Here is a 72,089-nt window from a genome sequence, read left to right as displayed (position 1 = left end):
GCTCCTATCATCAAAGGTCCTACTGTGAGGTCGACTTCCTCTCATCTTCTATCTTTTGGTGTTGCCGTGTCCTGTGAAGACCTGGAGGCAATGGTAGCTGTGCTAATCTATGCCCAGCAGAAGGAGAGAAGGCAAAGAGACTCAGAGTTTTCATTGCTGTACAGGAAAACAACAGGCCCCCACTTTCTGAACTCTCCCCTTAATTCACTTGAATACTGAGGCGCTCCCAGCCAGAATGAGCTTTGAAGACCAAAAATAACAAGACATTGAAAAATGTTCTTCTCTTGCTATTATTATCCAAGTTGTTATCCATCTCATTATAATCATTCATCTTAAACTTGTGCATGGCTAATTCAAGCTATGTTCTCTTTAGATAATGTCTGGGGCTGATTTTTATAATATTTAATCTCAGAATAACAGTTTATTGGTTGGCTGATGAGGAAGTTATTTTTCACAGCATAGATTTCCTATTCTTAAACTGAAAAAAAAAAACCTCTTGAAATCTCTTCATGACTCTTTTCTTAAGATATGTGCCTGCTTGGTTTTTTTCAGTGCTGCTCTGAAAAGCTCTCCAATAGATGATTTTGAATAGTGAAATGATGTATGGAAAGCTTATTGTAATGGGTTCATGCTGTGAGAGAGAGTGGCCATTCAGTCTGGGTGATGGAGGGTTGTGCATAAGAAGAGGGAGACATTGGGGAGATTGGGGAACTTCTCAAAGCCATATGAGTATAATTCTTATGTGGGATTACAGAAGACAACAGTAAATACTTAGAGCTTTCTATTTGATGCCCATTCTTTACATATTGAGTGACCAAAATATGTTTTTAAATCCATAAGAAAAACCTCAGTAAAGAAATACTTGCTTCAGTTTTGAGATTCTGCCTTCCTCTTTAAAACAGAAAACTGTTATTAGATCTGTATCCTTGAGAAGTACTTAGTAGGTAATGTCTTAATACACTTAGGGAACGAGGGATAACAATATTTGATGTGTGCATTTCATTAACTTTTCAAGTCCCATCCCATCCCCTGAAAAACATTGTACCACTCCTGAACATTCTGGGAAAATATCTTCAGGTCTTTAAAGATTTTTTTAATCAAGAAAATTCATGTCTTTCATTTAAAATAATCTAATGATAGTAGATCTCTTGTCACAATGTGTCTATAGATTCACCAAGTCATTGAACTTTAAAATTACCAGGTCTCTCAGAGACACTTAATCCAATGTCAATCTTCCCCCAAAACTTCCATAGCATACTTTTAAAAAGGTTATCCAGACATGCTTTCAGGCATTGGCAAAGGAAAGTCCACTGAATCCCAAGACATCCCATCTGATTTTGGTACAACTAATTGTTAGGAATTCTCCTGCCCTCCTGTCTTGGATCGATGTTAAGTTCCCTGTTTGGAACTTCTGTGCTCCTACTCAGGTCCTCTATGTCCAAGTCAACCAGGATTAATTCTGTTTCCCGTTTATTTAGATCATTTAAAGATAGTGATTACAAAGATCATCCTACCTCTACCGAGACCTTTCTCCAGGCTGAGTATCCCCCCTACTTTAACTAACTCTGATACAGAATGATCCGTAACCCTAACCTGTTTTGGTTACCTCTCCTACTTGCTAAGAACTTCATAAATCATGAAGGATTGCACCTCAGGATCGTAGCTACAGCCTGACCAGACAATGGTACAGCAGAAGCATCATCTTCATCATCCTACACCGTAATCAAGATTTTAATTCATTAATTCAAATAAGATAAAATGTATATAAGAATAAATATAAAGTTTTCACTTGTGTTTTTTTTTAATGACATCAGATAGGGATATAGATTTAGGGAACAATCCATCTGAAAAAAAGACAATCTACCAATGAATGAATGAAGTATTTATTAAAAACTTACTATGGGCAAGTGCTGAGGAATTAAATAGAAAAGAAGCCAATACAGACTTACTGAACTGATACAAAGTGAAATGAGTGGAACCAGCAGAAAATTGTACTCAGTAGCAGCCATATTGTTTGATGGACAATTGAAAATGACTTAGCTTTTCTCGGCAATCCAGTGATCTTAGACAATTACAAAGGATTTATGAAGAAAAATTCTATTCATATCCAGAGAAATGACTGATGGAATCTGAATGCATACTGAAGCATATTTTCTTATACTTTATTTTTCTTGGAGTTTTTTTTTTGGTCCATTTTTGCTTTCACAACATGACTAACATGGCCAAAGAATAACCTGTATGATGTTTACTGCCAACAACTCTGGGAGAAATGTCAGGAGCAGAACAGAAGTGTTTACGCGATGTTTGTCAATCTGAGAAAGGTCTTTGATACTGTCAGTCATAGAAGTTTGTGAAATATCACAGCAAAATTTGGTTGCTTGTTTTCATGGTGAGGGGAGGAAGGAAGGAAAGGAGAGAATTTTGAACTCCACATTTAAAAAAAATGCTAATTATCACTTTTCATGTAATTGAGAAAAAAGAAATATTAAAGAAAAAAGAAAAAAAGCTAGTCTTTGCTTCCAAATAGCTCACATTCTATTTAGAGACAGAACACAGGGAAGATCTCAGTTGCAAGTGAAATGGAAAGCTCCCATAGTCCTTACAGTATGGCAGCAAAGTGATTGACAAGGTCTCTTCTTTAATGAAATTATTATTCATATTGGTTTCTGATGCTGCAGCATGTGACCGTACCAAAGACTTTGTTGACAGGGACATTCTTTTGTAGCTCTTCCGAGGATGTAACTGGGTCACCTTCAGGAACAGTTACTGGGTATATCTCCACAAGACTTATTTCCCCAAACAATGATTGCAGAGAAGACACTGGTCTGGAAACATTTCTATTCCCAAGACTCTTTGGATTATGGTCCTGGGTGGTCTCCATGAGGGTCTGAGTAACACATGCTTCATTCTCTCTCTCACCCAGTGCTCCTTTGCAAGGCTGGGAAGGGCCTTTCTACCTAAAAAGAGGCGTGGAAAAGGAACCATCAATGTAATAGCATGGTGCTCTAGAGATGTCATTGACATAAATCCAAGAGATGGAGATGGTAAACTGCAGCCACTTCCTGGTGAAATTTTTTTTTCTCTAGCAAACATAAGTCATAGTGACCACACATGCAATTAGAGAGAGCAGGAAGGAAACAAGATTTCATACGTCTTCTTTCTGATCTAAGGCAGACATTACTTGTCTTGCCTTGGGGCCTCTGCAGTGAACTAAGCTCTCAATTTGGGGCTGTGGACCAATATATGAAGGTCTATTTAAGTGAAGTATTTTGGGAAAAAAATCACTTTATCATGCAGTCTTTGTCTCATATGTTCAAATATGTTTTCAATGTTGAAAATATTTAAATAAACTTCAGTGGAAATAAATTTCAAATGGAATATGTTTATGAAAACACATCCTTCATGGATGCAAAATCTTCATGTTCTACAAAGGTTAGCGACTGCAACCTAGGATGAGACACAAAGAATATTGGAAAGACAGAGTAGAAAGGAAACCAACGAGTTGGCACTGGAAGCTCAGCTCCTAAAACAGAAGACAGAAGTTCCCTGCTGAGATCACCAAAGTTGATATTTCTAGTCACATTACCTTTGTAATGGAAGTTTCCTCTGGAGATATTACATCTGTGGGTTTTTTATTAGGGAATGGGAAAGGGATATTGGAGATGAGACTATGTTTGGTCATTATTGTAAATGAGTAGCTTGGAGCTCAGCTTTCATCTTTAGGAACATATAGGAACCTAGATTCATTGGACTAATAAAAAAGGATTCCATTCTTTAAGCTCATGCTAATCTGGCAGACAGTTATTTCAACTACATTCTGTCCTAACGAAGTTATTTATACATTATAAGCAAACTCCAATATACAAGTGCACATAATAACCAGAGCCCACTATAAAGCTCTGAAATCTGCAGAGCTAGAAAAACACTAGGGGTATTTGGAGGTCTTCAAAGAGTTTGGGGTAATCTTTTGTTGTATATATTAAGGTAGGGATTACTTTGCATGTTGCTTAATCTCAATGGTTTCAAATACCCCTTCCAAATCATAAATTCTGTGATTCTGATTTCCCTTCTTTCTACTCATTTCCTAAGTTTCAATGCTAAAATCCTTGCTTGTGACTCCAGAAATCCCATAATTGGATCTTTTGTTAGATTATACATTGCAAAAAAAGTCCCTTAGAATACATTTTTCTTTTTTTTAAAATTATTTCAATACTATGGTCTTGCCTCTTTAGAAATGCATTACATCTAATATATAACTTAGTAGGTGATCTTCAGAGGTTGCTATGTTTCCCTTCCTCCCAAAGCAGCACCCACTATGATGAGCCACTCTGAAATTAGATAGGACAGCTTCCTGATCATCCAATGACACAGGGTCAAATGGTAAACCCATACCTGAATTCCTGTCTAACTTGAAGGAACCTCTAACTGTTCTTTGTGGTATAGCCCTTGAGAAACTGGTTCCTCTCCAGACCATGGCCTCAGAGGAAGACTTTAACGTGAAGTTTCACTTTGAATTAGTCTCCAAAAATTGCTTCCTCCTTGTCCTTATTTCTCTTGGACCCTTTGACACTCATCAGAAAGGCAAAACAGGGTAGCTCAGAACTCATTTTTCTAAGGGACATAATGCAGCTTTTTCAGTGCTTTCTGAGAGCCAATTAAGAATCTCCTTATGTTTTTATTTATACTCACTCTTCTCTTTGGGATGATTAGTGACCTCTTCTAATCACCTTTGTCCAGCTATCCTTAACCCCAAGATAAGCTTGCTGAACCATCTCTCTTGTTATAGCCTTTATTGAGCTCATTAGGGAAATCTCCTTATTTTCAGACCCACATAAACATGAATTTATTTAAGGTTTATACTACCATTTGTGTTTCCCCCCAATCCTCCCAAATGCACGCGCGCATGCACACACACACACCAGAATTTCCTCTTCTCCCTTCTCTACATTCTTCTTAAAATTTACCAGAAATACTTTTGGAGCCATGTGTATTTGCCCCAACATTTTGATCTTTGGTCCATGGCATAGGGTACTTCTATTACATAAGGGCTATTGCTTTTTTATACTGAGTATAATGGATATCTACCCCAACACACTTCATTATTCCAGTTTCTGCTCATGAAGCAATCACACAACACAGTTCCCAGAACTTTAAATATGGAAAAACCCTTATTGGCCAATTTCTCAGACCCTTAAAAAAAAAAAAAAGAAACCCTGTCCTAAAATATTAGCTAAGTGGCCATGTCCATCAGTCTCCAAAGAAGAGAAACCCACTGCTTCTGAAGCAGTTCCTTCCCATTTGGGACAGTTCTGATTTCAAGATTGTCCTGACAAGGGGTATGCTTGTAGCTTTTCATGACTTCCATGCATTGCTTCTAGATCTACTTTCTGTTACCAAATATAATGGATTTAATTTCTCTTTCTCTCAAAAATCATTTATGTATGGGAAAATGACTCTTATGCTGCTGCCCCCAAATCTTCTTAAATCTGAAAATAACCTTTTTCTTCAACTAATTCTCATGTGACATAGACTCGAGCTCTTTTCTCATACTGATTTCCCTCTTCCAGACATGCCCTTACATATCAATAACTTTTCTAAAATGGAATGTCAGAAATAAACAGGAAAGAGAGTATATTACAGAGCAGATTTTAGCTCTTTCTGGAATCTCTGCATCATATCATCCTTTGTTAGACAAAGGGTAAGAACAATACCCGCTTGCCTCTTCTTGGAAAATCCTATAGGCTATTTATTTTTATAATAGGAACTAAAATGTATGTTTCTTCAAAATTATTATGGTGCTTTGAGAAGCCCTGAAATGTTGAAAAATCCAATCTTGGGAATGGTATTCCATCTTAGTGTGTCATAGGGGGAACCCTGAATTTAGAACTAAGGCTGGCTGTGCCACATCATATCCCCTCTCTGAATTTTCTTTCTAAAATTAAGTATAATAGAAATAAATCCTTTTCATAAACTTTCCAGATCAGACTGTGTATATTCTGCAGGTTAGGAATATAAAGGAGAAGGAAATGAGTGTTTCCACACTCCTTTCATTGAAGTCTTCAGTCTGGGATTATTTCCCATATCCTGGACTCAAAGGTACCCAAACCATCTTCCAAAATCCAAAAGGATAATTTCAGAGGCCAGCTAGACCTAAGTTTATAAAAGAAAGTATCATTCATATCATGCCCTTCACAAAGGACCATCAGTTGGAGATAGACATAAATAACTCCCTCCCTTTTTTTTAGTTTATTTTGTATTTTAATTTTCCCCAGTCACATGTAAAAGCAATTTTTAACAAAAAGCAAATTTTAACATTTTAAAAACTTTGAGCTCGAAATTCTCTCCTTTCCCCATTGCTAGACTCCACCTCATTTAGAAGGCAAGCACTTCACTGCAGGTTATACATAAGTAAACATTCAAAACACTTTCATAATGGTCAGAGAGAAAAAAATTTTCAAGAAGAAGAAAGAAAGTAAAAAAAAAAAAAGCATGCTTCAATCTATATGTAGACACCATCCATTCTTTCTCTTGGTTAGGACAGCATTTTTCAACATAAGTTCTTGAGAATTGTCTTAGACTTAGATCATTGATGAAATTAGTTAAGTCATCCATAGCTGATCATCTTACAACATTGGTTTTACTTTGTACGCAGTACATTTCACTTTGTATCACATTACATTTGTCTTTCCCGGTTTTTCTGATAGCATATTGCCCATCATTTTTATAGCATAATAGTATTACATTATAATTACATATATCAGTTTGTTCAGTTATTCCTCAATTGATAGATTTTGCTTCAGTTTCCAATTATTTGCTCCCAGAATGCACCTGCCATAAATGTTTTCATATTTACATAGATAGATATGTAGATAAAGATAGAAAGATAGATACTTTTACTTTGTATAGCCTCTTTTGAAATACAGACTTAGTAGTGGTATTTCCAGGTGAAGGGATATGCATGGTCCTATAGCTCTCTGGATAGTTCTAAATTGCTCTACAAAATATTTGAATCAGTTCGTAATTTCACCAATAATGCATTAATGTCTTATTTTGCCTACATCTCCTTCATTATTTGTTGTTTTTTTTTTCCTTTTCTGTCCTATTAGTCAAACTAATAGGTCTGAGATAGTACTTCTGAGTTGTTTTAATTTGCATTTCTTCAATCAATAGTAACTAGAGAATTTTTTTTTCATATGATTATAGCTAGTTTTGATTACCTTATGTAAAAATTGTTCATATCTTTTGATGATTTATTAATTGGAGAATAATTCTATTTTTTTACAAATTTGACTCTGTCCTCTACATGTTTGAGAAATAAGGCCCTAATAAGAAAAAAACTTGTTTCACATTTGTGTTCACAATTGCTATTGCTAACTTTATTTTTTCCTAACTTGTTTCCCATCCCCATTCATTCTATTCTTGCTCTCCTTCTACCTTACCCCTCTTCAGAAGTAGTTTTCTTCTAAATATCCCCTTCCCCAATCTTCCCTCCCTTGTATTATTCCCCCTTCTCTTTTCTTCTTTCTCCCTTACTTTCATGCAAGGTATGATAGATTTTTACATGCAATTGAGTATAATGTTATTTCCTCTTTGGGCTAATTGTGATGAAAGGAAGGTTCTCTCACTTCTCTTTACCTTTACTCTCTTTACCCTCCACTATGAAAGTTTTTTTTTTCTTATCACTTTTGTATGCTATAATCTACCCCATTCTATCTTTCTCTTTCCCTTTGACCCAGTACATTCCTCTCTCACCTCTTAATTTTAATTTTTTTTTACATATGATCACTTAATTCAACTTGTAGCTATGTCCTTTATATATTTTATACCTGTTCTAAAAATTAGAAAGTGATAAGTATTAGCTATCTATGTAGCAATGTTAACAGCTTAAACTTTTCCCTTTCCTATTTGTCTTTTTATGCTTTTCTTAAGTCTTGTATTTGAAAGTCATATTTTCTATTCAGCTCTGTCTTTTCATTAAGAATGCTTAAAAGCCTTCTATTTCACTGAATGACCATTTTTTTTCCTCTGAAGGATTATACTGTTTTTCTGGGAAGATGACTCTTGGTTTTAATCCTAGCTCCTTTGCCCTCAGGAATACCATACATCAACCTCTCTGATCTTTTAACATGGAAGCTACTAATTCTTGGGTTATCCTGAATGTGATGCCATGATAGTGAATTGTTTCTTTCTAGATGCTAGCAATATTTTCCCCTTATCTGAGAATTCTGGGATTAGAGTATAACGTTCCTGTGAGTTTTTATTTTGGGATCTCTTTCAAGAGATGATCAGTTGATTCTTTTTCCATTTCTATTTTACTCTCTAGTTCTAGAATATCAGGGCAGTTTTTCTTCATAATTTCTTGAAAAATGAGGCCTAGGTCTTTTTTAATCATGGCTTTCAGGGCGTTCATTTTTTTTTTTTAAATTAACTCTCTTGCATTTATTTTGCAGGTCAGTTTTGTTGTTGTTGTTGTTGTTTTGTTGTTTTTCTAATCAGAAATGACATTATGTTATTTTCTTTCATTCTTTTGATTTTGATTTATTGCTTCTTGACTTTTCAGAAGATCATTGTCTTCCACTTGCGATTCTAATTTCTAAGGAATTATTTTCTTCAGTGAGTTTTTTTTACTTCTTTTCTCATTTAAACAATATTACTTTTTAAAGGAGTTTTTTCTTCAGTGAAGTTTTGTGTTTCTCTTTCCAGTTGGATAATTCTTTTTTTTTTTTTAAGGTATTCTTCTCCCTATTGTTTTTGGTATCTTCTTTACCATTTGGCCTAGTCTGTTTTTAAGGTGTTAATTCCTTCAGTATGTTTTGTGTCTTCTTTCATAAGCTGTTGACTTGTTTTTCATTATTTTCTTGTATCAATCTCACTTCTATTTCCAGTTTTTCCTCTTCTTCTCTTACTTTATTTTTAAAATCCTTTTTGAGTTCTTCCATAAGTTGAGATGAATTAACTTTTTTCTTGGAGACTCTAGATGTAGGAATTTTGATTTTTTAAATCTTAATCTGAGTATAGGTTTTGATCTTCCTTGTTACCATAGTAATTTTCTATGGCCATTTTTTTTCTGTTTTTGCTTATTTTCCTATCCTATTACTTGACTTTTAACTCTTTGTTAAAGAAGGGCTCTGCTTCCCGAATGGATGGTGCACTGTCCCAAATTTCAAGAGTTTTGTGCAGTTATTATCAGAGATACTTCTCGAGATATGTAAGTTTTCAGTTCTTCTAAAAATGGTGTGATCTCTTTTCTGCCCTAGAACTGTGAAAGGAATCCTTGTTCCACTTATGGTCATAAACTCTGATGTCCTAGTGCTCCTCCTCACCCCAAGACTGCCATCCAAGACTACATTTTTATCCAAGTATGAACAAAGCAACAGGGTCCTGCCTCAGTGCTAGCAAAATAAATTCCTGTAATCTCCTTCTGACCATTGTGAGACCCTTTTACCATTTATGGGTTGAGAGCTCTGGAAGCAGCCACCACTGCTGCTGATTTGGTGACTCCCAAGACCAGCTCTTGGCTTGTTGGGGAACTGGTCTACACTGGTTCCACCTGCATTGAACTGGGATCCACTCTCACTATAGTGCAATAGACCTTTCCTAATAAGCTTCCAAGCTGGAAAATTGTTTCACTTCATCTTTTTGTTGGCTCTGCTGCTCTAGAATTTGTTTAGAGTTGTTATTTAAAGGCATTTGGAGGTCTTGGGGAGAGATCAAGTGAATCTCTGTTGTTTGCTACCATATTGGCTCCCCTGATCGCTATCTTTAAGTACATGTTCCAATTTTCAAAAAAAACAGTTCAGTTCAATCATCATTAAGCTTCTTTGGCCAGAGTTTACTGATCAGGTGGAGGAGATTAAACAATAAGCTTTTCCCACTGTTTTCATGTTATAATTTTACTTCTGCCTAAAAATATTAAAAAAATAAGAATCCCATCCTAAAAACTTTCCTTAAAAGGACCATTATTAAAGTCACAAGTAAGATTGACAAATTGAGGACTGACCTCACAGAATGAAATGACAGCCTGTATCTTATGATAAATGAGCTGAGATAACCCATTTAATCAATAAGGCTGCAACAGCAAGGCCAAAAGGGAGAGTGAAGCAATTAGAGCAGTCCTGCTGTCTCTAAATGAGGCTATGAGAAATGGCATGCTATGAACAGCATGGGGCTGGATCAATGAGGCAGGATGCAGAGAAAAGCTTACTCCCTTTCAGAATCATGAGCATGACCCAGCTGCCTTCTCTTGCTAAGTCTTTTAGGTCAGTCCTGGTGGTCCACTCAGTAGAGGTTAATGACTTTAAAATGTTCCATTTCAAGTAATAATGGTTTAATACTTATTTCAATCTTTCAAAGACCCATGATTCCATTGGTTTAGGAACATCCTTTACCCATGTAGATGATCGCCCCTTTCCACTTTGCTATATCGCCTTCATTAGTTGTTGTAACAGGAAAAAAAAAGCAACCTAGCATTTGTAATCAATCCCAGGATTCACCTTTGAACCCTAGATTATTACAGCAATAGATATATGGTCCATTATTGGGCTTGACTTGAACCCCTTCCAGGGGGTTAGGACTTGCCAGTGATTGTGTTGTGCTATCACCTTGAAACACCAAAAAGGATTCTACATCATGATGCCATGATGAGCCCTAAAGGCAAAGTTTTATTGAATAAGGGCTACCATAGTCATTAAAAATGTACATGCTCACACACATACACGCATATATTTATAGAATAAAAAAGTGGCAAAGTGGATAGAGTGCTGAGTCTGGGATCAGAACGAACCAAATGCAAATCTAGTCTCTCACTAGCTGTGTCACCCTGGGCAAGTCCTTTACTATTTGCCTCAGTTTCCTCAGCTGTAAGTTGATGGAGAAGAAAATGGCAATATCTTTTCTAAGAAAACCCCATGAAGATTTAAACACAACTAAAACAACTGACCAACATAAAAAAGCACCCACTAGGAAGTTAATTGGTTCAGTGGATAGAGCATTGGAGGATTCGCCAACTGAATTCAAATGCAGCCTCATACATTTACTAACTGTGTGACCTTGGGCAAGCCACTTAATTTCTACTTGCCTTAATCCGCTGGAGAAGAAAATGAGAAACTACTTCCCCTGAGCATCTTTGCCAAGGAAATGAATCTGTGATGAGCCAGATAGAATTTAAAATGAAAAAGTGACAGTGAAGTCTTCACACTCATTGGAAAAGAAGCAAGCTATTGAAAACTCTACTGGTCCCAATTCTGGATCCTTCCCTGTAGAGACATCATTTTGGTTTTTGTCTTGGGTCTTCACTATCCCATATCTAAAATAAGAAACATGACTTAGCTAACTTCAAAGATCCCTTTCAACTCAACACTAGTAATTTATGATCCAAACCTGTTTCCACAACCGTAAAATGAGAACAGTAATATCTACTTTCCTGACCTCATCATTTCTATGAACATCAATTGAAATGATGTACAGGAAATCTCTTTCCTAAAGGAAAGGTTCTATATATGTGGTCTAGTTTACTAGGAGAAGGCTGATATTTATACTGATCATGCCTCATCTTCTCAGAAACATAGAAAAATAAAGCATTTGTTCAGAACCTATGAGGTACCAGGCATTGTGCTAAACACTGGAGATACAAATAAAAGTGGGTTAAGCAGTCTCTGCTCTGGGGGAGGTTACATTTTATTGGGAGTCAGCCCATTAGATCTGAGATGAAATGAATATGAAGACCTGGCTGTTTTAATGTTAAATGACCTGGAAGGAAAACCATGACTCCATTCATGATGAAGTGAAAGCTCATCTCCAAAGAACCAGGGCACTCTGGGTACAAAAGCAAAAAAAAAAAAAAAACTAGGATGTTCCCACTCACTTTGCTTTGCAGATTGTTTCTCTGCTTTAGCATCAGGTCAAATATTACCAATTTATAACACTTCCTAGCTATGTGACCCTGGACAAGTCACTTAACTCCAATTGCTTCAGAAAAAAATGACCAGTTCACAACATTTCTTCAAATTCCTACAAGATTTACAAAGCACTTTTCCAACTACGGCCCCATGAAGGAGGCTTCCTAAACCCATGTGCCAGATGACAAAACCGAAGTACTTGACTCTGGTCCAATTGCTTCCCACCACAATTTGTGCCTCTCTAAACCCAGTTTTGACTCATCATTTTATAAATCACAGTCATTGCACAAATGGGACCAGAGAGAAGGATGTATTACAGGAGGATCCCATAATCAGAAAAAAATGCTTGCTACAATTTACTCTGCTGCCAAATAGCAGCTCTGGATGTAATTTGAGGTGTGCTAGAAGTCCTACCCATGATGCCAATCTACTTCCTCCAAACACACGGGGCCACATTTCTCACCGATCAGACTGAAAATTAGATGGAACTCAAATATCTTTGGGGAGGTAAGTCATCTTCACCTCTAGAAAACTCCCATTCAAATGTAGATGTTTCCTCAAAAGTAGCCCATGGATCCACCACCACTCATAAACACCTTAGGAGGAACTTGGAATTCAAAAGCCTGGCTTCGTCCCCTAACATAAGCATATTGAAGACTGCAGGACTACAAGGTCTGCAGAGATTTTCATATCAAATTTGTCCCTGAGCGAGAATTGTCTTTTCAATATTACAACAATGGGTTAAGCATCTTTCATTGAAGAGTGGGAATTCAGGACTTCCTGAGCTGGTCCGTTCCATTTTTAGTCAGCTATCTGTGGTCTTGTATTTAAGCTTCGACAAGCTTTGACCCTTAGAAACCAAATCTTTAAACTCTGCAAAACAAATCTAATCCCTCATCATTACAGCAGCTTTTCAAAAATGTGATGACAAATAACACAGCCTTCTTCAGTCTTCTCTGACCTTGCTTAAATAGCCCAAGTTGTTTCATCAGAGCCTTACAAGGCATGGGCTTAAGGCTTTTTTGCCATTCTGATCGGTCTCATCCATATGATCCCCAAGTTATCAATATCTTTCCTAAGATAGAGTGCCAACAAACAACTTTTCAATGAGCTACCTTTTATGTGCTACCTCTACCTCCTAGAACTGAAGTTGTTTTTCTTTTTGCTTATATTTGTATTCCTGACACTTAGCCCAGTGCCTGGCCCTCAGTAAGTGCTTAATAAATGTTCTAGCTATCTAATTATGTGGGAAGCTTCTATAGCCCTAGGATTATTTTCAGCCAACCTAATTATCTATCTTGCATTTGTGAGATCAATTTTTAACCCTGATATGACTCCATATTTATCAATAACAACTTATAATAATAATAGCAGCTGATATTTCTATAATACTTTAACGTTTACAAAATGCTTTTTTTTTTAATAGCTTTTTTTACAAAATGCTTTTCAAAAAAGGATCACCTCATTCCCTAACAACCATTTTATAGTTGAGGAAACTGAGGTGGATAAAGATCTTACTCAGGGCCACACACTTAAGTAAGTGCCTGTGGACAGATTTGAACTCAGGTCCCTTTTCCTCCAGAGTTAGTGCTCTGTTTACTGGGCCATCTGACTATATGAAACAAAGCCAGAAAAATAAACGGGAACCAGCTTATGGAGCTTTTGTTATGTCATAACAAGAAGTTTGATTTTAGCCTAAAGGAGATAAGGAAATCTCTGAAGAATGTCAATTAGGAGGTTGATATGGTTGGTGCAGGAATATTCATTTGGCCGTGGTACAGAGGAGAGATAGGAGATAGAAAAGATTGACAGCAAGGATTACTCCTGAAAGATCATCACCACAGTTCAAGTTAGAAGTAATGAGGACCTGAGTGGGGCCAATAAGTGAAGAAGATGACATACAAAGATATTGGAAAGGGGAAAATTGAATGGCCTTGACAATTGATTTGATGTGTAGAAGAACAAGCATGATGGCAAGCACATCAATGGATTAGCTCCCTGTTCAAACACTGGTTTATCTGCAATTCAGAAGGCAAGTCACCTTGGCCTTTATCTAAATCAGAAATTGTTTATGTTCTGGCCAGATACTCTGAGGGGCTTCCCCTCCCAGACTGAATGTTTTGGGAAGACAAACTAGATCATCTTTTGCCAGGCTTTTAATGGGTGTTGCCACAGACAAACTGAAACCTCGAGGGGGGGAGGGGAAACTTTAGCTTAAAAGGTCAAGGCCCCTCCCTGCATGTGGGAGTCTTGATAGTCATCCTGACCTATGTCTTGACATTGGACCCAGATGGACTCTGGAGGAGAGAATGAAGTTGGTGACTTTATATAGTCCTGCCTCATTTATAGCCAGTTCATTTGCAAGTCAAGATATCATCTTCTTGATGTCACTGATCCCCTTGGAGAAGGATGGACAAATGATGGCAGCATCTAAATCAATGATGAAAATGTTTCATAGCCCAGATCCATGCATTGGTCCCTAAGGTACTTACACAGAGACCTCGACCTCCCTTGAGGTTTTTCTCAAAGGATTAAGAACAATACTTTTGGGTCAGCCACTCAAAAAATTCCCATCAAGTTTACTTCTTCAAGCAGTTCCTTCGTAGTGATGAAAGTTATAACATGAAGAGCATATGCCCTTGTTCTCTCCTCCATCTTTTACAAGTGAAGGAAAATAGCAAATTCACTATTCTGGGCAAAGAGAATTTCAGCTTCTAGATCTGTTCATAAAAGCATATCTTCTAAATAGACAATACTTTTCCTCCTATGGCCACCTGGACAACCTTACCTATGTCACCCTTTCTAGTAATACTCCTCTCCCATAATGAAAACGGTCTTCCAAGACACAGAAGGGGTAGTCGGATCTGATCTGCATCTTCAGAGAAAACGTCTCTTTAACTCAATGCAATAGCAAAATCAAAGCTGCTTAAAATATTGAATTACAGATACTCAAAGAAAAGGAATCAGCATTTATTAGACACCTATTAGGTTCCAGGCTAAGTACTGCTGAGTACTTTACAAATTTGATCTCATAGGTCCTCACAAGAGCAGTAAGAAGTAAATGCTACTTTAGAAGGGGATTGGAAGGAAAGAGTGTTATAAGAATCACACACATGGCGTGTTGGGCTTGGCTTTTACTGGATATGGTGTGATTGTGAGAGTAAGTGTGTGTGTTCCTGTCCAATTCTATCTCCAGGGTAAAATTGAAAAGAATCAACTGAGAGAAAAGACCAAGGCTAGATGTGGATCAATTGTGACAATATCCAGCATTTAGACAGCACTTCAATGTTTACAAAGGATTTTACATATGCTATGGCTGGGCCACAAAAAGAAGGCAAAGCTCAAAGCTTACCTGGATTGCTTAATACACCAGGGAGACAGGCCTGAAAAGAACAGAGGATCAACAGGAGCAAGGGAGCAAAAGCTAGAGCTGGCAAGAAAGTCACAGAAATCTAAGAGAAACCCATTTTTTTTTTTGTTTTTTGTTTTTTTGGGTTGGGGAAGCCGAGGATGCCCCAAGGTCATAAAGGCAATAAATAGTAGCAGCAAGATTCAAACTCAGATCTCATTAACTCTAAATGCAACATTCCTTTCTCTGCAACATACTAGTTCCTGAGAGGGAGTAGACACCCAAGAATTGTTCACTTTGATGAGTTTCTGCCTCAAAGCCCAGGACTTTATAACAACTTAATGTAACCCAAAGTGGAAAGGATGGCCTCACACAACAATGAAATTCTCCAATGTGGATGACGACTTCTTGGTGATGGGCTAGAAGAGATACTTGTTTAGGGAGGGTTGGACTCAACCCCCTACCTCTGTGAGCCATTATAGCTCTGAGACTCCGTCTATAATTCTGTGAACTTTAAGGTGGTCCAGAAATGAGAGCATCGATTACGTGCTTTATTGCTCCGAGTAGTTGACTGTCCCAGTAGAGAATCCAAGAAACATAAGCAGGTGGGCAGGGAAAGCCTTCTAGAAGCCAGAGTGCAGCCCAGGAAGGGAAACCAGAACATGGTAAATGATTTCTTACTGCAGAGGGAACCGAGACATTCATTCTCCTGCCTCTACCCACTCTCAGCCTCCTCCTCTCTAGCATGGCTGCTTCTTGGAGCACCAATGCCTGTAACTTGCTTAATAAATTCAATGATAATTTGGCACAAACCAAAAGAAGGCTCCAAAATTCCAACTCATAGCCTTCCTTATTTCATAATCTTGCTCAGAAAGTCAAGAACCAAATTAACTATACAATGATGTGGACTGCACAAATGCCAAAAGCAGAGGCTGCTCCCTGAGTCATCCCTACAGATTTAGCTTTGCCAAATGACTCTGATGATCGAAATGAAGTTCTGAGACTATGTGAATCAAATATCTATTACTCGATGTCCTTGGTGTCAAATTTAGATGGAAATCTGGGGTGAAACATTGATGGAGATGACAGAAAACTTAGCCACCTCACATATTAGGGCAGCAGGCAGAAAAGGCTAAAGCAAGCACTAAATAGTCAGGCTACCTCCTAATTCACCCTTCTCTTGGCTGAATTAAGTCTACCTTTTCCTTTCATCTCCAATTAAGCTGGCCACTTTCATTCCCTACAGCTCCGTTAATTGGTTTTCTGTGCCAAATTATCATTGAATATATTAAGCGAGTTACAGGCATTGGTGCTCCAAGAGGCAGCCATTCTAGAGAGGAGGAGGTAGAGGCAGGAGAATGAATTGTCTCGGTTCCCTCTGCAGTAAGAAATCATTTACTATGTTCTTGTCAAATGGCCAAGTTTTTGGTTACTCACGTTTTAAAGTTAGTATTCTCTTTTATAGAAATGTGTATTGGAAATGAGCTAACCGAAACATATATATACACAGAGGGAGAGAGAGAAAGAGAGAGAGAGAGAGAAAAAAAAAAGAGAGAGAGAGAGAGAGAGAGAGAGAGAGAGAGAAAGAGAGAGAGAGAGAGAGAGAGAGAGAGAGAGAGAGAGAGAGAGAGAGAGATTCACACACATTTATCTTGACATGGCACCTCCATGGCACTCACTCTTCTGAGCCCAACTCCCATGGGCAGTTTGGATTTCTAGACAGTGGCTGACTACTACTACTGTTCTACTCAGCATCTAGCAATAGCTCTTAGAGAATGGGAACAGGCAGAGGGGAGCAGCGTCTAATCTTTTCATTTATGAATCCCCCATTATTTGCTTCCCACAAATTATCAGTCAGATATGATTAGCTTTTATAAAGAGAATTTGGAAAAGAGGCATGAGAAGGAAGGACAGTTGTTTAAAAATCAGCCCCAACAAGCATCTGGAGAACAATTTGGGTCTGTGCCCAAAAGGCTAAAAAACTGCGTACCCTACTACTACTGGGTCTGTGTCCCAAGGAAATCATGAAAGAGGGAAAAAGACCCATGTGCACAAAAATGTTTGTAGCAGCTCTTTTTGTGGTAGCAAAGAATTGGAAAATGAGTAGATGCCCATCAATTGGGAAATGATTGAATAAGTTAAATAACTGAATAAGGCAAGAGAATTTTATTGTTCTATAAAAAATGATGAACAAGCTGATTTTAGAAAGGCCTGAAAAGATTTACATGAACTGATACTGAATAAAACAAGCAGAACCTGGAATACATTATATACAGTAACATCAAGATTCTACAATAATCAACTATGAAAGACTTGATTCTTCTCAGTGGTTCAGGGATCCAAGGCAATCTCAATAAACGTTGGATAGAAAATACCATCTGCATCCAGAAAGAGAACTAAAATTGAATGTAAATCAACACATGCTATGCTCACTTCTTTTTTTTTCTGTTTTTTCTCTCTCATATTTTTTTCCTTTTGTTCTGATTTTTCTCCCCCAATATGATTCATAAAGAAATGTGTATTGGAAATGAGCTAACCCGAAACATGGGGCTCTGAAATTTGAGGTACTGACAGCTAATGATCCTTGGGGGAAAATACGATTTTAGAACGATTACCTTTGGTGATTACAAATCCAGATTTGATTTCTGTCAAAATTTGTACTGAATCTTAATTGCAATGTGGTCTCCATAGTGACATTAGTTCTCATATTAGGATAATTGTGGTAAATCAGAATGTAAAGCAATATAGAATATCAAAAGTAAGAAAAAAGTCATTTTTTTAGGTAAAATCATTTGAAAATGCATTTAACTGAATTGCTGTCAAATGACTAGGTAATAAATTTGATATAATCTTTTAAGTGTAAAAAAAATGAGCCCCCAAACAAGCAGAGAGGGATGACTCCTTCTCTTTTACAGACAGGGTCACGGGAAGAAAGTAAACTGGTAACACAGCTAAAGTGAGAATCATTAAATTTCAATTTATAGTAAAATTGTAATAAGACTCAAGCACAAGGAAGCCCAGGATCAAGGTCTGACTGGGAGTCCTTGATCACTGGCAGTCTTTCTGTGCCTTTGTGGAGTTCTGAGAAATTCCCATCAAGAAGAGCTTTCCTCTCGACTGGGAATGCTGGAACTCTCCCAGTTTGTTACTTCAGCACATTTCTCAGCTCCTGATGCTGTCTGTCGCTGCTGGTCTGGAGCTTACTCTAGTGAACACTGGCATCAGAGAAATTTGGGGAAGGCACAAGATCATCTATAAGCCAGCATTTCTATAAGGCCTACTATGTGCCCTGCACTTTCAAATTATTATCTAACTCGATTTTCACCTGAAAGGGAAGTGTTATTATTATTATTATTATTATTATTATATGCATTTTACAGTTGAGAAAAATAAGACAAACAGGTTGATTTGCCCATAGTCATACAGCTAGTTCCTGAGGTCAGATTGGAATTTAGGTCCATCCCTTCAGGCCAGTGATCTATCCACTGTGCCACCAAAGCTACTCCTAAGAAGAAATAGAAAAACGCTCTTTCCCTTCCACCGAGTATTATTCTGTCTCCGGTGGTTTCGTTAGTTAGCTTTTGCCCTCTCACATCCCATCGCCATTCTAGTGCCTGGTCCCAAATTAGTCGGGTTGTTTTTTAAACTACAACCCTAGAGGATGTGACCAATTCTGTCTAAGCCCTCATATCTCCTGTGTGATGCCATCAGTTTTATTACCATTGACCAAATCTCCCATGAGCTCTCCAATTCTCCTTACGACTTATTGACAGCTACATTACTTTTGATGGAGTGACTGATTTGACAGAGAGGCAAGATGTCTGTATCTTCTGTGATCACTTGGAAGAGAGAGCATCCATACATTGGGATACAGTAGAATATAAGCTCCTTGAGAGCATGACTGTTTGGGTTCTTGTCTTGGCATTCCCAGCACCTAGTTCAGTGCCCCATAATTATAAATGCTCCAGAAATGCTTAAAATTTGAAGATGCTTAAAATCTAAAAAAAGCTAAAAAAAATGCTTAAAAAGATGAAGATGACTTCTGATTCCAAGCAGTAGAGGAGAAATGGGCAAGGCCATGAATCCCTTCCAAAGGAAAAAAGTTGTTGGACCAGGAGCTCAGGTGAGCCTAAAGCATGGCAAAATCATAGCAAAAGCCAGCCAGTCAAAGCCAAGTTTGCTACAGATGGGAAAGTGCAGTAGGTGCAAGGTACCTGGAGACTTTGAAAAGTTAGGCCTTTAAAGGTAAACATTGATAATCCAGTAACAAGAATTAAAAGGAGAAAGATACTTCTATAACTTCAAAAAAGATAAATTTTCAAGGTGCTCTAAAAATATTTAAACTCATGGAATATTATTGTTCTGTAAGGAATGACCAGCAGGATGAATACAGAGAGGACTGGCGAGACTTACATGAACTGATGCTGAGTGAAATGAGCAGAACCAGGAGATCATTATATACCTCAACAACGATACTGTTTGAGGATGTATTCTGATGGAAGTGGATCTCTTCGATAAAGAAAGCCTTAATTGATCAAAGATGGACAGAGGCAGCTACACCCAGAGAAAGAACACTGGGAAATGAATATAAACTGCTTGCATTTTTGTTTTTCTTCCCGGGTTATTTCTACCTTCTGAATTCAATTCTCCCTGTGCAACAAGAAAACTGTTCAGTTCTGCATACGTATACTGTATCTAGGATATACTGTAACCTATTCAACATGTAAAGGACTGCTTGCCATCAGGGGGAAGGGGTGGAGGGAGGGAGGGGGAAAATCGGAACAGAAGTGAGTGCAAGGGAAAATGCTGTAAAAAATTACCCTGGCATGCATTCTATCAATAAAAAGTTATTAAAAAAAATATTTAAACTCCACATTCATCATGGAATAATTTGATGTCAGTCTTTCTACAAATAGAAAATCTTTCCAGATTCAAAGCAGAAGTAATGGGGAGGGGGTTGGAGCCTCTGTGATCAACTGTGGAAGGGATTTTACTAAGAATTAATATAATACGGATCCCCTGGGCAGCTTTGAAGCAACTGTAGCGGATTGTATGGGATTGAGCCCTATTGGCTAAGTCTCCTAATACCTCTGGAAATCCATGTCTCAAGACACCAGGCCTGCTTCTGAGACTAAGACTCAAAAGGAAATAAGCCATTCTCTTCACGGCTGGCCTCCAATTTCCCTCTCAGCTTCTTCCCTGGAAAGTCTTTGCTTTGCTCAAATAGATCAGACTTTGTTGATAGGGTTTTCAGAAAACCTGTAGCTAATGAATAGAAAGATTGTTAGTGTCAGTCTCCTATTCCCAATCCCTCTATCACTAAAACCTTTATCAGGTACCAAAAGAGCCTTGTATATCTTCAAGATTTGATATTCCTAAAATGCTAATGGTTCAGGAGAACATAAGTGGATCTCTGTGATCTTCAGTGAAAACTCCATCCACAATCCTTAACCTGCAATGGTATCTTTCCCAGGGAAGAGGTGAGACTCAGAACTTGGAAATCTTTGTGCTTGGAAGGCTCTATGGATATCCCCAGATAAGATACCTTATGCCCAAGCACTCAGCTACAGGGGGCCAGCAGTTCTCAGTTCCCATGCGGTGCTACTGTTTGCATTTGGTTTCATTAAATAGAAAACAAGTTGTAAGAAAGGGAGTCTGCAGCTCCTGTGAGGATCAGAGGAACCTGACACTTCTAGCTTGAAACCTTCAGAACATTTGGTCACTTATTCAAGGCAAGTAGAAAAATGGAGAATGTTGATGGGAAGTGAAGGATCAAACTAGTTCAAACACCACGTGGATCTGTTCCCCTGCTCCTGAGCAGAGCATTTTCACGACCAGAGCACCAATGTAGCCATGCTTTTCTTTGTGGCCGGCAAACTGAAAGGTGAGGCTTTGGACAGCAGCTCCAGAGTTTGTCCTGAGGTCTAAGTTTGGTGTCTTTCCAGTTAAGAAGACTTTCAGGAGGCTGTAGTTCTACTTTCAGACTCAGTTTTCTATCTCCACTATACCACCTAAAAGCCTCTGAAACTTTTTTAATGGTAACAAAAGACAAAAAAAAAAAAAAAAAAAAGCAAAACTAGTCCATGTTTTTAAGGAGATTAGGTGATAGGAAAGTAAACAAATTGATCCATGCAAGAAACATGGAGAATGAAAAGAAAGTTGTCCTCAAGGGAAATGCAAAACTCAAGTGTCCAGAGGGACTTTAAAAGATAGGTGTTGGAACATGTAAATACCAACAGATTTCCTCATCTAGACACAATCTATCTTTACAAAAACACAAAAAAGTACTCCTAGAAGGGACTTCAGGGTCCAAATAGTTCAATTAGTGTGGTAGTAAGAAAGCCTTCAAAACCACCTCCAGTGGATAGTCATTTGATCTCATCTTGAAAGGAGTATGGCCCTTCAGGAGAGGAAAAGAAAAGGCCCATCAGACCTGAGATAGAGTAAACTGAAAACAGGGCTTTGCTACTTTACTGACGTTTGCTTTCCTCTTATCACAGAAAATTAAACTTTGAAGAGTCTGAAAATCTCTGAGTTTACAAATTATGTTAAATCCTTTTGATGAGAGCAAAATGTCTGAGTGTGTTTGCAGTGAGTAATAAAGAGTTCTAAGTAAGAATGAGACTCCCGCATGGCTCAGGCAGAAGGCAGCTTTCTGCCAAACTCATAAACTTAAGTTTGATCCCTTAGCAGTTGGAAGTCAGCCTTTAGACTTGGAGGAAATGACAAAGACTTGGTTTTCTAATAGGACTAGAAGGCCAACATAGAAAAAAAGTAAGAATTACGAACAACAGTAAGGTGCCTGGTCTCCTGTTACACATTTGTGGGTAAAAAGAAAAGAAATAGACTCAAGCACCAGAATTAACATTTCCTGTAAGCACATTACTGCAGTGAGTCTAAATTTCTAATTCTGACTGTCTTACTTGTTCCCCCAAATTATAACTATCCATAAACATTGTCCGGCTCGCTTGACACTGTATACATTTGAAATCAGCGAGCCAAGAAGAACATGGAGTCTGGACAACATCTTTTTGCATATTTTGTGCTAACTAAATAGGACTTTGACATCCTCAATTCAACATTACTAGTCTTGAGTCAGTTAATAAATTTTTTTGCCCATCTCTCAAAAGCAGCAACAAAAGTTCACGGGCACAGACTATGAGTGGAGGTCACCTCGACAGTATCTTATGTTTGGTATTCCTTCTAATTGATAGTTTACAGTTATTTCATCATTAGATTTACGTTAGTTTAATGACCAAACCAGCAGCGGCAACATCATTATCTCCTGCTTTTATAGCCAAGGGGATGATGGGCCATTACATGATTTCATGAAAATGAACTAAAGGAAGCAATTTGCGCTATTGCTCAAAAGCTCCAGCTTCTTATATGATTGGGGGGAACCCATATTTGGAATAGAGAGGCTTTACCAGGACAACAAGCAAGTATACTATTGGGCGTGTCTGCTTGTGCTCCTGAGAGTATATTTTCTCTCTCCAAACAGCCCAAAGAGATATATTGAATTAAATAAGCAGTTTGCTTCCCAGGCTTGGTGATTGAATAAGTCTCCAATTCTCCAGTCTAAATTCGAACATTCTGCCTACATTTCTCCTTTACATGAATGTTTAATAGTTTTAGCTATATTTTCTTAAACCCCCAAGTTGACCTTTGTTTGAAGTAATCACATAAGTGATCTGTATTTGCATTGCCTGAAGGGATAGAAATTTTGCATAAGGTTTCTCTCTCCCTAAGCCCAAATTAAACATTTATATTATTTCATGTTGCTTATTATTAGATGCAATCTGCTGTAAATCTGGGGGTTCAATGCCCTAGTCAGGATCGTGAAATTAGAGTTGGAAGACATTGTAGAGGCCAATGGTCATACTGCATGCTGTCACATGATAGATGGGGAAACTGAAGCCCAAAAGAGGTGGATAAATTACTCAGGTTACCCAACCAGTTAGAGGCAGAGATAAATGGAGCCCTACTCCTCCGCCCCAAGTGCAACACTCTTTCACTAATTAGTAGAAATGGATAAAATCCATTCCCATGATGAGATACAAATCAACGAGGAAATTAGACCTCTTATAGAAAAAGGTCTAGAGAACTAAATATCTCCCAAAATATCTTTTCCAAAGAGTGAAAGTTTCCAGGGAGGGAAAAAAAAATACAGTTGATATTTAAAAGGTGGCCACTTTTCTTTCAAAGGGGTATATGTTTTAAATACCAATTTTTCGAGGACAACTACAATTACATTCTCAATTAGAAATATACTATAAATCAGGCTCCCTTTACCCAATCAGGACACCAAACACTGGACATTCAAAAGCTGATATGCTGGCAACAGGGGGCTCTATAGAAGGTAGATTTTTTTCTAGGGGATTCATTTTCCATATCTGTAAAATAAGATAAACTCATTGGTATTTAAAGTTTATTCTCTTTGTCAATCCCTATGACACTACCAACATTTGTCCTAGAGAGATTGCTTTCTGCCTGGTGATTATAAAATTGATCTTTATATAAATATAAAATTTAATAATGTTAATAAGAATAATATATTGGGAAAGACTTTGTCTATAAGGTGGTATTTTAACTGAGATTTAAAGAAAGCCAGAAAAGCCAAGAAGCAGAAACAAAGAGGGAGAGTATTCCATGGATGGGGACAACCAGATACCTAGCATCTGAAGATGGGGTTTGTGTAACAAGAAGGAGGTCTATATAATAATAATAATAAATTAATAAAATATAAAATTGATGTTAAAATTAAGGGATTTTAGAAAAATTTATTCTCATTAGCTGGTTGAGAGAGAGTACACAACAATTTTATAAACTGTAACTTCAACTTATTCCTTCCTGCAGCAAGGCAATCCTTAAGCTCCTATCTAACTGCTCGGTACATTCTTCAGGACAGTTGTTCCAAACTTTCTCTTCCCTTCACAAGCCTCTTTCATTCGCCTCAGCGGAGGCTATTACTATATATTTTACCTCCTCAAATAAATAAATAAAATAAGACTATCCCCAGAGAACTTCTCCCTTACTCAATTCACTCCAGTCCCAATCTAATACAAAATCTCCTGTTTGACATTCAGAGCCATCCATAACCTTTCTGTCCTCACCTTTCTAATTTTCTTAAACCTCTCACCACCTTCTCTCCACACACATGCACTCTTTGATCCAATGGCACTGGCCTCCTTCCTGTTGTACAAACCCCATCTTCAGATGCGAGGTATTTTCTCTGGTTGTCCCCATCCATGGAATGCTCTCCCTCTTTGTTTCTACTTCTTGGCTTTTTTGGTTTTCTTTAAGTCTCAGTTAAAATACCACCTTATAGAGGAAGTCTTTCCCAATTATTCTTAATTCTAATGCCTTCCTTTCTTGATTATTTCCAATTTGTCCGGCATATAACTTGTTTGTACATAATTAACTCCCTCTTGTTGCTCTCCTTAAAATGTAAGATCCTGAAGAACAGGAACCATCTTTTACCTTTCTTTGCATTCCCAAACTTTAGCATGGTGCCTGTCATATAGTAGGTCCTAAATAAATTTTACTGACTAACTCCTCTCCTCCTCATCTGACAAAACCTCCTTATCTCAGAACACCTCCATATCATCCCCCACCTTTTCCTTTACTCCAAGATCGGAAGAAGACATAGACTTTCTCATCAAGACATCCTTTGCATGTTCTTGATTTTACTTCCCAAGATTTCAATCACTGTTAAGTACACCCCCAATCTTCCAGTCACTCAGGTTTGCAATGTTGCTGTCTTTCTTGAATTTTGAATCTCATTCTCCCTTCATATATGCAATCAGTTGTCAAATCATTATTTCTATCTCAATAGCCATACACATACATATAATATGTGTATATATCATAAATATACATTTATGCATGTGTGTAAATATAATGTATATTTCCATAATGATGTATATGTCCCTTTTTGTGATAAACTAGATTTATATGAATTGAGGCAAAATAAAGTGAGCAGCACCAGAACATTGTTCACAATGTAATAACAAAATTGTAATGAAGATCAACTGTGATAAACTTAGCTGCACTGATTGATATAATTACTATCACTTCCAAAGGATTCATTTTGGAAAAGTGTTCTCTATTTCCAGAGGACAGAAGTGATAAACAACAAGTGCAAATTGAAACATATTTTTCTCTTTATTTTTCTTTCTCTTTTTTTATCTTTTTCAGTGTGGCTAATATAGAAGTATGTTTTGCATGACTTCATGTGTATAGTAGGTATCATGGTATCATGGTTATTTTATTTCTCAATGAGTTGTGGTGAGAGGTGAGAGAAAAGGTGAGAATTTAGAACTCAATTTTTTTAAAGAGTTAAAATTTTAAAAAGACTTCTCCCTCCTTCCTCCGCTCCTGATATGTTTATTTCTAAGATTAAGAACTTTGTGTCTATATAACTTGCTTGTAGGTTGTCATTTGTGAGTTTTCTCCCTCATTCAGGGATATGTTGGAGATAGCTCCACAGGGTTGAAGAGAATCAAGTGTCAATTTTTAGTGCAGGTGTTTACATTTTAAAAATAAGCATGTTACAAATCAAGATTTGACTTTTTTTCCCTCATTATCAAGAAGTGAAAGAGTAACATAGAAAACTCATATTAAACTTAGTAGTATATAATGCTTGTATATATATGTATATTTTTCCAAATTAAGTTTTAAGCATTTACTATGAATCTCCATGTTATTAAACTTTGAACTACTTAAGGGCAAGACTGAAAGGGCACAGTCAGCACATAATAAGCACTTTCTGGCTGGACTTGGCTTATCCCCAGCACTTACAATTTTTACACGCATGCTTGTTCTCTCACGAATACTGTACAGGGATATGTTCTCTTCTCGTTCAAAACGTTGTGGTCTTAAAAAAAAATTGTTTCATTGTACTTTTGTGATATGCTCTTCCATGGACATCACATTAAATAAAGAATGATTATTTACTTTGTTCAGGACAAATTTCATCAAAAAGGCTCACAACCAACTTGATCTTTGAAAGCATGTTCTTATTATGGAAACTTGGAGAATTCCAATCATCTAGTTGGGCAAGCACCTATTTAGGCACCAGGTCCTTGATACTGATACTAGTTGTTCCAGTTACATTCCTCCCCCTCCCTCCTTCACTCCCCCTCCCCGATAACATGCTACCTAGTTTTATGTCCTATAAATTATACTTCAAGAGAGGTTTTTGGCAACCCAAGTTCAAGACTTAGCAGTTCTTTCTGGAAAATTTCAGTTTTGTGAATTGATGTTCTAGGATGTCAAAGAACTTTAGAACTTGTGTTATCCATCCCTCTTGGTTTTACACTTGTAGTGAACATAGCTTTATCCTTTAGCCAAGTTATTGATTCTAATATTGAGTGACACAGAGCTAAGCACAGATCCTTAAGACACTCTTAGCTATTGTGAATTCTCCCATTTTGCACAGCCATTGAAATTGGTCCCTATTGTATATTTGGAATTTTACTGTTCAAAGTTTTTAATCTCTCTTGGCCTGGCTTCACCTGTCAAAGTATTTTTGTTTGTTTTATGTAAAGAGATTTTCCATATCTTTCTTTATAAAGTATATAGATATTATATATATATATATATATATATATATATATATTATATATATATATATATATATATACACACACACACACACACATACACACATACATATATCCCAGTCAGATGCTTGGAATTCTCAGTTTCCATCAGTAAGAACATGCTTTCACTTATAAAATTGCCTGTCAGCTTCTTTGATGGAATTTGTCCTGAACAAAGTAAATACCCAATCATTCTTTCTTTAATGTGATGTCCATAGAAGAGCATATCAAAAAAGTACAATGAATCAGTCATTTTTTAAGACTACAACATTTTGAACAAGAGAGCAAGTTCCTGAACATTATTCATGGATAATAAGCACACATGTGTAAAAACTGTGGTAAGTGCTGGGGATAAGCCAAGTACAGTCAGAAAGCACTTATTATGTGCTGACTGTGCCCTTTCAGTCTTTCCCTTAAGTAGTTCGCAGTTTAATGACATGAGGAGTCATAGTAAATGCTTAAAACTTAGTTCTGGAAAAAAAAACACAACAGTTTTTGATGAATGATTTGAGCTACTTGATCATTTCTAAGTATGTGATAAAGCCTACATTTTCACCAACAGAACAATTTCCACCATGTCATTTCATCTTACTTATTGATAATTACCTCTATGTTCCTTAAGTATGCTTTTGTGTTATTTCCAAGCATTACGTCTTTCTCACAATCACCAAGCCTTTCGATAAATAAGTTTACACAATTTAGCCACTCATCTTCTCTTGTTTCTTTGTCTATAAATCATTGATAACATGGATAAGAAAATTATCAATGAAAAACTTTTAATGCTATTTTTGGTTCAATGTATTTTTTAAAATAGCTTTTTATTTACATGGGTAATTTCACAGCATTGACAATTGCCAAACCTTTTGTTCCAATTTTTACCCTCCTTCCCCCACCCCCTCCCCAGATGTCAAGTTGACCAATACATGTTAAATATGTTAAAGTATAAATTAAATACAATATAAGTATACATGACCAAACTGTTATTTTGCTGTACAAAAAGAATTGGACTTTGAAATAGTGTACAATTAGCCTGTGAAGGAAATAAAAAATGCAGGTGGACAAAAACATAGGGATTGGAAATTCTATGTAATGGTTCACAGTCATCTCCCAGAGTTCTTTCGCTGAGTTTAGGTGGTTCAATTCATTCCTGCTCCATTGGAACTGATTTGGTTCATCTCATTGCTGGAGATGGCCACGTCCATCAGAATTGATCATCATATAGTATTGTGTTGAAGTATATAATGATTTCTTGGTCCTGCTCATTTCACTCAGCATCAGTTCATGTAAGTCTCTCCAGACTTTCTGAAATCATTCTGCTGGTCATTTCTTACCAAACAATAATATTCCATAACATTCATATACCACAATTTATTCAGCCATTCTCCAGTTGATGGGCATCCACTCAGTTTCCAGTTTCTGGCCACTACAAACAGGGCTCCCACAAACATTCTTGCACATACAGGTCCCTTTTCCTTCTTTAAGATCTCTTTGGGGTATAAGCCCAGTAGTAACACTGCTGGATCAAAGGGATCAAAGGATGTGCACAGTTTGATAACTTTTTGAGCATAGTTCCAAATTACTCTCCAGAATGGCTGGATGTGTTCACAATTCCATCAACAATGTATCAGTGTCCCTGTTTTCCCACATCCCCTCCAACATTCCGCATTGTCTTTCCCTATCATTCTAGCCAATCTGACAGATGTGTAGTGGTATCTCAGAGTTGTCTTAATTTGCATTTCTCTGATTAATAATGACTTGGAACATCTTTTCATATGGCTAGAAATAGTATCAATTTCTTCATCTGAGAATTGTCTGTTCATATCCTTTGACCATTTATCAATTGGAGAATGGCTTGATTTTTTATAAATTAGTGTCAATTCTCTCTATATTTTGGAAATGAGGCTTTTATCATGGTTCACTGTATTTCAAGAATGCTTCTCAGGAAAAAAAAATTAAAAAAACACACACTACTATTAGCCTTGACTCTTGGACTGTCGAATGAGGTCTATTTATTCCAAAAGATTACTGTAAATTTGTGAACTGTCTACTCTGAGAAAAGCTATCAGTACTTTCCCTCCTTTTGGATGAGATCACTTCTGCCCCTATTTCATTAGGTGGTACTCTTTTTGGTTTGTTCATCCATTCACATCCATTGCCATCCATTTCATGGTGCCACAAAAATACACTGCCAGGTGTTCCTACAAGGCTAATTGCCCTAAATCTATTCTTCAGGTTAAATGCTGGCTTTGGGATACCAACAAATCTATTGACATACAAAAACTCGGTATACTCTTTGATAGTTCTGTGCTCCAAGTGGATTGCCTGCAAAAGACCAAGGTCTTTCTAAGTATTGTCTTCATCTTTTTTTTTTCCAAATTGATCCAACCTCAAACCCTTAAGTCTCTATCCTTTTCTAATGCACCTTGATATTTTTCTTCACTTTTAAACCTGAAAGGACATTGTTACGTCATTGAGGAAAGTTAGCATGAGATGAAGCAGCTGTATGATGGGCTTTCCATAGTATGACTTCCTATATGACATGAAAACCATTCAATTCAGGAGTGAACCTACTATGTGTCAGCATCTTGCTGAATGCTTGGATTGTAAAGAAAGACATTGGACACTCTTTATCCTCAAGGAATTACAATCTAACAGAGGAAGGCAAAGATGAAATCAGAGGCAAGGGGTGAGAAGTGGTGAAGGTACCATACACAGAAGCTTGATGAAGTCCTGTAGCAAAGGAAAGAGATGATCTAAGGAGGTGAAAGTTTCAGAGTTGATTTAATCTTACAGAAATATTATTTCTGGAGAACATCAAATCTAGGAAAGAATCCACATGGCAAATGAAGATGATAATCTGTAAGCAAGGTCTCTGAGGATGCTATATTTTCTGTCCATTACATGTGACATTATATTTTCAGTAGCATGTTTTAAAGAAAGGACAATTTTCCACATGAACATTAAATAATCTACTACTTTTACTAGTCACAGCAAGGTCTCTGAGAATGCCATATTTTCTGTCCATTACATGTGACATTATATTTTCAGTAGCATGTTTTAAAGAAAGGACAATTTTCTACATGAACATTAAATAATCTACTATTTTTACTAGTCACAGCAAGGTCTCTGAGGATGCCATATTTTCTGTCCATTACATGTGACATTACATTTTCAGTAGCATGTTTTAAAGAAAGGACAATTTTCCACATGAATATCAAATAAACTACTATTTTTACTAGTCACAGATTTATCATCTGTTGTCCTATGTCATATATTTGCAGTGGATAACTAATCCAGGAGTGCAGGGCTTGGTCAAAGACTTTGAAATAATGAAAAGAAATAGTGGAAATATTAGGTTGTTTTGGTTAATAACTTCAAAAATCAGAAAATAGATGACACACTCTTGTTCTTTGTTCTCCCATTATGTTTTTACATGGTCCTTTTGTTCCAAATGAACATATTGTCTTTTTTTGCATTTGTTTATAGATTTTTAATGATACAAGTTGTGAATATTTTGTAATATGTAATATGTAATGTGCATAATTGTCTTATGTTTGAAGTGGTTACCACTGGTCTGTTAGTAAATATGTCATGGCAAAGCAAAGTTAAAGTTCTCCTCCTATCCAGCAAATTGGCCAATAAGACCCAATGTGGAAATAATTAATACCGTAGAAATTGCAGGAAGATAGATGTACACATTGGTGCCTTGTTAGTAGTATTATGAAGCAATAAACTCCTTTTTGAAAGCAGTTTAGAATTGTAAGAGAAGAACTCTGAGAAGTTACTTACATTATAACCCTTTGTAGAGGTGAGAGGTTCATGGGTTTGAAATGTTGCTTTTGTTTTCAAAGTTTTGGATATAATAATCAGTTTCCCTAATTTTTTTGGCTTTTCCTTTTTTTTTTCTTTACGAATGTAATTTATTATACAGAATAAAATTCTGGGAGGGGATGGATACTGAGAGAAAATATTATGACATAAAAACAAAATATATCAATAAAATGTATTTTATAAACATAAAAATATATTTGATGGCTGCCATTAAGAAAGATGGGATCAGACTTGCATCAGAGAAGAAGTTGGTAAACTACTTTGCTGGTAATTTATATGTTACCATGAAAAGTTTAAGCCAATAGTTATATATCTTATCCCAACTCATCACTTTCCATTTTTGCAGACAGACTAGAGTTTCAGACAGCATTCTTGACATAACTGTTCTGTTATTCATTTTATAAATGGTACCAGAATTGTTATTTTTTTTTATTTTTGGTCCTACTTGTCTGGTTGTATTTCACTATAACCTTCTTACATCTTCCTTCTTTAGAAGTTCTCTCTCTCTCTCTCTCTCTTTCTCTCTCTCTTTTTCTTTTCCCCTCTTTGTCCTGTTCTCTCCCTCTCTTTTCTCTTTCTCTCTCTATCTTTATCTGTCTCTGCCTTCTCCTTTCCTCTCTCTCCAACCTTATCATCTGAGTCTCTATATCTGTGTCTCCTCATCTCTCTACTTTCTCTTTTGTCTCTCTGCGTCTCTGCATCTGTCTTTCTCTTGATCTTGACATCTTTATCTTGCTGTTTGTGCAGCCTTAGCTCTTTAATATTTGGCTTTCATCTTTAATTTGTTAATTAAGAGGATCAGGAATTTCTGATGCTTTCATTTTTCCAGTTCCATGATGCAGGTTTCTTTACTTTTGCTCTTAATTTGGCAATGATTTGCAATTTTCTAATTGGGAGTTAATTACTGATGTAATCTTTGAATATCTTTTCTCTGATCTTCAATGGTTTTCTCCAACACCCTTTGCCACGGTGATATTTGCTTCCTTCCTTTGGGGAGAGGCCTGGAGAGTTCTATCAATGGTAGCCTGGTAGTTTGTACCATCTGCTATCATGTTCAGGCACCGAAACAGTTTTCTGTCACGTCAAATGCTGGGGAACAAGGTATCCAGTAAGAACAAGTTACCAGATTTTTAAGAAAATTACTCAATCTATTTTGCCTGTTAGTTGACTGCATTTTATCAAACTCAAAGGGATTCTTATTAATATTTATATTATAGTTAATTAATCCATAGCAATTTGTAAAGCACTACCATGTGTCAGGAAGTGGACTTGGCATTGAGCTTATGAAGACAAGAATCAAACTTCTGTCCTCCAGAAGTGAATTGAAGGAAATAACATACACATAAGCACATGCAAAAAAAGATACAATGTAAATCCAGAGGAACTTGAAGTGAGGATCAAGAAGACTTGTATGATAGAAAGCATTGGGACTGAACTTGGAAAGAAGTTTGGGATCCTAAGGAGATGTCAAGGTATCAAGGAGCATGTGTGAAGGTGTGCAAGTGGAAGAAGGAATGAGGACCAGCAAGGAGATTCTTGTAAGGTGTTTGGGATTTTTGGTCATCGTTGTCATCCTCCTCCTCCTCCTCTTTCTCTTCTTCCTGCTCTTCCTCCTCCTCCTGCTCCTCCTCTTCCTCCTTCTCTTCCTTCTTCTACTGTGGGTGATTTTCCACTTCTCCATGAGTGTCCATTTTTCTTTCCTTTCTGACTAGCTACTGGCTTTATAGAAGTTTGAAACTAGAGTTTCAGCTCTAGGCAACTTTCTCATGGATTCTCGGTTGCAAGGTTACTGAGACTCTATTAAGAAAGGCAAGTTAGTCTCTTATGAATAGTAGGATGGTTTTGCCAAGGGACGCATATTCCTGGGAACGGTATCTGTGCTGAGTGGAGCAAAGCCTTTTTAGGTAAATCAAGAAGTGAATCAACAGATAATCTTCAAAATTAAAACTATCAACTTAACACAAGTACAATGTTAATGAAATCAGGCTCCCTATTACAGAACTATTCGTCCTCCTAATGGTGACATCTGTTCTCAGGTGTTCTCACCCACAGACAGGGTGAAACAGTTAATGCATATGGAAGATCAATAAACCAATTATGATTTTGTAAAGCTCTGACACAAGAAAAAAATACTTGAGATCATTCTTTATAGAGGAAAAAAATGCAACAGAAATGCAGGTCAGGGGAGAGAGTCAGATAACTAGTCCATGAATCCCAGTCTTCCAACCTTGTAAGGAATAAAGGAAAGAAACAATTATTATTTCCTATGAACCCAGCATTCAATGAAGCACTTTACAGATATTATCTCATTCAATTCTAACATAAATAGATTAAAGTAGTAATATCCAGAAAGAAGCATTGTCCCCTTTTATAATTGAGGAAAATGGGACGGAGAAAGGTTAACTGACATAACCAGTATCACAAAGTTAGTGATCAGTCAGAGGCTGAATTTGAATTCAGATCTTCCTTACTCTCATTCTTTTTCCCCTATGCTTCCTATCAGAACTTGCCCTTATTCCATCTGGCCTTTCCTTTTCTTCTCAGTAAAGTGAAGGGTAAAGGAGGGAGGAGGAATATTGTGTGTATACACACACACACACACATACTATACATATACACATACATGAATATATGTATATATAAATGTATATGCATACACACACATATACCATCAAACACACATACATATACATATGAATGTATGAATTCCTGCCTAATAAAATAGAAGAAAGGTTTGTTTTTGGTTTTTTGGTTTTTTTTTTTTTTTGCTTGCTTTGGTTTTATTTTTTACAATTTACAATTCAAGATGTCCAAAAGTCCCCATTAAGTGAAGGCTAGATGGCTGTCCATCACTCTGGACAGAGCACTCCTTTATTGAAAGAAAGGTTGAAGGAATAGTCCCTAGTCCTTTCCAACAATAAGAGCAGCGTCAGTCACCTGGGGAGAGTGTTTTACGATCTCCTATGCCTTCCAGCATTCTTCTGTCACTGATCTAACATTCAAAGGGTCATATATTGATGCTTTGGTTTGATTGTCTTATCTCTGAGTGATGGTGAAAGAGCCACACACACACTCTTTACTAGTTTGACCTTGGGACTATGATTATAGATTTACAACTCTGCCCACCAAGGCATGGAGGACCTTACCCCCCCCAATTACAAATTGGATGACTCCAATTGAGCTAATGAACCAAAGATGGCAAGCACATATTCACTGGTAAAAGAGCAGATTCGAATTCCTATTTCCCAACTGTAAAATATGCATCATTTTATAGAGCCATTATCAGAGCTTTCAAATGTATAAGCAATCATTTCCTATTGTACTGCATTGATGTCTGGAGCAAATAGTAGTATTACTAATCCGTCAGCTTATTGAGATGGAAGATGTCAAAATATTATGGATGTCTTGGTGGTTTCTATAGCCTGAATAGGAGAGGAGCAGTCTTTCGCTATTCAGAAGTACACCATTCACCAAGGACGCTGTCCACAAAACCTATTTTATAGCTTTGGAAGAGAGCTCACACTTAGAGCCTTATTCTGCAGTGAAAAAATCACCTCGTAATTGAGAGCAAGCATATAATTGCAGGAAGGCACCTTGATGCTAGGAGTGTCACTGCATCCATTACTAACAGTTGATAGTGTGTAATCCAAATAGAAAGATCCTTCTTTCCCAGGGATTAAGATTAACATCATCTCCCAGAAAGAAATTCTTCATTTTTCTTTCCATAAGGCTCCATTTTCCTCCCAATAACCAAGAATCCAAAGTCTCTTAGACACAAATAAATTATTTTCTTATGATGATCTTCCCCTTACTATGTGCATCATTCTTCATTCACATTCTCTGCTCTTTCTTGTGACCAAAGAGAGGACATCCTTCATCAGCATCAGTATCGGCCAGAAGTGGGTGAACTACATGATTTTTCCACACTGATTTCCTCTGGCCTTCACTCCATGCTGATTCCTTCATTCTCCAAGACAAATGTGTTCCTGCAGCCAAAGGGATATTGGGTCATCCTTCCCATGTCTAGAACTTAATGTTGAATTTGGAATTAAAAAAAATCAAAATGACTCATTGAACATTAAAGTGAATTCTTTTTGAGCTATCTTCTTTCCCTCTCATGCAACAGCCTTGGCCTTGTACTAAATAATGATGTTCCAGTTTCCCATTCTCCATTTGTAGGAAAGAAAGCATGATGACAAAACTGAAACACAGGTTTTCATTATGAAATCATAGACAGGGAGAGTTTAATATAAGGGAGGAAAAACCACCAATTTGGCAAACATTTATTAAGCACCTACCATGTGCTTAATGGGTCAGACACACAGCTTGCAGCCTATAAACAACTCACAATATGCCCGAGGGCCATCCTGACCAGACTAAACTATAATTGGGTAATATTTAGCAAAATAAATAAAAGTACAATAAATCATAGCTAGTATTACATTTTCAAACTAAATCAATATGGTTCCTCCAGAGATCCTTGTATGTAATTTAGTAGCTCCTCGGTGACACTCCTGTTACAGAAGAACAGTCCCAGGCCTCTAGGAATTGACATTTTGCAGAGATATTTGCACACATATAAGTAAATCTCAAATGTACACAAAATATTACATGTATTTGTCTGCAAAGAGCCTTCCATCAGGTTGAAATGCATCTAGCTGGAGCAGGAGACACTGAACCAAGATGAGCTTAATGAGAGGTCTGGCTGTTAAAAAGATCCATCCTGTCCACTCAGAGGTCTATTTTAATGATGCTATTTAAGAAGGAGATCCAGCTTGTTCCATGAGAGGGAGGGGAAGGCCTCATACTTGGAACCTGTTCTAAAAGGTGAAAGCAGCCCAAAGGGAGGCTCCTTTGTGTTGCTGGTGCCCGGAAGAACCCATTCCTGTCAGAGAAGTTAAATTCTCCCCATCCAAGTTTGGTCAGTGGACCAGAGCTCCCACTCTGCTCACCTTGGAGGTCTCATCAGTAACTAAGTTAAACAGGAAAGAAGTGGGGTGATGACTAAAACTCATCTTGGCTTGAGTCTCCCTCCCAGCTTTGTGCAAACTTTAAAAATCATTGCAACTCCTTTGGCAGTAGCCTAACAGATGAGGAAGCAGTGTGTATTTTAGAGCAAAGCGGAGCACTGAATCAGTACTAAAACACGTTAGTCAAGGAATAATTACCGGGTTTATGCAGTACTTTAAAGGTCACTTTACATTCAATAATTCATTTCAGTATCGCACACACAGAAAGCCTCTTTAGGGATGCACCACTGGAATTGTTTACCTCATTTTACAGAGAAGAAAAAAAAAAAGATAATTCAGAATCAATAAAAAGACCTGGCCATTGCCATATAAAAAGAGGCAGGACTGGAACTCAAGTCATCATGACAGCAAGACCAGCACACCACATGCAGTGTCTCAGGACAAATCATCCCTTGCTGATGGAATGGCTTATGAATCATTACACTCATATGGCTGAGTAGGCAGCTCTTTATAAAGGAATGAGTCTCACTGAAATTCTCTGATGTTTTCTGGGTACTCTTGGGCAATAATCAAGGTTGGCATTTGTAGGGTGCTGGGCGTGGTGCCATTGCCATGACCCTGCACTCTCAGGCCTTAAGCTCAGAAAGTCCTTAGCAAGTCAGAAGGGATTTGAGTACAGGACTACAATGGACCCCACCTAGCATTCCTGCACACTGAGCTGCACTGAAGAGGAGCTACTGCCATATTGGCCACAAGGTGATCCCAATTTTCACCACAGAGGGTATGGACTTTGACAGAATGAGCCCCAACAGTGGTGAAATTTGGGATCCTAGAAACCCTGATATCTTAAGGACAAAATAAGCCAAAAGAAGAGACAGGAAGGATAGAGGCTGAAACTCAAGCATCTCATAGAGGAAGAGGTTCTTCCACTACCTTCCTCCTCTCTTTCAAAGAAATGACCTGTTTTGGCAAACTTTGCCCTTTTTCTGTCCTTAAACTAGGCTCCTCTTTCCTAAATGAAATATGTCTGTGTCTAAAAGTGAAATTGCCCACCACCTACTACTGTGAGCTTGGGGACCAGCTTCCAGCCTCCCAGTGATTGGGCACAAATCTTCACAGCCATCCATCTCCAGGGAGAGAGTTCTCTAATGGTATAGCAGGACCAGACCCTGAGAGAAAGCTGCCCTTGAGAGCTGGTCTCTGCAGATTTAGGCAGACTCGGTAATGGCACAAATGAACCCATCATAGGAAATAATGGGAGAACAAGGCAGAAAGAAGTCTGGAATTTCAGACGGACATCCCAACCCTTTATTTTAGAGTAGACAGAGAAGGAAAATCAATCTAGTATCTTTACCAAGAAAATACCCAATGGGGTCACAGAATCAGACACAGCTGAAATACTGAACAACGCCATAAATTCTGGAGAAGCTGGCCATTGAAGGCAATCTCAAGCAACATTTAACAACATTGTGAAGTTACAAGTATCAAAAGGGAGAATATCCTGTAGGATCTTCCTCTATGGAAGGGGGTATATGTACACAAAGAAACTGATAAGCAGTCAACACAGAACGATTTCAAACACAATACTACCAGCAAATGAGGGGCACCTAAACAGTTCTCCAACAAGAAGGCCCTTGAGCTGAAGTCTGGTAGATACAAAAAGAGTGTGGATTCCAGGTCTGGACCAAAATATTGAACTAGTAGATGGAACGCTCTCCATGGGGGACAACAAGGCCCTGGGGTCCCCAGGAGGGTATGGTTTTTCCTGTTACTTTTCATAGGCCTCTGGGGCAAAAGACAGGTTTGGTCTGTTTTCCCGCCTGACAAAAGATGTTCTATTCCAATGTCTCCTGGTAGGTTATTCTATCAGCTGTCTGGAGGTCTTAGAAAGAAATGCTTGACAATGAAATTAACTGGTAATTAAGTATCTTAATAATCTTTTTTTTTTAATCATCTCTAGGAATTATAAATGACCTGGTGTCCAAAGTGACTTCTTCAGTGCTTTGTATCATTCCTTGACCCAAGAGTAGAACATTACTACATTTGGGGGATTTTTCTCTGTAGTGACTGCCAGTCTGATGACATTTTTCTGAAGGATTCTATGGCAGCTGAGGGTTTATGACCTTCTCCAAGAAATGCTGAAACCAAAGAGAAGGCTGAGCTACTGCTGCCATCTGTCTTTGGCCACTGATGCTTGGGAAGCTGAGCCCTTGCCTTGCTTGTGACATGCCCAGAAGCCTCCAGAGACTTTCCAGCTGTGGCAAGACCTCTGGGTTGGGATGTGGAGTAGATTGGCTGCCTGGTGGAGTACCAGGAATAGAGTGAGTACTAAGCTCAGCAGCTCCAGAGAAGCACCAAGGTACCAGTCTCCAGAGAGGCTTCTGTCTTCTTTCTCTTCAGTTGTCCCTCTTTTCTGTGGATACCTTCCCCTGCCCTTTGTGCTAGATATTAGACAGCAGGTGAACTTCTCTAGGTTTTTTATAGAGCATTGGGACGTTATGTTTTTGCCAACTGAAATGTAAAAGGCTCAGTCTGGGGGTGTGGTGGACGAATTGAACCCGATTTTTCCTAAACTCTAATTCCCTGTAAGTTATTTTCTGAGTCCCTAACCTGGTGACTGAAAAGATGAAGGGAAGTCAAATTTTATATCTTAACATTGAAGTTGTGTTCTTTTAAAGCCTGGTTGACAAAGTGGTTTTATTGTGTTTTATGATCTACCTCCTTGCATTTTAACCTTCCAACCTGAACCACAGATCTGGCTGCCTGAGCAAGAATATTTGGCATAGTAACACCATTTATTATGCAATGGCCTCATGGAAAAATTCTCAGGGAGACTGCTTGTATATCCTCTCCCCATGATGCTGTTCCATATGAATCCTGTCTTCAGCATATTGACATTCTTCTTTTTGAATAAAATATCAGTGGAGGTCTTCGGGCTTCAGCTATGACCCTTTCTCATCAGAACGTCATTCAGGTCTAGGTCAATCAAGTTTTAGGTGGTCGAGTTTTAGTGGAATGATAAGGCAGCCCCAGGCAGAGTCATCCCCATAAATAGATCCTCTAAGAATGAGAGAAGAAAGTATGATGCCCTCTGCTATGTTGGATGGATAGAAGGTGATAAGACTACCAATAAAGAGCATTCAATGAAACCTTTTGAAACATAGAGGGGGCAAGATGATCAATGAGTCACTTATACAGATACTAATCGAAATATATTAAGACATTTGGGACCTGGCAAATAAGTCTCCAAATCACACCAAGGTTTAGGAGATCCCTGAAAACCTTTATTCTGTCTCGTTATTCTCCTCACTCATTGCTGTTTGGAACCACCCAAGGTTATGTACATATCCAGATTTGTGGGACTATTGTAATGACTCTCCCTAATGGAGGGGCCAATCTCGGGGTCAATATCCCCTCAAGTCTTTTGCTGTTTCAGGTTAGGAGACCAGAGGCCACAATCTCAAGGAAATGTAGTTTGGGAAGCTAGAGGACAAAGTAAGGGAGAAAGAATGTGAAGGATTATAAATACCATAGGCAGATTACTAGTATAAAAGAAGGGAATCTTACAGTGAGTGTAAGGTGGTTGGGGCAAATCTATTGAGCAAGTCAGGAAAGCTTTTGAAGATCTAAACTGAGCCCCAAATGGAAAGGGTTACCTTGAAAAGAAGTGACTTTCCCCTCAGCAGATAGTTTCAAGAAAATCAGTCAACAAGTATTTATTCTGCACATGCCATGTGCCAGGAGATGTTCAAGTTGCTGAAAATGCAAAGAAAGACAAAAACACTTCTTGCTCTCAGTAATGGGTGAGATTATCCAGAAATAAATAGGTGGATCCAAGATATGTACATTCCAGATATGTACATTGTTATGGATGCTATTCATTATATTATAAAGTCCTTCAAAAGTCTACTTGCCCTCTCTTACACATTAAGTCAATACATTTGTTTTTTGTTCTATAGGTTTCATGAGACTAAGCATCAAGTCTTATATAAAGTTGACCTTTTACTCCAAAGCACAAGGTTCTCTGCATATTGTAGGTGAGGTATTCATTAAATACAGTGATCAGAAAAGATCACACATGATCTGTCCATAGAAATAGAATCTACTACTTACCAATGGAGTTTTCTGAGCCTCCTTTGGTTATTGTATTTCCAATCTAAAGATTCCTTAATATTTCCTATTTAATTTAATATTTAAGTTGAAACTGGATACTCCAGTTTGCATAAAACTACCTCTTCTTGTGATATCTTCAGGAAAGATAAAGTGACTTGGCCAAGCTCTTCTATAAATACTCTCTGACATTATGGCACTTCAGTCTATAAGGTCTATCCCTCATCATCTCCTTATGAGTTCCAGTGATCCCATTGTGGGGGGGGGCAGGGAATCTCCTTTCTCTCTTGCATTTAAGCATATGTAGATTGATTTTATAACCACAAATGCAATCCTGGAATTGCCATATGGTTATATGAAATTCCGTAGTATCCAGAAACTTTAACAAGAGCATTCATATTGAAATCCATGGTTGGGACTCGTCAGGGGTACAATCATACTACATCTTAAAACAAAAGGCTTTGAGGAATTTAAGGGAAAAAAAATTCATCAGAACATTGCAAGACTGAAAAAGAAGGTAAACTGCTCATTTAGTAAGGAAAAAGTTTAATGATTATAAAACCATCATACTACACTTTTGTGATTCCTGGAAAAAGTAAGGCAGGCTTCCATCTCATGAGGTAAATTACCATAGTGATCTCATTGGAAATCTTGGATAAGAAAGTATGAACAGTCAGCAATAGGCTGTCATGTAGACCACTGATTGGAGGGAACATCTTCATTGAAGAGAGCCCAGATCCACTGGACCACCTGAGTATAGTTATTCTCAAAATGGTGGCTAATTAGCCACAAGGTTCTTGCTTCCATTTTTTTCTTGCTTTAAAGCAAATAACTCAATTTCTTCTGCCTTCCTATGCTTCTTCCTACTCTCACCCTTCAGGTTTTCTTTCCTGTTTTTCATTGTCCAGCAGAGGTATAATAATATGAGGACCTGAATTTTGAAGAAATCTTATTGACTTTTTGAAAAATGAATCTCACTATGAAAATTTGCTAACATGCTCCTACCAATCATTTTCCTTATCTATTATTCCATTTTCTCACTGAAAATTACCCATTCATCATCAGTGCAATCCAATTTGACAAACATTTATTAAGTTCCTATTATGAAGAAGGGGATCCTGGCTGCTAATTTGGATCATTCTGTGTTTTCTAAGACCTGAATGGCATGCCTGACAGTCATGAACTAGGCTTTCCTAAAACTGGGATTCACTGTAGTAGCAAAGAGGAAGCCTCCAAGAGATATCATCTCCAGAGTAGGTAATCACTCAAGTTCCATGATTTCCCCCCCTAATAACAGGGGCAATAAGGGAAAGATTTTCCTGGAGATTTCACCTCTCTTTTCTTGGGGAAAGAACCAACAAAGCCAAAGACCATTCCAGTTTTACTGAGAAATCCTCCAAAAGAACGACGAGAAAGAGGCAGCTAGGTGGTGCAGTAGATAGAGCACCAGTCCTGAAGTCAGGAGGATCTGAGTTCAAATCTGATCTCAGATGCTTCCTAGCTGTGTGACCCTGGGCAAATCACTTAACCCCAAATGCCTCAGAAGGAAAAAAAATGAGGGGAGTCATGCACAAGACCAATGTAGAGGAGAAGACAGCAGGAAGACAGCTCCTTTCAAAAGGAGCCTGCTTAAAGGGCATTTAGAACCTGATCTAATGTCTTCATCTTCAGAAGTTACTTTCACTGAACAGAGGGCTAAGAGTCCTCACATGTACAAACAATGAAAAGAGTTGTTGGCAGAGCAGTTAGATATGGAACTACAGAGGGAGACTGAACACATTGGAAGAAATGTCTGTAAACTGGAAAACTGTCCAATCCCCACAAGCAAAAAGCAAGATGTGGAGATAGGAGAGTATAATGATGGCCATATAGAACCATAACAAATGCTCCAGCTTCAGAGTCGGATACTACAGTTTCAAACCTGAGCTCTGCCATCTAGCCAGCTGATCTTGAGCAGATTCTTCCATGACTATGGCCTCAGTCTACTCTCCTGTAAATGAGGGGTTTGAACTAGAGGATCTTAGAAGTTCCTTCCAATGCCATGTCTGTGATCATATGAATCTAGGAAAGAATAGGAGATGTAATATTGTGAAATGTATGCATTCATAAATGAAAGACTGAATGAAGGAATAAATGAACAAATGAATGAATGAAAGAAAGAAAATGCATATATTAATCATTTACTATAAATCAAGCACAGAGGACAAAAAAAAGGAAAACTTAGATGTCCCATGCTTTTAAGGAGTGAAGTTATTAAGGAATATGACACAAATAAGTAAAGCAAAAGGAAGGAAGGGGGAGAGAGAGAGAGAGGGAAGAAGGAAGGAGAAGGAAGGAAGGAGGAAGAAGAAGGGAAGAAGGAAGGAAAGAAGGAAGAAAGGATATATATATATATATATATGCCTGTGTACATATACTTATAGACTATATGTATGCATACTGTGTATAGAAGTATATATATATATATATATATATATATATATATATATATATATATACTTGTGTGTGTGCATGTATACATGTAGAGCAGGCAGAGAAGTAGTGTAAAAATCTGCAAGCCTTGGCTTCTATTTGTCTCTGACCCATCCTGGATGTATGAGTACCTCAGACAACTCTCTAGGACCAGAAGTGAAAGAATCATTGCTGATGTTTATCCATGTGTCAGCTCTATGAATAAAAATAAAAACAGGAGTTCACAATCCAATAGTGGCCAAAGTATGCTGGTAAATTTTTAACAATCTGATTTTGAGAAAATCCATCTCATCCAGAATTCATATACATACACACAGAGATTATTAAATGGTGAATCTTTAATGATACATATCTAGACCTGTCCACACATTCATATACGTGCTCTTGGGAGGCAGATGGGAGCACAAGAGAAAGAACACTGTTCCTGGAGTCAGAAAGACCTGAGTGCAAATACAGCTGTACCACCCTAAACAAGGTGCTTAATCTCTGCCTGCCTCAGTTTACAGTTTTTAAAATGGGGATAATGGCATCTACCTCACAGGATCGTTATAAAAATTAAATGAGAAAATATTTATAAAAAGTACAGCACATGAGTGAAATGAGCAGAACCAGGAGATCATTCTATACTTCAATAACAATACTATATGATGATCAATTCTGATGGACCTGGCCATCTTCAGCAATGAGATGAACCAAATCAGTTCCAATAGAACAGTAATGAACTGAACCAGCTACACCCAGGGAAAGAACTCTGGGAGATGACTATGAACCACTACATAGAATTCCCAATCCCTCTTTTTGTCTGCCTTCATTTTTTACTTCCTTCACAGGTTAATTGTACACAATTTCAAAGTCCAATTCCTTTTGTACAGCAAAATAACTATGGACATGTATACATATATTGTATTTAACTTATACTTTAACATACTTAACATGTATTGGTCAACCTGCAATTTGGGGGAAGGGGTCGGGGGGGAAGGAGGAGAAAAATTGGAACAAAAGGTTTGGCAATTGTCAATGCTATAAAATTACCCAAGCATATGTCTTGTAAAGAAAAAGCTATAATAATAAAAAAAAAAGTACAGCACAGAGCCTGACACATAGTGGGTATTTTATGAATGTTATTCTCTTCCCTTGCAACAGTTCATACCATTAGAAATCATAATCTGAAAGTAACCTTAATGAACATCAAGCACACGCACACACACTCTCTGTCTCTCTCTGTCTCTCTCTGTCTCTCTCTGTCTCTCTCTCTCTCTCTCTCTCTCTCTCTCTCTCAGTGTCTTTGAACATGGCCTGGCTCATACAATAGCTAAAGAGGTACCTCTCCTCCCAATATATGTGTCAACCTTGGAATTTAGAGCTAATGTTTTTAAATGGAGTCTTAAGGTCTGAAGTGTTGTGATGAAAAGAGCTATCTACATCCAGAGAAAGGACTGTGGGCTCTGAATGTGGATGACAACATAGTATTTTCACCTTTTTATTGTTGTGTGCTTCCTTTTTTCTTTCTCATTTTTTTTTCCTTTTTTTGATCTAATTTTTCTTGTGCAACACAATAACTGTGGAAATATGTATAGAAGAACTGCACATGGTTAACACATACTGGATTACTTGCCATCGAGGGGAGGGGGTGGGAAGAAGGGAAAAAAAATTGGAACACAAGATTTTGCAGGGGTGAATGTTGAAAACTATCTTTGCATATATTTTGAAAATAAAAAAAAACTATTATTAAAAAAAGAAATTAATCCAAAGAACATAGCCTACTTTCCATAAGAAGATCAAGACAGTAAATTTTCCCAAAAGGGTAAATGAGCTAGAAATAAGTCATGGATTCTATTATCTGGAATTCTCAGTAATACCACTGGGCTATTGGGTAAGACTTATTTAAATTCTACTTTTGAATAAAATTATTGATTTTTGCTCTCTACCAAAAAAAGAAAAAAAATACCTGAAGTGTTAGACTGGAAAGCCATTTCCCTTCCCCTCAATCTGCAAAGAGATCCTCTAGAAACCTCTTAAGTAGCAGTTGTTGATTTTCTGGGTTGTCTACATCTCTTCCTAAAGTATATCCTTCAGAAGCTGATACTTCCATCCCTAATGTTGTGATTTGGGAGAGCAACAGGCTCTGGCATGGATCCTAATATCTCCCAGCAATGACCCCATCATGGCAATTTTCAAGGGCTCTTCATGGTTTTGTTGTGGAAGACAATGTACTCAAGATCACTGAGAGGCAAGGTATCTTGTCTTTAAAAGTTTGATGGATTGCAAACATGTGTAGAAAACTCCTCTCCAAGTATACATACACATATTCTCGTTCTCTCCCTCTCAATCTCAGAGTGGAAGAGATGGCCTGAGAAAAACACAGTGTGGGGAAAATAGCTCTTGAAACATGGATTTCTTTGACTCCTCTTGGTATTATTTATGAATTCATTGACTTAAGAATAAATAGTATGCAATTAAAATGATCATTAAATTTGCATTTTAGATCTAACCTCAAATGACTAAATAGATATTTAGTTCCTTTCATAATTAAAATCACATACTTATACTTTCCTTATTCTGAAATAAGTCTAGTAATGTATTCATCTATACATGAGGGATAGGCTCGCATTTAGTTACATAGTCTGTATCTACAGATATGCTGGTAAATGTTTAATGATCAGTTCTTCAGGATTAAAATGAACTCTTAAATTTAATCCGTATTATTGAGATTTTATCCCTCACTTTTTTTTTCTTGTGGGAGCATCAAATTTAAACAAAGAAAAATTCTGTAAGCCTGAAAGAAAGGAGAGAATTTTAGATCCCCTCCCCTTCCGTGTAGGGCAGATTCCTGTTGCATGTTGTAGTCAGAGCAAGGTTCGCACATTTCTAGCTGCTTCCCAGCAAAAATCAATCTCTGACAATTGGGCAGGGATTTTGGCTTTTACATTCTCCAAGGGGAATGTTCTAGCCTGTCAGGGTTTACACAAAGATCTCCATTGTGAAGCAGCGGTAATGGTGATCCCTTCACTAAACAACAATTAATTTTTGTCCTTGGAAAAGCACATCTATCACTTTCTCAAATCTAGACAAGTAATTGTGGGAGTCTAGTAATTAATAATAAAACAATAAATTAAATCCTGTTTTTCAATAGAATAAATGCTCATATTTGTACAAGTTGGCTTGAGTGCACACCCCCAAAAACCTACTTAGATTCCTTAGTTTGACACATAGACCAATCTAGTGAATAGAAAGTTTGTCTCAGAGAAAAGAACACCTGGATTCTCATTCCACTTCTGACACAACCTGGCTGAACGACCCTGGGAGAGTCACTAAGTCATTACTTCACACCCTCCCAACTCTTTAAGAATATCAGTTTCAAAAGTGGCATTGGGAGAGAAAGATCCTTATTAGAAACCCCTACACTGATACAATTCACAGACCCTATAAAAACAAAACAAAAACTGATGCTCCATTGTCTCTGAAACTTTGTTGAGGTGCCTGTTCCTTCTAATTATTCAGCCTACAGACCATCCTTAGCTAGGTATAAGCGGTCCACCCAGAACCTTAGATACCATTATCATGTTCTCTTGGCATCCCAAGGATACCAGTGGAGTATATGGATTGTCACTACTTAGTCCTTACTCTCACTGTATTACCAGAAAATACTCCCAGGAAGCACATTCCAAATGCTAAGGGGTCCAGGGCAACTCAACCCTCTAGCACTACTGGGATTCTGATATCCTTTGGTGATACTGAATATATGTTTGCAGCAAACATATATTCAGTATCACCAAAGGATCTTTATAATCTTGGTCTTTATAATCCTTTGTTTGCAATGTGTTGTAGCTTTCTCTAACCAACCATGAACCTTTCCATTATCCTCTTAATTAATTCATTTCTAGTTTTTCATAAACTGTAATGTTCCATTTTTCACAGTCCAGATGTCTGGTTAGAAAAGATCTATGCGAGAAATGAAATAAAAGAAATTCCTAATTCTATAAGTGAAATCTGGACCTATGTCCCAGAGATAAGCATAGTCACAGGTTTCCTGAAGGAGAATGCTTTTAGCACATGCATCTCCTTTGTATGTATCAGTGTTTTTTTTTTTAATTCATGGAATAACAGAAGCATTTCTATAACAGAGTACAATAAAAATGACTGGATGTGAAACTACAAACTACAGTACACAATTTGCTATGCAACAAAATTATCATGTACATTTTTTTCTTCCCTCCCTCACAATCTAGAAATGGCATGGAACAAGGATATTTATTCAATATTGTACTGAAAATCCTAGTAATATCAATAAGAAAAGAAAAATAAATTGAAGCAATCAGGATAGGGAAATAGGTGACAGAAGTATATTTTTCTGTAGACAATATGATGATATTTTTGAAATTTCCCAAAGATTCAACAAGAAAATTGAAACAATTAATCATTGTAGCAAATAGCTGGATATAAAACAAATTCACATAAATCATCAACATAACTACATCACACATACACACACCTCTATAAGAAGAGATACCAAAAATACTTCATTTAAAATAACTCTAGACAGTATAAAACCCCTGGGAGTACACCTGTCAAAATAAACCCAGGAACAAAATAAATAAAGTTTAACATTAAAAAATTTTTGAACAAATAAGATGATATTTAAATAAGTAGAAAAATATTAATTGTTCATGAGTAGGCTGGGCCAATATAATAAAAGGATGATTTTACCTAAACTAATGTCATCCCAATTAAATTACCAAAAATATTTTACTAAATCAGAAAAAAAATAATTACAAAATTCATTTGGAAAAACAAAAAAAAATCAAGAATATGTATTATATATTAGTTCTGATAAACATTCATGATCACCTCCATGGTGTACTTACTTATTGATACAGTATAAACCTGTTTGTATCTGACTGAGGCTTCCTACTGCAACAGGTTGGGAAAATGACAAGACAGGCATCCATACCACAGATCTATGTCTTCCACTGTTCCTCCCGCTATTTATCCATGTTCCAATCCTTGATCCATAATGAACTAAATTCTGTGAAAAGTTATTTCAACTTATTCTTTTATGCTTTCTAATCACCATCTTTGAAACTCTCCAAACTGAAGAACCCCTCATTTGCCACCATCCCCTTTTGCATTCTCTCTATTGGAATGAAAGTTCTTTGAGGACCAGAAGCATATTTGTATCCTCACCTCTTAGAAAGAGCAACAGTTAATATATATGTCATTCAATAAAGATTCAATCACTCTGTAACTGTTTTTTGAGTCTAGATATTGTATAATTTGGAGCTAGAGATTGGATCAAAGGAGTTCAAAGCTCTCTTCCAGCTGTGTGATCTTAGATCCTGCATTTCATGATGGCAGAGCCACTGGCCAAGCACACACTTTGCTTAATGATCTCCTTCCATTCAGTATCTTATCACTGACGGCTCACACCTGCCATACACTGGTAATTAGGAGGATACTGCACTTTGACTGGGTCATTTCTTTCCTAAAGAGGGGTACGATAGTATTTGAACTTGAAGAACAGGCAGAATCTAGCAGCCAAGTCTAGTTGTCAGCAGTATTTCTTAGATGTGTTAAAATCCACCGGGCTGAAAGAGGCAGAAAAATTAAAAAAACACACAATATTAGTGGCAAAGATCCAGGAATTGAGGTGAAGGAAAATTTGAGGAAAGGAGGCATGGTTATTTAGTGGAGATGACTGTCCTCCACTTAAATCATCTCTTCCAAAGCTTTGATCTCCTTTGGTAGTTCTAAACATTCTTTAACAATGTTCTGTATTGATAAAGGACCATGGTGCATCCTGGTTCAGACACACCACTTTGCATTGACTAGATATATTATTTTATGGTAGACAACATCATTCCAGATTTATGGAAAATGAAAAATAGGCTCTGTAAAGTTAAACAATTTGGCAAAGGACACATAATAATGTTTCTAGGATAGGAACACTAATATTTTAACTATGAGAATTTTTTTAAATTTATGACAGGATTTCATGAGAATTTTTAAAATTATAATTTCTTAAAGAGATTATAAATCTGAGGTCCATCAGTGAAACCAACAGTCTCAACAGTCTGAGGAGATTGTGTTTCTTCTCTAGATTCACAGAGGGCTGCCCCCAATGAACCAGCACATCTGCAAATTGAGGGCAAATCCAGAGACTTTCCTGTGGTCAGGCACCAAGCTGCTACCATTCTTTCTAGCTAAGACATGAGGTCTCTCTGCTCTCAGGAGCCCAAACCAAGGTTCAAAAGTCAAAATGAACTAACTGGCCATCACAACAGTCAACACTCTCCAATTCAGGCCAAATACTGAACAGATGACTCCAGAATTAGGAGAAACAACAACTCTGTATTAGAGGTAGCAGGAAGAGTAGACAAAGCACTGATCTTGACTTTGGGAAGACCACATTTGCCATATATTGAATCTATCAAAGATAGGCACTTACCCTGGTGCCATTTCTGGTTCTTTTATAAAATGAAGATGAAAGATTTGCACTCCCTAAGTCATGAGATCATTATAAGGAAAGGACTTTGAAAACCTCAGTACCATACAAAACGAGCTTATTGTAAGTACAGAAAAAAATCTTAAAGGCATTAAGCTTCATCTCAAACCATTGCCATGAGAAGCCTGCTTTGAAAGATGGATAAGAACAGTTTTGTCACTGGCACATCCATTGTTTATTCCTGTGTTTTACTCATTACTTCTAAGATTCTTCCAAGCCATTATTTCAAGGTTAGAAATTTCCCTATTTCCTTTGCTTTTTTCCCCTGTGGCCTAAACCTTCTGTATCAGCTTTCGATTTTTAATATAACATTTCTTTTCTTCTTTTTTAATCAACAAACTTCTTTTTTCTCCCTCCCTCACACTCTCCAGTTGGTACAAAAATAAAAATACAAAAACCCTTGTAACAAGTATTGGATTGCCAAGCAATCAAATCCCTACTGTGGCCTTGCCTCTGAGATTATCTCCTATTTACCCTTTCCCTCTCTCTTGCACATACATGGCTGCTAGTATGTTGTCTGAGCTCCCAGAGAACGGAATTGATGAGTTTACCCTTATTTGTACCCCCAGTGCTTAGCCTTGGATCTGGCACATGGAAAGTGCTTTATAAATACTTGTTGCCTGCTACCCAGACACATCAAAAAGAGCCTGTCTCCTTCTGCATCTCAAGTCTCTTGCATCTTTGCCGAAAGGAAGTTGGAGTGCACTGGCTAAGGTCCTCTCAAAGGGTGGGTGGCCATCACTTTGATCTGAATTCACGCATCTAAACACTGTTAGGCTTTAAAATACTATTGTCTCTACATTGTCCAGGCTCTTCTCCCTTTATTGTCTTCTCTTTCTTTGCTTTTCATCTGGGGCTTGTCTGTATGAGACTTCCTGCAGGGCCATTTCCCTCCAGCCTCAGGGTAGTTTGGAAAGTGGATGCCTCCTGATCTCTGCCTCTTGGAATTCCCAGCCCTTTTCAAGGTGGGACTCAGATGGTAGAACCAATAAGGTGAAAGGATGGGAGGGAATTGCCTGAGTTCTTCCCCAAACCCCTTCAAATACCTTTAAATAATGACTCTAAAAAGTGTCAGAGCATCAGAATGCACACAAAAATAAAGGGACAAAATTTTTCCTCTTGAAGGCAGTTTGAAAGGTTGACCGCAGGGGTTTGTTTCATTGGGATGGGTCTGGAGCACAATCGTGGGGCAGGCTGCCTGCATAGCCTACATCCCATGAAACCAGGAATCAGTGGTAATGGCAGTGACCTTAAGACCTCTCGATCCACCAAAGTCAATGATAACTCAGCAGGCAAGATTTAATGTACTAGAGCAGGAGCCCCAGCCCAGCATCAGTTTTGGGAGCTGCTAAATGGGGGTAGCAGCAAACAGCAGCAATGGCAACCACAAGAGCAACAGGGGGATCCAGAGATCTCCTCACATGGGCGGGGGCAGGGGTGCAGAATAGGGGAGATTCTAGGAACCTCTTTGCTGGTACTGTGACAGTGCTCTGTTGCTTAGCTCTGGGTAGCAGTCCAGGTCCCTACAAGGATCTCTGAAAACCGCCACCCAAAACCCCTGAAGCATGAGACAGAGCACCCTCCACCCTGGAAACAGCCCTATTATAATAAAGAATTAAAAGATGAGTAACAGGCTGGGAAAAGGAGCAAACAACAAAAAGAGATTCTCACTATGAAAGCTATTATGGTGACAAGAAAGATCAAAATACATAGAAGATAACAAAGTCAAAGCTCCTACATCGAAATCCTACAAGAAAAATAAGAATTTGAGCTCAAAAAGAGTTTGAAAGTCAAGAGAGAGAAAAAAATCTAGAAGAGAGTGAGCAAAAGGACATTTTTAAAAAGCTAATGAGGAAATGGTGATTGTTGTACTTCATTCCTGAAGAGGACCAAAATGACATCACTATGTTAGAGTCAAGTTAGCGGGTGTCCAGTGGCTGATCAGACCTCATATGAGTTCAGAATGCTCTGCCACAGGTCAGACACAAATAGAATAAATGAACATTTGGGGTGGCTCCTCCAATTTTGCACATCTTATGTTTCCTATGGGCTAATTCAATCCTTCTTTGCTTAGAGAACACAGCACCTTCTCTGATGAGGGCACATCATGCTGGGCCACCATCTACTATATCATATAATCAATTCTAACATTGTTAAGAAATACCTCAAGAGTGTTCCTGTATCACTTTTTCAGACCATCTTGTGAGCGCTTGTGAGTAAATTCTTTATAAAATAATTTTCTTGGCAAACATGCATTTGGCATTCAAACAATGTGGCCAGCCCAAGGGAGAGGTGTTTCTACAGTAGAGCTGGGATGCTTAGTTTAGTTTAGTTTAGTTCTGTAAAGAACCTCAGTGTCTGGTACCTTTTTCTATCAGGTGATCTTCAGAAACTTCCCGAGACAATTCAAATGGAAAGGATTCAGTTTCCTGTCATGGCACTGGCACATTGTCCAGGTTTCACACATACAACAATGAGGTCAGCACAACGGCTCCATAGATCTTCAGAGATCTTTCCTCTTCCGCACTTTACTTTGGAGCTTCCCAAATGCTGAGCTAGTTCTGGAAATGTGTGTGTCAATTTCATTATCAATGTGGACATCCCTTGAAAGTAGACTGCCAAGGTAAGAGAACTTATCCACAGCATTCGAAACTTCCCCATCAGCTCTAACTGATGGTTCCATGTATGGATGGTGGGATGCTGGCTGGTGGAGGACTTCGGTTTTCTTGGTGTTAATTATTAGGCTAAAATGAGCACAAGCAATGGAGAACTGATCCATACTTTGTTGAATGTCACCTTCAGAGGCTGCATTGGGTGCACAATCATCTTCAAACAAAAAAAAATATATGCACCTCCCCCCATTTTAGTTATGGCACGTAGCTTTTTCAAGTTGAAGAATTTACCGTAAGAGAATGACCCAACTTTGAGTCCGTGTTTATCCTCATTTAAGGCATTTGACAAATGGATAGAAGCAAGCCCACAGCCTTATTTCATTCCATGGGTGGCTAGGAAAACTCAAGAGCATTGCCCATTGTTCAGAACCCGAGAAAGTACGGCATCATGAAACTGGCATACTATACTGATGAACTTCTCTGGGCACCTGAACATTGACATAATTTTCCATAAGTCCTCACAACTGACAGTATTAAAGACCTTGTTCAAATCTACAAATGTTGTATGCAGATCTCTGTTCTACTGTGGCATTTTTCCTGGAATTGTTGGGCAATAAACACCATATTGGTTGTTCATTAGCCCCTTCTGAAACCACACTGGTTTTCAAGTAGAGACTCTTTCCTAGGTATAGGGTTTGCTCATTAAGGAAGACCCTGGCAAGAATCTTGCTAGCAATGAGTAAGAGAAATCTGCACTCTTTGATTGTCACAGGACAGAGGATTTTCCATCTTTATAAAGATGGACAATAAAGGCATCTCTGATCTCCTGGGAGTTTGCTTTCTCTTGCCATATAAACTGGAAAATTTCAGTCAGCTTTCATATGAGCAATGGAATCCTTCTACCATGTATATCTCAACTGAAAGAGAATCAGGACCAGTGCTTTGCCACATGAAAGTAACTTATTAGCATTCAAAATCTTTTCTTTGTTTGAACTTCAGCTAGGAAGTGACTGATTTCAATTTGAAGTAAACAGCCAATAGTTTCAGTATTGATTGATGATGGTCTGCTGAGAACACTATGGAAGAGTTCAGCCCATCTCTGTCCTTCTCACTAATCAGTGAGGCACAATCAACACTGAGTAATTGCAATACATGGTAGGTCTTTGGCCCATAAATACTCTTTAATGCATCATAAAAGTGCTTTGGATTATTGCTTTCAGCATAAAACTGGATTTCATCTGTCTTTTTACTGAACCAAGAATCCTTCATCTTTCTAGGTTCAATTGTACTTTGCTTTTGATGGAATTGAATGCTACCATGTTAGAGATGAACTATCCTGCTGGCCCATTCTGAAGTTCTCATTTTTCATCTAGCAGCCTCTGAATTTCCCCATCATTTCCCTCAAACTAGTCTTGATGTTTGCAAGTGTTCTGATCCAGATGAGCAAATGCAATGCTGTACACAAAATCACTGAAAGCTGACTATTCCTTTTCTGCTGCATTGTTGCCAACTACATGTTGCCTCAAGTAGACAATGAACTTCTTCTCAGTGGTCTCTAAGTCTTTTTGCCTTGAGGCTGCCAGTTTTGTTGAGTGTGAATATTCAGCTGGGATATAAGTCTATGATCAGCCCAGCATTCTGTACTACATTGCCTTGTTCACTCTCACATCCTATCTGTCTCTTCTTACTATCACATAGTCTATTAAATCCAATGTTTGTAATGAGGGTGCAATCCACGAATTTTTATTGCATTTAAGAAAATGTAATACAGTGTTGGTGATGAGAAGGTCATGAAGACAAAAATAACTTAAAAAGCAAAATTGGCCAAATGGAAAAGGAGGAACAAAAGTCCATTAAGGAAAATGATTCCTTAAAAATTAAAATTGAACAAATGGAAACTAATGACTTTATGAACAATCAAGATACAATAAAACAAAACCAAAATCTTGGGGAAATGGGGGAAAAAAAAACTTGATATATGTCCTTGGAAAAACAACTGACCAGGAAAACAGATCCAGAAGAGATGATTTAAAAGATATTGATCTATCTGAAAACAATGATTTTTTTTTAAAAAAAGAGCTTAGGCATCATATATCAAGAACTAATTAAGGAAAACTGCCCTGATATTCTAGAATTAAATGGTAAAATAGAAATTAAAAGATTCTAGCAATCATCTCCTAAAACAGATACCAAGATGTAAAGTCCCAGGAATATTATAGCCAAATTCTGGAGCACCAGGTAGAGGAGAAGACATTGCAAACATCCATAAAGAAACAGTTCAGGTATAGTCCAGCCATGCAGGCAGGATAACATAAGATTTAACCGCTTTTTCATTAAAGGATCAGAGGACTTAGAATATGAGGTTCCAGAGAACAACAGAACTAGGATTACAAGCAAGAATATACAGACTAACAAAATTGAGTATAATTCTTCAGGGGAAATGAAGGCTACTCAATTAAATAGAGGACTTGCAAGCATTCATGATGAAAAAAACTAGAGATGAATAGAAATTTTGTTTTTCAAATACAGTATTCAGAAGGAGCATAAGATGGTAATCAGGAAAGGGAAATCATAAGGAACTTAACAAGATTCATCTATTTATATTCCTACATGGGAAGATGGTACTTGTAACTCATAAGAATTTTATCATTATTATGGAAGTTGGAAGGAGTATATGTGTACAAAGAGCACAGGTGTGAGTTGAATAAGATGAGATAATATCTAAAAAATAAAATTAAGGGGTGAGAGAGTGGAATGGTGTAAATAATCTGCCATAAGAGAGACAAAAAATACTTTTTTCTTGGGAATGAAAAAAGGGGGGTGAGGGAGAGTGAGTGACCTTTATTTTCATCAGAATTGGTTCAAAGCAAATATAACATAAAAACTAATTATAGGTTTGTAAATCTTCCTTTCTTCCTCCTTCCCTCCCTACTTTCTTTCTTTCCTTCCTTCCTTCCTTCTTCTCTTCCTCCCTCCCTCCCCTTCTTCCTTCCTCTCTCCTTCCTTTCCTTCCCTTTCTTCCTCTCTTCTTCCCTTCCTTTCTTCCTCCCCTCCTCCCTCCCTCCCTCCCTTCCTTCCTTCCTTCCTTCCTCCCTCCCTCCCTCCCTCTCTTCCTTCCTTCATTTTTTCCTGCCTGCTGCCTTCCTTCCTGCTTTCTTTCTTTCTTTTTCTCTTTCTTTCTTTCTTTCTTTCTTTCTTTCTTTCTTTCTTTCCTTCCTTCCTTCATTCTTTTCTTTCTTCTTTCCTTCCTTCCTTTCTTCCTTCCTTCCTTCCTTCCTTCCTTCCTTTCTTCTCTTTGTTTTCTATCACAGCCTTTTAAAAATCAGCTTGTTCATCATGTGTTATAGAACAATAATATTCCATTACCTTCATATGTCACAACTTATTCAGCCATTCCCCAATTGATGAGATCTACTCATTTTCCAATTCTTTGCTACTATAAAATGAGCTGCTGCAAATATTTTTGCACATGTGGCTCCTTTTCTCTCCTTTATAATTTCCTTGGGATATGGACCCAGGACTGGCACTATTGGGACAAAGAATATACACAGTTTGATAGTCTTTTGGGCATAGTTCCAAATTGTTCTCCAAAGTGGCTCGACCATTTCACAACTCCACCAAGAATGAATTGGTATTCCAGATTTCCTACATCTTCTACATTTATCATTATCTTTTCCTGTCATCTTAATCAATCTTAGAGGTATGAGGTTTTACCTCAGAATTGTTTTAATTTGCATTTCTCCAATCAAGAGTGATGTAGAGCATTTTTTTCATATGATTACAGATAGTTTTAATTTCATTTAATGCCATTTTGATAAAGCTGTTAATTGTTTCAAATAGATTTTTGGATGATTTTCTAGGATTCTCTAAGTATATCACTAAATCATCTGCAAAGAGTGATAGTTTTATTTCCTGATATCTATTCTAATTCTTTTCATTTCTTTTTCTTTTCTTAATGCTAAAGCCAACATTTCTACTACAATATTGAATAACAGTGGGATGATAGGCATTTTTGTTTCACCCCTTATCTTATTGGAAATGCATCAAGCTTTTCTCCATTATGGATAATGCTTGCTATTGGTTTTAGATAGATGCTGCTTATTATTTTAAGGAACATTCCCTACTCTGCACTTGTGGTGTTTTTCTTCTTTAGAATAATAATGGTTCTCTCTGGGAGCAGGTTTCTTGGGGAGGTTTTCTGGAGGCAGCCTTAGTTTCATTAAAAGTAATAATCATCCAAATGTAGCCAGGTGCTAAAAGTTCTGATCTTTTATTGTCTCCAATATAGCCCAGTTAGTTTTTCTTAGAGGCCTCTCTCTCTCTCCTTGGTTCTGAGAGCTCTTGCACCTTTGTCCTTTGCTTCTGCCTCTGCTTTCTTCAGACTCCAGTGAACACCAATGTGAAAGTTGGAAATGAATCTGTCTTGCCTCTGAGTGAGGGCTTCTGGCTCTCCCAGAGTGCTCCGTGTCTGTACCAGAGTGCTCTCTGGCTCTAAGAGCTTCTTGTTTATATGAGCTCTCTAAAGGTGTGAACACAAGCATTGTTTCTTAGTACCTTGTTTCTTCTGGCCGATAATATCTCCTTGTAAGATCAGATCAATCATACTGAACCATGCTAAATTAGATAATTATTGTCTCTATCAACTCTAATGACTTTACACTTTGTAAGGATTCCAACATGCACTCTCTAGTATTTTTAATAGGAATGGTGCTGTATTTTGTTAAAAGCTTTTTCTGTACCTATCATATGATTGCTGTTGGTTTTATTATTGATATGATTGATTATGGCAATAGTTATTTTTTTCTGATATTGAACCAGCCCTGCATTTCTGGTATAAATCCCATTTAGTCATGGTATATTATCATGATGATAAGTTGCTGTAATCGCTGCCAATACTTTATTTAAAATTTTTGCATAGATATCAGGGAGACTGGTCTGTAATTTTCTTTCTCTGTTTTGGCTTTTCTTGGTTTAAATATCAGTGTCATATTTGTGTCATAGAAGGAATTTTGCAGGATGTCTTTTCCACCCATTTTTCCAAATAGTTTATATAGTACTGGAATTAATTTTTTTTTTAATATTTAGTAGAATTCACTTGTATATCCATCTGACTCCAGTGTCAGATGGTTTTTTAGGTAATTGATTGGTGGATTGTTCAATTTCTTTTTCACTTCTGTTAATCTAAGCAATTTATACTTTTGTAGATATTCATCCATTTCAATTAGAAGGTCAGATTTGCTGCCATACAGTTGGGCAAAATAGCTTCTAATTATTGCTTTAATTTCATTGTCATTGGTGGTAAGTTCATTCTTTTCATTACTAATACTAGTAACTTGATTTTTACCTTTGCTTTTGCTAATCAAATTAATTGTTTTTAAAATCTAAGGTTTATCTATTTTTTTCATAAAACCAAATCTCAATTTTATTTATTAATTCAATAATTTTCTTTGTTTCAATTTTATTAAACTCTCCTTTAAGTTTCATAATTTTTAATTTCCTATTTAATTGGGGGATTTAATTTGTTCTTTTTCTGGCATTTTTAGTTGCATGCCCAATTCATTGCTCTCCTCTTTCTCTGTTGTATTCATGTAAGTATTTAGAGATACAAAATTTCCCCTAGGAACTGCTTTGTCTGTATTCCATAGGTTTTGGAATATTGTCTCATTATTGTCATTCTCTTGGATGAAATTATGGATTCTTTTTGTGATTTGTTGTTTGATCCACTCAGTTTTTATAATCACATTATTTAATTTCCAGTTGTTTTTTAATCTAGCTTTCTCTGGCCTTTTATTGATTATAATTTTTATCGCATCATGATCTGAAAAGGAAGAACTTACTATTTCTGCCTTTCTACATTTGATTATGAGATTTTTATGCCCTGATATATGGTCAATTTTTGCACAGATGCCATGTACTATCTAGAAAAAAAGTTCATTCCTTTCAGTTCCTATTAATTTTCTCCAGAGGTCTATTATATCTCAATTTTCTGGGATTCTACTAACTTCCTTAGTTTCTTTCTTGTTTATTTTGTGATTAGATTTGTTTGCTTACAACAGGGGAAGGTTAAAGACCCACACTATTACAGTTTTTATGTCTATTTCTTTCTGCAACTGATTTAATATCTTCTCCATTAATTTGGGTGCTCTGCCACTTGGTACATATACATTTAGTATCAATACTACTTCATTGTTTATGAAATTCTTTATCAAGATGTACTTTCCTTCCTTCTCTCTTTTAATTAGATCTAGTTTCATTTTTGCTTTATCAAAGATCAGAATGCCTACCTTGCTTTCTTTCTTTCTTTTTTTTTTTTTGCTTCAGCTGAAGTGTAATAAATTCTGTTTCAAAGTAAGAACTATGCCCAAAGGGCCATAAACTGTATATACTCTTTAACCCAGCTGTGTCATTACTGGATCTGTATCCCAAGGAAATCATAAAGAAGAAAGGAAACCCATGTGCAAAAATATTTGTAGCAGCTCTTTTTGTGGTGGCAAAAAATTGGAAAATGAGTAGGGGCCCATCAATTGGGAAATGGCTGAACAAGTTGTGATATGTAAAGGTAATGGAATATAATCTTTTTTTTTAAAATAATGAACAAGCTGATTATAGAGAGCTGGAAAGATTTACATGAACTGATGCTGAGAGAAACAAGTAGAACCAGGAATGTATTGTACACAATAATAGCAAGAATGTGTGACGATCAGCTATGAAAGACTTGATTCTTTTCAGTAGTTCAGTGATCCAAAAGAATCCCAATAGACTTTGTCATCTGCAATCAGAGAAAGAACTAAAGAGACTGAATGTAAGTCAACACATGCTATGCTCACTTCTTTTTTTCGGTTGTTTTTTTTTTATCTCTTCCATGGTTTTTCCCGTTTGTTCCGATTTTTCTCTCCCCACATAATTCATAAAACAATGTGTATTAAAAATAAATAAATAAATGAATAAATTTCTGTTTCAGACTTTTATCTTTACTCTCCAAGTATTTCTGTGTTAAATGTGTTTCTTGTAAATAATTTATTGGAGGATTATATTTTTAACTCCTGCTATTCACTTTTGCTTTATGAGAGAGTTAATCCCATTTACATTCATAGTTATGATTACCAGCTCTGTATTTCCCTCCATTTAATTTTCTCTATATTCTTTTGTTTTCTCTTTCCACCTTGTGCCTCCTTGGTAGTATTTGTTTTTTAACCCACCCCACTTACTATTTTCCTTCCTCCTTTCCCCTACTCTTACTCCTTTTTTCTAGTGTTTCTGCTCTCCCTTCTATTTAGCCCCTCCCTTTTCTTTCTTCTTTCTCCTCTTGCTTTTTAATAGGGTAAAATAAATTTCTATACCCAAAACAAAGTTCATTGAGCCAAAACTGATGAGATCAAACTTCAGACAATTCTTACCTTTTCTTATTTCCCTGTAATGTAATAGGTTTTTCTGTCTCTTCATATGGCCTAATTTGTTCCGTTGCCTTCCCTTTCCTCCTATCTCAGTAGAATCTTTTTTTTTTCAGCCCTTAATGTTTTTCCTTTGATATAATCACATCAGAGTTCATTCATAACCACACCCTCCATCCATATATGACCCTTCTGACTGCCCCAATAATAGACACTGTTCTGAAGAGTTACAGATATAATTTTCCCATCCAGGGATGTTAACAATTTAACCTTTAAAAATAGTTTTCCCAGTTTAACTTTCTCTGTTTCTTTTGAGTCTTGTGTTTAAAGATTACATTTTCTGCTTAGTTCTGTTTTTTTTTTCAATAGAAATGATTGAAATTCTCTTGCTTCATTGAAAATCCATCTCATGCCCTGAAAGGTAATGCTCAGTCTCGCTGGATAGTTAATGATTGTAACCCCAGGTTTTTTGACTTCCAGAATATGGTATTCCAGGTTATCCAATCCTTTATTGTAGAAGCTGCCAGATTGTGGGTAATCCTGATTGTTGTTCCTTGATACTTGAATTGCTTTTCTTTGATAGCTTGCAGTATTTTTTCTTTGAGATTATAGTTCTGGAAATTTGCAACAATGTTCCTTAGAGTTTTCCTTGTGAGATCTCTTTCTGAAGGTGATTGATGGCCATTTCCTCCTCTGTTTCTAGAATATTAAGGCAGTTTCCCTTGATGATCTCTTGAAGAATGCTATCCAGGCTCTTTTTTTTGACCATGGCCTTCAAGTAGACCAATAACATTTAAATTGTCTCTCCTGGATCTATTTTCCATGTCCGCTGTTTTTCCAAATAAGCATTTTATATTTTCTTCCATTTTTTTTCATTCTTTTTAGTTTGTTTGACTGTTCCCTGATGTCTCATAGAGTCATTAATTCCCATTTGCCCTGTTCTAGTTTTTAATGTATGACTTTCTTCAGATAGTTCTTGTATCTCTTTTTCCATTTGATTAATTCTACTTTTCATGGTATTGTTGTCTTCAGTGCATTTAATTTGCATTTGGCCAATTGTATTTTTTAAAGAATTGTCTTCTTTTTTAGGCTGTTGACTCTGTCTTGAATCCCTCTCATTGTTTTTTCTATCTCTCTTATTTATCTCTTAGAGTCTTTTATGAGCACTTCCACAAAGCCTCTTTGGGCTTGAGACCAATTCATATCGCTCTTTAAGATTTCCTCTGTGGACATTGTCTTCCTCTGAGTCTGTGCTTTGATTTGCCCTGTCCCCATAGTAGCTTTCTATGGTCAAGGTCCTTTTCTGTTTCTTGCTTATTTATTTCCTTTTATTTTTATATTACTCCTTTTTTACTTTTATGCTTGAGCTCTGCTCCTAGGGTTAAGGGAGCACCCTCCCAAGCTTCCTGTGCATCTCAGAGCCTTGGCTTTGAGCACAGGGCCCCCCTATTTTTATAGGGGACAGTTTTGCCTATTCTTTCCAGGAAAAGTCTCATTTCCCAGAATGTGCTTTCTGAGGTGATACTGGAAGCTGCCCCACTTGTCTGCTCTTCCATTGAGCCAGGACTTCTATCGAACAACTGAGGGTCTCAGTTGCTGAGACCCTCTTACTGGCTTTCCCAGAGTCTTGCTGAGCTGAGCTGAACATCTTTTTCACCCATGGGAGACTGGCCTTTGTTGAACATTTTCCAGTCTATCTTGAGGTGAAGAGCAGGTTCATTCTTTCAGACTCTGTCTGGAGGCTCGGTTTCATGTAGTTTTCTAGGGAAACTAGGAGAGCTGGAGCAGCTTCCTGACTCTACTGTGCCATCTTGGCTCCATCCCTCACTCCAAAGCCAGCATTTCTTTGAAGTAGTTTTTAAACGTGGAAGCCCCACATGTCACAGCCATTATCATCCTAATCTCTAAAGGGAAAAATCAGGTTTCATGATAGAGGGAATGAGTCAGTTTACTGGGAAGTGAAAGCTTTTCTACAGAGAAGCTAAAGGATCAAGATTTTTTAACTTCCAGACTATGAGAGACTGACCCCAAGAGGAGATAAGAGGAATTACATGTAGTCAAGCAAGAAAAGCTTTGATTCAAGTTAAGGATGAAAGACTGAATGAGAAAACCCTCCCACTGCAGGGCATTAGGAAAAGGATTGACCATCTCACCCAGCAGCTTCAGGAATCCCCCAGGCGACCAGGCAAGGGAATAGATCCAATAATCCCCTAAATCCTGAGCCCTTTTATAGAAAAGTTTCCTTTTAAGTCTCAACCTTGGTTTGACCCTTTAAAAGACTGAACTATTCAGGGCTTAACCAACCTTTCTTTCAGTTTACTTGAAACAATTCTGTCTAATCACTTCGACTTTTCTACTCTTTACAGGGACTGAACCCAGTAAATAGCCAGCCATGGCAGAAGAAGCCCACCTGAGGTTTGTGGAGGCCCCAGCATTGAAGCCTTGTGGGAGCCCCTGGGAACCAAGTGCAGAACTCAGACTCTGCCTGATCCTAAATGGTTATTCATTAAAACACTGCTGTCCCCACTTTGGAAGGCTTGCCCTAACCCTGTTATGTCATGTATGACAAACTAATTAAACAAGTGCTTAATAACCTGGAATTGAGCATCTAGCAGTTAATAGCTTGTAAACTCAAGCTGTCATTTCTTAATCAAGGATTTAGTTTAACTGTGAGCTGTATTTACAGAGAATGACACATCACTTTCCCCAGCCCTTTCGGGTGGTTTCCACTAGCGACAGCTTTGCAGTTCCGAGGAAATCTCTTGGGTTTCCCTGCAAGAACAGCAGAGCATGAGGAGTTAGCATTCTCAAAGCATGGCCCAGACGCCCCCGCCGGTTCTGCCTTTTTCTAAATGGAGCCCCACCAATGGATTTCCTTTGTGTTCTGGAGGGAATAGAATAAAGGCAAGGGAGGCTGGTGGAAGTTTAGAATCCCTGCATTATTTATGGGATGAGTAATACCTGTAAAATTTATTCAGAGTGACTGCCCTTTCAAGTACTCCTTTTAGATGAGAAATGCAGACAGGCGATATGTACCAGCATGTCAAAATGCTGTGTTCCACATGAAATTAATTCATTCCCTTAAAGCCATTAAGAATCCAGTGTAAATCTCTTCTCCTTTGGTACTCTCATTTAGTGCCCCTCCCCCTTATCCTCAAATGTGGATGAACAGGGTACAAAGCCAGGGAAAGGGAAAAGTCCTAGGTCAGTGAATGATGGCAACAATAAGGACTGGCATTTAGACAATAGTTCAAGGTTTGTCGAGCACTTCCCATGCAGTATCTCACAGGTAAGAAGAACATTCCACTCCTAGAGCTTAGAAGTTGTATTTACTTCAGAAATAAGATGCCACAGGGATGTTGAACTGATAGAGAGATGGGAGAAAAGGAAGTAAAGGACAATGTGATCATTAGCTTGGGTCCACCATGGAATTTTCTTTTATTAGAACCATGATTTAAGGAATCCTTCTGTCAAGAACACGGGTGAGTTACAAATTCTCCCCTATGGGGCTGACATGAGATTTATGGAACACACGTTGCTGGTCTTTTGCTTTTGCTTCTTCCATTCCCTCCCTTTTTTGGATATAGGTCAGAGAACAAAAACTTGAAAGTAGACTCTCAACCCATGATATCATAACAGCTAAAGAACTGATGGTTTGTCAAGAATTTGCTAAAAAGAGACCAGAGCAAGAGCAAACATTAGCTTCTGTTCCTAAAGAACTCTGGAGACTGGAAATCCCTAAACCCCGGGTTTCTAGGGAAATTTCTAAAAGTTCATGAGGGCTACTTTCTTTGAGTACTAGCTCCTCTATAAAGAGAAGGGGAATTGACTAAGCACCATGGCCCTTGAGGGAGGAAGAGAATGATATAAGCAGCTCCCAGGATCAAGATATTCAGACTCAGTGTATCCAGAAGTCTCATCACATTATTATATAATTTGGTAGATCTATTTGAGAAGTGTCTTCCCCGCTCATAGTTTAAGAAGTATTTCCCTTCTGAAGGGAATAAAAATCATAGTGTGGGACTATGAGCCTGCCTAGAAATAATCTGGGAAAGCAAATACAATTTAATGGAACACTGGGGGCTGACCCAATGAGCCCCCCAAAATTAGTGACCCTGGGAGGAGTCCAAAAGCCAGAGTGGAGGACTTTAGGATTTTGGGGAAAAGACCAAACACAGGAAGAGACTAGCATTGTCTAGTGGCTATTTTTAACTTTTTAAAAGGTGTTTTATTCTTTACTTATGAGCTACTATCAATACTTTGCATCTTCTATATTTCACATGGGATAAAAAATCCTCTATATTAGGCAGTTCCAGAGCTTTACTTCAAATCCAATTGTATAACCATTAACTGAACAATCTTGCCACTCTCTTTCCCATCATTGCTACTCTACTTCTCTTTGCATGGAACAAATTTCTCCAAAATAGGGCTTCTTTTTTTAAAATAACTTTTTGACAGAACCCATGCCAGGGTAATTTTTTACAGCATTATCCCTTGCATTCACTTCTGTTCCGATTTTTCCCCTCCTTCCCTCCACCCCCTCCCCCAGATGGCAAACAATCCTTTACATGTTGAATAGGTTACAGTATATCCTAGATTCAATATATGTGTGCCGAACCAAACAGTTTTCTTGTTGCACAGGGAGAATTGGATTCAGAAGGTAGAAATGACCTGGGAAGAAAAACAAAAATGCAAGCGGTTTATATTCATTGCCCAGTGTTCTTTCTTTGGCTGTAGCTGCTTCTGTCCATCCTTGATCACTTGAAACTGAATTAGCTCTCTTTATCAAAGAGATCCACTTCCATCAGAATACATCCTCATACAGTATCGTTGTTGAGGTATATAATGATCTCCTGGTTCTGCTCATTTCACTCAGCATCAGTTCATGTAAGTCTCGCCAAGCCTCTCTGTATTCATCCTGCTGGTCATTTCTTACAGAACAATAATATTCCATAACGTTCATATATCACAATTTACCCAACCATTCTCCAATTGATGGACATCCATTCATTTTCCAGCTTCTAGCCACTACAAACAGGGCTGCCACAAACATTTTGGCACATACAGGTCCCTTTCCCTTCTTTAGTATCTCTTTGGGGTATAAGCCCAGTAGGAACACTGCTGGATCAAAGGGCATGCAAAGTGTGATAACTTTTTGAGCATAGTTCCAAATTGCTCTCCATGGAATAGGGCTTCTTAAACTTCTATTTGCAACTCCTTACTGCCTGAGAAATTTCAACATGACCAGGAATATAGGTAAATTATATATATATATATATACACTCAAACTATATATACATTTACTGATAATAAATTATGATTTAATGAATACCATATTCAATTACAATACCCCATATGGGGAACCCATGTGTTTATCCCACATTTTAAGAAGAATTGCTCTAGAATCCACTTAAGTTTTGAACTCCTACCCTGGTGCTTAGCTATTTGGATTGGGGACTGAGTGAATAAAACTTAATTTGATCATCTTTTACCACCCTCTCCCATTCTACCATTTTTTTTTGAATTTTATCAAGCCATCCTTCTTTCTACCCAGACTTTTATCGTGATTGGTACAAATATACACCCCTCTTTCAGTTTTCTATCTTTTATTCCAGACTACTCAAAATAATAGTATTATTTCCTCATGAAAAGGCTTGTCAACTGACTGCCCTTTGAATCAACTCAATACTCTTGACTCCTCTGACCTAATTTTCCCTGATTACCATTCCATTATGTATGTCATTCCCCTGCCCCATACAAATATTAACTCCTTAACATCAGGGACTGTCTCATTCTTTATACTCAATATTTTGCCTCAATATTTAGAAAAAATTGTCTGATATATATAGTTAGTATTTAATTATGTTCCTCCATTTCCTATAGGGGAAGGGGAGTAGAGGCTATGTTGTATATGACAAATGCATTATATTCTTGAATAATCATATGGGATCTGGAATACCATTTATGCATATCTATAGTTATGTAGAAGTGGGCTAACCTAAGAATTTTCCAGAGCATAATCTGTATAGCTACAAACAAGCAAAAAAAATATTTGGGGGATAGCCTCAGATTTTAACATAGTTCTTGAAATGTTAGACTAGTTCTGAGCGATGTTTAACAACACAATCAAAGAATTGCAGCACTGAAAGAGAACTCGGAAGCCATCTAAGTTTTAGCCCTAGCAAATAAGTGGTAAGTCACTCTCTATTTTAAGATCTACAGTGAAAGGGAGCCTCTGTCTTTCACAACTGAGTTTCTCTAATTCTTAAGAATGTTACCTTCCTCCCTGACTGGCATCTGTCCTGATCCACCATGACTAAAGACCTGGTCCTTCAATGTTTTACAACCAATCTCTAAGAAACTTCTCCATTTCCAAGGTGGAATAAATGTATTTTCACCCAAATAATAAATGGTTTGAAACTATTAGTCATGAAAACCAGAAAAGCATTTTTTTTTAATTTGGCCTGTGTGGGAAAGCATGATAAAAGTAAACCAGCCAAAAGACCAGGCAATTGACTTTGTGTGTGTGACAATAACAATGTTTTATGCTGAAGTTAGATACCAAGTGAGGACTGGAAATTGGTCAAAAGGAAGCCTTTTGTATACCTTTAGGGTTTCAGTGTGGATATCTTTCCATGGAATAATAAAGTCCTAGAATATTCAATGGGGAAGAGATCTTTCATCATCTTGTTCATCCCCTTCATTTTATGCACAAGGAGATCCCACAGTCAAGAGAGAATTGACTTGCCCAATGTCACACAACTAATTGATTGAAAATTCAGTTTTGAAATCATTTCTCTTGAAACTGATGGTTCTGTTTGCTACACTGTGTTCTGCTTTCATTAGGAAGTAGATCTCAAGTGAAGAACAACTCATATGTGAGGGAGTTATTTCTCCAGGTCCTGAGTTTTGCCTTTCTAGAGGAAAAGCATGAACACTTTATTCCAAGATGGGAAGAACTTTTTTTCTCCTACTGGGAGTTTCTACTTACAAGTTTGGTTTTCATATTTGCAGATAATCTCTTTGGGGACTTGTCTAATAAGTCATTCTGAACTTCCAATCAAGCTAATGAGGTTGTATGACTTTTTTTCAGGGAATCATGGAATTAACATATTGATGTGGAAAGTACCCCTTGAAGAAGATAAGACACCAAAGCGATAACAAATCTATGTAGTCATTGCCCAAATCACCAGTTTTAGCATCGGAGTGGATGAAAGTTACAGCAAAGATGAATGTATTTGCATATCAATTTCTTCTGGAAGAAACCTCAGAAAAGTTCTGATCCCAAAACACTTCATAAATTCAGAAAGAATTCTGTCTTTATTGAGATGCAAGATTCATTCATTAGTGATGGATTTGTAAATCTCACTAGCTGGAAGACCCATATATTCATCCTCAAGAGTCATCTTCTTCTACCAACTGGGCCAATGCCATGAACAATAAAGATCTAAGGCTAAGCCCATCATTTGATGGATGACCTCTCCTTACCAACTGACCATGAGAGGTATAGTGATCAGGAGCCCACCTATACTCTGTCCTGTTGAGGTGATGTTGGAATACAATCTTCATTTCAGAACATCACAGATAAGAAAGAAACTGATAAAATGTATAATGTCAAAAAGAATTGGTAAAGGACTTCAAGTCTACCCCAGAGAAGGGTTAAGCAAAGGGACTGCAGAAAGGGAACCTGATAAAGAAAAGACAAAGGCTCTTTCCAAATATATAAAGGAATATGTCATGAAAGAAGGGTCAGGCTTGTTCTGTTTGGTCCCTACCTGTATGACCTTGGCCAAGTCATCATTTCTCTGAAATGAATTGGTTGAACTGGATGGTCCCTGAGACACCTTATGGTTCTGGCTTTACATCCTATGTTCCTATGAACACTATAAGGATAGTGTATATTAATAAGCAATCAAAATCGTGACCATATCACAGTGTAGAGAATTTTATACATAAAGAAAAAATGTTGCCAGTGAAAAGATCACTTAGCTAAAAGTCAGAAAGAAACCTGGGTTCAAGTCTTTCCTCTGGTGTGTAAGGCTAAATGTCCTAAACATCCCTCACTTTCTCAGAGAACTCCCAAAAATTCTAGAACAGGTATGATCTCCCTTGGGTAGATCATAGTGAGGGGGTAGTCAACCCCCACTGGGAAATTCCCAATACCAGTGTAATAACTTGTCCAAAATCAGATAGGTTAGCTGGATGGATAAATTAATAGGTAAATAAAAGGAAGTTTATTAGGATCGACTCAGATTGAATGAGAATAGCAGTCATTTCTACTTTGGTTAGAAATACTAAGAGTCTTCCCCTCCCAGAGTCATTCATTCATTTATTTACTTATTTAGATTGATTTTGGACTAGGTGAAAGAGGAGATTATTTGCCTCAAATGCTAGCCTCGGTTAAAATGAGACCTGTTGAAGACCTTAGCTTATAGGACCAAGGGCTCCCATTTCATCTAGGGCCATCTTTAGTCATCCTGATCTATATATGGCCACTGAACCCAGATGTCTCTGGAGGAGAAAGTGAGGCTGGTGACCTTGCACAGCTCTCCCTCATTCAAATCCAATTCACTTGCATTTCATGGTATCATCTCCCTAATGTCATATTGCTCTTCAAGAATGAAGGACAAACAGTTAATTGGTCTGGTTTTTTGTCACCTCTCTAATTCCTAGCACAATTCTCAAAATCTCTACTTAATAAATGCTTGTTATGTTGAAATTCCAGGAGCTTTGGAAACAGGTCCAGTTATTCATAAGGAATATGTTGTCTCTAGCCCAGGGTTTCCTGCCCTCAGGTTCACGAACTTCAGGTTTTTAATATATTCCGATAACTATATCTCAATATAATTGCTTTCTTTTTTAATCTACGTGTTACTTGATTCGGTTCCAAGAATATGAGAAGGGGGATATCCAAAATCGTTAGCAAAGATTGTCTAAGGGGTTCACAACCAAAAGGGCTGAGAATCCCAGGATCAGATATGCCCTAACAACACAAAGAGATCATCCACCCCTCAGACATTCGACTACCGAGCTAGTTTCTACAGGCATCTTATGGATGGCAAAGGGGATAAAATTTTTCATCTGTTTCAGAAAATGTGTTGGCGGCAGCCCAAATCTAACCCCATGTGTGGATAAGCTGAAAGAAGGCTGCATAGCAATCGTATCGTAAGATCAATATCCAATTGATTGGAATTGTTGTGAAATATGCCATTCTAAGAAAAACCAAGAACCATTTAAAAATTCAGTTGGTTTCATACTGAAGAACTCTCACATTTTTTCCTATTACCTTAGTGTCTTAGATATATGAATGTGGTGTATAGGAAAAATGGAAATTCTGCTGAAGGGCAAAGAAAATTAGAAAAAAAGCAGCTGGTCTCAAATAAGTATACACTAAAATGGTCTGTGTAGGAGGTGACAAAATGTGAAAGATGTTAAGGGGTTGTTTTCAAAGGCATACAAGAAGAGGAAGGTATCACAGAATGGGGAAGGGGGTGAATGGACCATTCTTCTTGCTAAAATTAAAATGGGACAAGAGAGACCCCATCAAATGAATAGTTACTGACTCATACACATACTTTTCCATCTCTACAAAAATATTATGGGAATAATCTACATACACACAAACACACACAGAGAGGAAGATGAAGGCATAGAAAGAAAATGAATATGTAAGCTTTCATGAATGATCCTGTCTACAATGCTTCAGCTTTGCAATCATACTTTGAATGAATCGTGTATAGAATGTCAGACTCCGCTGTGTTTGTTGCTTGTCCCCTTATTAAAAACTGATAAAATATTCCATTTAGCAGGCAAAATACCTTCTCAAAGGTTTTCTTCCAACAGGGAAGCTCTCATTCATGTGTCAAAATCCTACATGCTTCCTTGAAAGATTTAACAACAGAGGTCACTTTGATAAATGTTTAATTATTAAAATCAAACAATGCATGAATCATGGAGAAACACACTGAAAAAAAAAAAAGGTGTTTGTTACTCTTGCAGAGAGGATCTCAAAGTCCTAACAGAAAAGGAATTCCCTCAAGATAAGGAAGTCTAACAGTTTTTCCTGTCTGAAATGAAGTGTGATCTCCTTCCTTGGAAGGAGGACACATGAATGAGACTGCACAATTGCTGTTCTAGCAAAGGGTTGAGTGGTTTAATTTAATGATAATTACACTAAAGATGAGTGGATAGTGTATGTAATTTCTTGTTGACTTGTAATTTCAGTGTGCTTTGGCTACAACTTTTGCTACAATGGCAAAAGGCTTTGAAAAAATCTCATCCTTCTAAATCACCAACAGAATTAGAATTAAGTTACCATTGTCCTTGGACTGAATGTTCTGTATTCAAATCCTTTTCCCCCTATTTTTTGAATTATTCAACTTAGGACAATTTGCCTAGCTATATTAATCTTTATTTGCTCATCTGTTAAATAGGGAAAATAAAAATTCACAGACCAAATATGTAGAGCCCCTTGCAAACCTTAAATTGCTACATGAATAACATCTATTGTTATTATCCTGTAAATAGACTAAACGTAATTCAGTGCATTTTCTGAAAGATCTCTGACTCCCACATTTGACTGTTTCTAAGCAAATGTCCGAAAGCCTTAATTATTAATTATATTTCCTTTCAAAGTTATCACCTGAGAAATAATGTAGTCTTCCCCATGATATAGTAAGTGTAGACACTGCCAGGGGACGACTTAACAAGATAACACTCTCTGAAATTTGTTGTCTGTTCAAATTCAGGATGAATATTCTAGCACTTGAGAGCTAGAAGTGATTTTAGAGGCTGGCTGGTCCAACTCCAAGTCAGGCCATCTCCATGATGCTGTTTATACCACCTGTCCACTCTGTACAACTTGAATTATTTCTAAATATATCCATATGACATGGATCTCTTTAAGAATGAGATGATTCAGACCAGTTTCCATGATCGTGGGATGAAGAGAGCCATCTGCATCCAGAGAAAGGACTATGGGAACTGAGGGCAGTTCACAACATAGCATTCTTCTTCTTGTTGTTTGCTTGCATTTTATTTTCTTTCTCATTTTTCCAGTCTGACTTGATTTTTCTTGTGCAGAAAAATAAATGTATAAATATGTATGCAAAAAAGAAAATATATCCATATGTAAGCTTAAAATGAGTCACCAAGGAACAGAGTTCTATATGTTCCAGCTCTGTTCTACAAAGCTAAGAGAATTACTCATATCTCTGCCATGAAACAAGGCTTCAGGATTTTAAAAATCCCCACCCTGTCCCATTTCCCTCACTTTCAGTCTTCTCTTCTCCAAAGTAAATGTAATTTCCTCTAGAATTTTTCATGCACCTAGGTTTAATTCTCCAGCCACACTCCCACAGATATGCCCTAACTGCTATTGTCCCTCTGAGCATGTGGTTCCTGGAGGCCAAAAGTGGAGTCAGGGTAAGGCAGAGCAGTTTTCTGTGTTTCCATCAGAGAAGTCTAAGATTCTACTCATAGTAGAAGGGAACCATATCCTAGGCTAATTTCTGTCCTTTAGCTATTCCTCGAGAGAAGGGAAGGGTGAACTCCAGATGGCAACAGCAAGCAGGAGCTAACAGCTGTGCCCATCAGTATTCAGCTCACCATTGGCCAGACCCCTCCTGGAGGGGAGTGTGGGGGAAACGTGTTGTCTGCCAGGAATACCTGGCTGCTTGCTAAAGCAGATGTATACAATTCAAGTGTGGCCAGTGGGCAAATATGGATGGTGAGAAGGGCAGTGGGCGTCTGAGAAGGACACAGAGCTGGTCTCTGAAGAAACAACCCCACCATGCTGCAATACTGGGGTTCCTAGACTGACTGAATTGCAGTGATTTTTCTTCTCTTCTCTCTGCTCCCCCCAAATCACTCACCATCCATTAACAGAAATCTGCAGCTAGTAGAGAAATATGATGACCCACCTAATCAATGGACACATCATTTCTTGGGCAGATGTAGAAGGGATTCTGGCTCAAGCACAAGTTTGGTGATGGTTGAATGACAGATGCTCAGATGTGATGACAACTCAAAGAAGGAGCGTGTGATCTAGCATCAAACAGCTGATCCATCACCATCTAGGTAATTCAACAAATGGCCATCAAGTTTTCTCTGCACAATTGAAAATGAACTCATCGCCTCCTAACGCAATCCATTCCATTTTGGGAATATAATCTTAAGGATTTTTTTTATCTATCAGGTTGAAAATTGCCTCTTTGCCCCTTCCACTCATGGCTAAGAGCTGTGGCCGCCTGGATCACCATAACAGGTCTATTCCTTCAGCATGACTACAAAGCAATCGAGACAATTTATGTTTTGTTTTCACCCTGGAAAGTTGATCACATTTCCAAGAAGCAGGGCACATCTTTCCCTTTGTGCATAAGATGTGCTGAGTCGGGCAAGCAGGGAGTAGGGCAGACAGATTGTGGGTGAGGTCAGAGGGCTCACTCTCTGGGGACAAAAGGTGCCTAATGGATTGTATCTACTAATTAGTACATCCGGAGCCTACAGATATATTCCAAAGTAATTCAAATGACAGGCCTTGAAAACGCTATTCATTCTTACACGTATTATACAGCTCCACTCTTAATTAAACATCTGAAGTGCTCGCAGGGTCACCAGGGAACATACTTTTAACTAAACAGGGAGAATTATGTAATGCAGTAAGAAATTTGGAGCAATGACTGACTTTCCAAATGATGATGGTAAAAAATCAGGAAGGACTGAAAGGATGGGAATCCAGCTGTGCTGGAGGGCTCAACTCACACTGGAAGGGAAAGCCAACATCTCACCTGACAAGCAAGCACTCCAAGTTAAGCCTGAAGGATTACAACATTTTCCTTCCCTGTTCTGATGATTATACTATGATTACTAAAGAACAAAAGTAATGATAACAATGAAAAAGAAATGAAACCTTTATGATTTATGAAGGATTTTTTTTATCTATCAGGTTGAAAATTGCCTCTTTGCCCCTTCCACTCATGGCTAAGAGCTGTGGCCGCCTGGATCACCATAACAGGTCTATTCCTTCAGCATGACTACAAAGCAATCGAGACAATTTATGTTTTGTTTTCACCCTGGAAAGTTGATCACATTTCCAAGAAGCAGGGCACATCTTTCCCTTTGTGCATAAGATGTGCTGAGTCGGGCAAGCAGGGAGTAGGGCAGACAGATTGTGGGTGAGGTCAGAGGGCTCACTCTCTGGGGACAAAAGGTGCCTAATGGATTGTATCTACTAATTAGTACATCCGGAGCCTACAGATATATTCCAAAGTAATTCAAATGACAGGCCTTGAAAACGCTATTCATTCTTACACGTATTATACAGCTCCACTCTTAATTAAACATCTGAAGTG

The sequence above is a fragment of the Antechinus flavipes genome, chromosome 2 (genome assembly GCF_016432865.1).
Source record: "Antechinus flavipes isolate AdamAnt ecotype Samford, QLD, Australia chromosome 2, AdamAnt_v2, whole genome shotgun sequence".
Lineage (NCBI taxonomy): Eukaryota > Metazoa > Chordata > Mammalia > Dasyuromorphia > Dasyuridae > Antechinus > Antechinus flavipes.
This window is presented reverse-complemented; position numbering follows the sequence as displayed.